The sequence below is a fragment of the Balaenoptera acutorostrata genome, chromosome X (genome assembly GCF_949987535.1).
Source record: "Balaenoptera acutorostrata chromosome X, mBalAcu1.1, whole genome shotgun sequence".
Taxonomy (NCBI): Eukaryota; Metazoa; Chordata; class Mammalia; order Artiodactyla; family Balaenopteridae; genus Balaenoptera; species Balaenoptera acutorostrata.
The window spans coordinates 89,058,975-89,119,922 of NC_080085.1; the positions used below are offsets into that span (position 1 = coordinate 89,058,975).

The 60,948-nt window shown below is 44.1% G+C and overlaps 2 protein-coding genes across 4 annotated transcripts; one reads left to right on the forward strand and one right to left on the reverse strand.

Annotated features, from left to right (window-relative positions):
* Positions 1-6,850: 6,850 nt before the first annotated feature.
* On the forward strand, positions 6,851-34,670 carry DRP2 (dystrophin related protein 2). The gene is made up of 22 exons (XM_057538257.1): positions 6,851-6,967; positions 11,087-11,250; positions 12,838-12,994; positions 14,406-14,526; positions 16,503-16,771; positions 17,142-17,288; positions 17,734-17,812; positions 19,813-19,873; positions 20,189-20,250; positions 21,669-21,743; positions 22,672-22,873; positions 23,096-23,181; positions 25,107-25,264; positions 25,610-25,776; positions 27,563-27,674; positions 28,929-29,065; positions 29,387-29,452; positions 29,716-29,781; positions 30,664-30,807; positions 32,600-32,837; positions 34,000-34,120; positions 34,443-34,670. Exons 1-22 carry the CDS (start codon positions 6,851-6,853, stop codon positions 34,565-34,567), a joined length of 2,874 nt encoding a protein of 957 aa, XP_057394240.1. The 3' UTR covers positions 34,568-34,670.
* A 6,976-nt stretch (positions 34,671-41,646) lies between these two features.
* On the reverse strand, positions 41,647-60,186 carry TAF7L (TATA-box binding protein associated factor 7 like). 3 transcript variants are annotated; one of them, XM_007181441.2, is made up of 13 exons: positions 60,058-60,186; positions 56,886-56,953; positions 55,973-56,051; positions 54,519-54,652; positions 53,748-53,874; positions 53,453-53,508; positions 51,106-51,147; positions 50,172-50,316; positions 49,723-49,836; positions 49,072-49,293; positions 48,763-48,875; positions 47,396-47,455; positions 41,647-42,603 (listed from the first exon to the last, which is right to left on the reverse strand). In XM_007181441.2, exons 2-13 carry the CDS (start codon positions 56,949-56,951, stop codon positions 42,559-42,561), a joined length of 1,203 nt encoding a protein of 400 aa, XP_007181503.2. In that variant the 5' UTR covers positions 56,952-56,953; positions 60,058-60,186; the 3' UTR covers positions 41,647-42,558. The 3 variants fall into 3 exon arrangements, with proteins under 3 accessions (XP_007181503.2, XP_057394331.1, XP_057394330.1); XM_057538348.1 differs by having other exon boundaries at positions 56,886-56,956; positions 59,944-60,150; XM_057538347.1 differs by having other exon boundaries at positions 56,886-56,956; positions 60,058-60,142.
* Positions 60,187-60,948: the final 762 nt, after the last annotated feature.

Genomic DNA, 60,948 nt, shown 5'->3' on the forward strand with positions numbered 1-60,948 from the left:
CCTCTTCCTTTTTAACAGCTACATAATATTCCATAGCATGAGTGGCTGCAATAATAGAAAAGATTTGAGTACTTACTAGATGTCAGAAACTATGAATTAACTCCTTACAACAAGGCTGTGAAGTATGTCTTTTTGTTATCCCCTTTTTTACAGATGCAGGGACTGAAGCATGAAGTCAGGGAGCTTGTCCAAACCTGTGCTGTTAGGTCTTGGAGTCAGGATGCAAAACCTAGTGTGCTGGCTCAGAGCCCACACTCTTCACTGTTATGCGGTGCTGCCTCTCCGACACAATCCACTTAACCAGTCCCTTGTTGATGGACATTTGAGTCGATTGCAGTTTTGCTATTGCAAACAATACAGTAGCAGACACCCTCATCCACTTCTGCAAGTATTTCTGTAGGATAGGTTCCTAAACTTCTCCAGTTTATAGGTGGAAAGAGCTTATTCATTCGTTCAAAAAACATTTACTGAGCTCTAAGGCACTGGGAAAGCTCTGAGGTCAGACTGGGAGAGTTGACTAGCATTTTACTTCCCAGATGTCCTTGGAAGGTCATTTAAATGCTCTGTAGGATTTGCCAGCTGGGTGATACCCCAGACCCACTGCATCCTGTCCATTCTTAATTGCTTGTGTCTTTGCCTGGGTAGTGGCATATCTGAGTCAGCCCTTGGGCTCCCACCTGGTGGCCCATAGCCAAGGATCTTCCCTACTTACTAAGTGTCAGTGACCACAGTGCCTCAGAGCCTGGGTTCTAGAATTTACAGAGGCAGAATAGTGTAGCAGTGAAGAACTTGTATTCTGAGACACACCAGCCTGGATGTAAATCCCAGTTCCTCACCTCATAGTCACAATATCACTTTGAACAAGTTACTTACTGCCTATGTGCCTCCGTGTTCTTACCTGCACAATGCAGACAACAGTAGTAACTACTTCATAGGACTGTCCTGAGGATTCAATGCTTGATGTATGTAGACTGATTGGTTAATATACATAAAACATGGAATACAGTAAATTTTAACTGTTATTATTTATTTGACTGTGGAAAAGCTGCTACACCTACCTTTCCATAAAACAGTTGAAGATGTCCATGGCACTTTGGTGAGGAGTGGGGAGGGAGGGAGAGAATAGCCGTTAAATAGCTAATATACTCACACAGCTCCAAATTCAAAAGGTACAAAAAGATATTCAGTAAAAACTATATCTCCTATTGATGACATGGGGCTTTTGTGGGTGTGAGTAATTATTCTATTTCTCAACCCAAGCCATGATTATATGGGGATTTACTTTGTAATAATGCAATATATTTTACACATATGTTTTATGCACTTTTTTGTTAAGTTATATTTCTCAGTTTTAGGAAGAGAAAAAATAAGGAAAAATCCCAAAAGAATGGAAGGAATTCTCCCATCTCTGTCTAATAGCCACTTGACGCCATTCTCCAAAGGCAATCAATGTTAACGGGTTCTTTTCTATACTTCCAAAGATATTTTATTGCATATATAAGCACATATTTTCCTTTTTTTCACACTAATGTAAACTAACCACTTTATTTTTTTTCTTCTTTCCTTTTTACTTAAAAATATATCTTAAGAGATCATTCTATATTGGCACATAAATAGTTCTTAATTCTGTTTTTAACAGCTGTATAGAATTCCATTGTATGGATACACCATTATTTATTTAACAAGTCCCTTAGTAATGGGCAGTTAGGTTGTTTGCAGTTTTTTTGCCACGTCAAGCCTTGTTTCAAATGCTAATGTTCTGTACACATCATTTCACACAAATGCAAGAAATGTGTATATCCAAAGTCCTTCTCTTCATGCCCCTTGGAATTTGTACCTACAAATTTGAGGACCTGTACACTCACCTGTTTGGAGTTCAATTCAGTAGATCAAGTTAGTTTTTGTCTCTTAATCCCATACCCCTATCTCACCTCTTCCTGATTCCCTCTCCCCACTGGTAGCCACTAGTTTCTTCTCTATATCTGTGAGTCTGTTTTCTTTTTGTTATATACACTTGTTTGTTTTATTTTTTAGATTCCACATATAAGTGATAACAGAGTATTTGTCTACACATAAAATAATTAAGCAACAAGGATATATATTGTACAGCACCGGGAATACAGCCATTAGTTTATAATAACTTTAAATGGAGTATAATCTATAAAAATACTAAATCACTATGTTGTACACCTGAAACTAATATAATGTTGTAAATCAACTATACTTTAATTAAGAAAGTCAAGTCAGAAAACATTCACCGAGTGCCTGCTCTGTGCCTGGCTCTGTGTTAAAAATATGTGAGGTAGAAATAAATATTGGGCATGAATCTTGTCCTCTACCAGCCAACAAACTTGCTTTCATGCTGAAATCCTGGTATTCCACGTATATTTAAAGCTTTTATCTCTGCCTAAGTTAAACAATGTCTCCTCCCTGAATCCTCCCAGAAGGATCTGTATATGGCTTTGAGAACTAGGAAAAGAGTATTCCTATTGGGAAAAAGCCACAGCTTGGTATCTAGCAGGATCCCTAGGGGAGAGCACAGATGAGTTGGTTCCACAGCAAAAGCATCCTCCATACTGCTTCATGCATCCAAAGCTTCTCTCTCACCTTAGCTCAAAAACATCCACAAATATATCCTATATCCCTCCAGCTTGAAGTGAACAGTTCCTACTCTGTGACCTCTCAGAGTATGATTTCTGTGCCCCACATAAGGTATGAATCATTTCTCCCCTGTGATACTTGTTTATATGTCTTATTTCCCACACTCGACCGTTTGGGTACCAAGCCAGATTCATCTCCAATTCCTCACAGACTCTGCAAGTTAAAAGGAGGAATAGGAAGAGAACAATCAGTATGTACAGGTAGTAATTGGGACAGGATGGAAATACATAAAGAGGCAGCAAGAAGAATCTTTATGTAGACCAAAGAGCGCTGGCCAGGAGTCAGGAGGTCCAGGTTCACTTGTGTCTCAGCATCTTCATCTGTCAGATGGGATCATAATTCTGGCTGGGCCAACCTTACCAGGTCCATTGAGGATCAAGGAAGACAGTACAGCAGGCTACAAAGGCATGCCCTACAAATACAGCAAATGCTAGCATTTTGATGTGTGGCAACTGTTAAACATTAACATTTTAGCAAACCAAGGTCTAGAGAGGTGAAATGACTTGTCACAATCAGTGGCAAAGTCTGAACATAACAGAAGGTAGTCATGCTAGTACTAGAAACAGTTTATTCCTTTTTGGCCTGTGTTGGGATTAGAAGATCTGAATTCCCTGATTCCTGGATTTGTTTTATTTTTATTTTGTGAAGCATCAAACTAACATCAGGTCAGTAGAGGAGAATAGGAAGGAAGGAATTTAATCTGTAGAGAGGTGAACCTCAAAAGAGAAAAAGGGATAGTTTATGAAAGAAAAACTACAACTGGCCACTAAAAATGTAAGGAAAAAGTTAAGCATTTCTAGTAATTAAGGATACAAAGTAATCCTCAAGATGCCATCTTCACTTACAAAATTGGCAAAGATATTTTAAAAATAAGAATACTAACTGCCGGCAAGTGTGCTGGGAAACTGGCTCTCTCATACATTGGGGGTAGTACAAAGTGATCTAACTTTTTTCTAGGGCAATTTAGAAGAATGTATTACAAGTCTGGGACTTCCCTGGTGGCGCAGTGTTTAAGAATCTGCCTGCCAACGCAGGGGACACAGGTTCTATCCCTGGTCCGGGAAGATCCCACATGCTGCGGAGCAACTAAGCCCGTGCGCCACAACTACAGAGCCTGCGCTCTAGAGCCCGTGCGCCACAGCTACTGAAGCCCGCGTGCCTAGAGCCTGTGCCCCACAACAAGAGAAGCCACCACAATGAGAAGCTGGCGCACTGTAACAAAGAGTAGCCCCCGCTCGCCACAACTAGAGAAAGCCCTCGTGCAGCAACGAAGACCCAACACAGCCAATAATAAACAAAGTAAATAAATTAAAAAAAAGAAGTATGTATTACAAGTCTGAAAATGGTTCATGCCCTTTGATCCAGGAATTTTCCCTTCTAGGAAATTATCCTACGGAAAGAATCACAAATATGCACAAGGCTGTTCATTGCAGTGTGACATGTTTAATTGTTAAAATAAATTTTGGTACATCCATTCAGTGTGATAGTATGCAACAATGATTACAGCTAACATTTATTGAACAGTGTGCCATTGCCAGACACTGTGCTAAGTTATTTAAATACATTATTAATTTTAATCGTTAGAAGTAGTCTACGAGGGCAGTCATCCCCATTTTACAGATGACACTGAAGCTCAGAGAGGTTAACTTGTCCCAGGCCACACTGATATTAGGTTGAATAGTGTGGGTTTGACCCTAGGTCTGTCTGATGCCGAAACCCATGGCCTCAACCATAGCACTCTAACAGCTTTGCAGCCATTAGAAATCATCTCTTAGAGGAATAGTTAGTGAAATTCTAAACTGATCATGATATAAAAGGCAAATAAAAAAGCATGATACAAAATTATAAATATATAATAAATATATAAATAATATGACAATTTTATTTCCAAAGTGTAAGTATATATTTTTCACAGAAAAACTACCATAAGGATTCACACCTGTTAGTAATGGTTATCTCTGGATACTAGTATTATAGGTTATTTTTAGTTTCAGTTATGGTTTTCTATATTTTCCAGTTTTTCTATAAAGAACATGCATTACTTGTATAAAAAATATTAATGTAAAAAGAGGTCTGAAAGCAAGACTTTTGTAGCCATCATACTTACAATATGTCCATAGCAGTACTTCATTTTTGATCTGAATGATTAATTCTTTTATGTTGGTGTTGGATCAGAGGGGAGCCACCTTTTCAACCATTCTTTAGGGCAATCTCTTTGGGGATGAGGAACGATGTAGCTGTGTGATCTCTAGGGACTTTGACTACAATAAAGTGTCCTTCAGACAATAAATTCTTGCACCTTCATGATCTGTAATAGTCCCAATCTTTGGACCATAGACCCATGAGGAGGAGGGAAGGGTACTTAATGTGAGGAGTCCACAGATCTTTAAATGTATAAGTGTTTTTCTCACTCTGCAAGTGCTAAAAGTACAGCTACTATGTAGGTGTGAGTGGGTGAAGTGAGATTTTTTTATTTTAAGAAGAGGCCCTTATACCTAAAATGTTGGGAACCACTGAAATAGAGACTAAAAATGGTGGCTATTTAATCATCAGGATCAGGAATCAAAGATGTTCACTTCCTGCCCATTGGATCAAAGTTGGCACATCTTTGCCCAGCACTAAAAGATATCACTTTTATCATCTGTAAGCATTGTTTTAGCCACCCATCCTCATCACACTTGTGTACATTCACTAAACTGTCAGTTGGTCTGTACATTTAACTTTTTCATTCATGTCTTTTCTAAGCTTAGCTCTTGACATCAAAAGCTGAACATGTCTAAAGAATAGCTTATTACGGAATACTGCTCTCACCCGCCCCCGCCACACCAAATTTGCTTCTTCTCTTGTCTTTCCTTTCCTGCTGTTGGCAACATTATCCACCCAGCTCCCAAAATTAAAAACCTTTGACTCCTTCACCTCTCTCACCCTTCACCTCCAAGTGATCACCAAGCCCAGTGTGTTTTACCTCTTCAATGTAACTCAAAGCCATGTTCTCTGCTCCCTCTTCACTGCAACTGCCTTCCTATTTTGACAGCTCCTCAATGGGTTTTTGCCCAAGAGAATCTCTCCACAAGGTAGCCAGAGGCCTCTTTCTAAAATGCAAATCTAGTCATGTCACTCCCCTGCTTAAAGTCTTCAGTGCTTCCCTATTGTCTACAAGATGAAGCCTTAGAATCCTCTGCTTATCATTCAAGGCATGACCCAATCTGGCCACAGCCTCACCTGCTACTCCCCACAAGGCACCTACCTTGTACTCTGGTCACACCATACATTCTATTTTTGTGCTGTTTGGAATGTTCTTTTTTGTTTTATCTTCTCTGACTAATGGCAATCTGATTTCTCTTTTATGACTCACTTCAAGTATATTTCCTCTAAGGAGACTTTTCCTGACATGACCAGGTAGAACTCACCTCATCCATCCCTTCACTCCAACCCATAAATACTTCTACAATTAATGCAAGTAACACTTTATGGCTTGATTTTCCCCATGCCTGTTCTCTCTGTATGTGAACTCCTCAGGGACAGGCACCATGTCTTTTTCATCTCTGTGCCTCCCAAACTCCAGCCATACTGAACTTACTGTTCTCTGAACATGCTGTGCTTTTTTTGTGACATCCGCCTTTGCACAGGTGCGTCCCTCTGCTGGGAATGCATTTCTCCCTTTCTTCCCTTCTCTGCACAGGCAAACATCTACTCGTCCTTCAAGACTCATCTCAAATGCAGTCTCTCTGAAATCTCAGATAGAGTTAGTTGTTCTCCACTCTGTGCTCCCCTAGCCTTCTGGTCAAACCTCGATTATAGCATTTGCCACATAAGTGTTTTATTATCATTATCAGCTTATATGACTGCCTCCCTCCTTCTCCCACACCCCATCCCCAGGCAGTGAAATCTCAGCATATCATCTTTGTGTCTCTAGCACAAAGCACAATAGAGAAACAATAAATACTTCCTTGATCAATAATTAAATCAAATTTTTATGGTACATGATAGCCTGGGGAAAACTATTGGATAGGTCAGTAAGCTTTGAATACTTATTTACATAACTGGTCAAGGCACCTCTAGGGAAGTGGTGGATTTGCAGTCCTTTTCTAGATCTTGACTCTAAATTTCTCCTTGTTACTCTTCCAGGTGCTTATGCTCAACAGTTGGTGCACTGCCTATCCTCACTCCCCCATGAGCCTCGGTTCTGATGCAACCTATGGTCATGCAGGGATGCCCTTACACCCTCCCACGATGTCATGAGTGGCGGGCAGCTGACCACTTCCATCACAGCAGCAGCCTCCGAAGCACCTGCCCCCAGCCTCAGGTAAGAGGTCGAGAGCAAAAGAAAGACCTGTAGAGACAGGGTGGACACAGGATCTGTGTGTGATCTTGTGGGTATCCATGCTTCCTAAGGCTCAGGGGTACTGTCCATATACATGAAACCTCTTGGACAGCACGGGGCCTCCTTTGGCCCATCCTTGTCACTCGTGAGGCCTTTTATGGGGGGCATGGGGCAAAGGAAGTGTGTTGAGCTGGACAAGCCAAAGGGCCCACAATGGCTGAGGGGGCTGGTTTTATGTTAACATCCCAAGGGAGGTCCTAGAAAAGCATGATCCTTCAGGATATAGCCAAGGACAAGACAGGACCTTCCTTTGTCTTGACTTCTCTGTGGCTTACCTCATATTCTGCACCTGCAGAATATTCCCTCTCATTCTATTGGCTCTTCTTCTCAAGTCCCTAGTCTTACTCGCAGTGGGTTAACCCCACTAAGGCTCCCCTGAGTTTCATACTGGCCTCTCCTGTCTCTCTCCTCCCCTAGAAGTGGAGTGGTGGTGCTGCGTGTGCCCACCTGCATATGTTCTAGGTGGTCAGAGTTTGTGTGAGAGGCAGTAATCCCAAGAGGGCAGCCCCCTTTCCTGACAATGAAGGAGGTCCAAGGGAAAGCTGACTAGACAAGAGAGAAGTATCAGCATACTTTGGCTTGCCCTACAATGCATTGGGGTCCAGAGGCCATGGGAGTGTGTGAAAGTACTATGTTTCTTAGTATCTCACAGATGCGCTGTGGCGCTGAGTCACTATTCAGCTGCAAACAGCAGCTGAATATACAGGGAGGAGGAAGAGAGAGACACGGATGGAGAGCTGGCATGGATGGAGAATGTAGGTGCTGGGGAGCCCATTTGGGGGAGAATAATGGGAGAAAGTCAAGGTCCAGAGAGGCATAAGACCCAGGTCCTCCCAAGCTGTTTTCACATGTCTAGCCAGAGACTATTTGCTGCTTGTAACATATTCTCAAAGTCAGTGTCAACTTAGAGTCCCCCTGGGCACCTACCCCTTCCCCAGACTGGGACTTTCAGAGGGTTGAGGGATTGAGAAGCATGGGTCCTTCCATAAGGCTTGCCCTGCTCATTGCCCCCCCCCCTCCAAACTTCTCCACCTGGCAACGGGACCTGAGGGCTTCATTTTGTGACAGAGAATGGTGAGACCAAGCCCTCTCCTCGGTCACTGTCTAGTTTCTTCTCTTCCTTCTCTATGGCTCTGACTTTGTCTTAAAGTTTCAAGAGATAAGGAGAGAGCCCTATGGGGAGTGGGGAGTGATAAGCAAACATCTTGGCCACAAAAGCCAGAAGTAGAAGGCTATTGATAGGGAAAGAAAACTATGATTATTCATTATTTGCCTATTGTGTGCCTGGTTCTGCCCCAGGGGACTTGAGATTATTAGGGGGAATTCGGAGGGGAGAACAGGGTGATGGAGCATAGTAAAGGAGCCAAATGGGGGCATAGGAAACTGAGAGGAAGGCTGGAGGGAATGAAAGGCTAGCATGGGTGGAGCCCAGCTCATCGTGGGCGCTTCCATCAGAACCAGACAACTAGGTTGTGGCTGGATCACAAGAGGCCATTGCTAACTCTGGGGCATTCCCAGTCTGGGGGACTCTGTGAGACTGGCTTGGGACCAATTATCCCAGCATAAGCCAAGCTGCGACCCAGAGCTAGAGCCACTCCCTGCTCTTGGCCTGCTATCCCCTGCCATCCCCCATCCACCCCGCAAGGCTCTACCCCGTAGCCCCAGAAAGGGTCAGGCAGCTGCTCTAACTATTCCTGTAGGTGGGCCTCAGCATGGAAACAATGTGGAACTGTGAAAAGCCCAGAAGACTCTGTGGGAGATAAATGAGGATTGGAACAGAACCCTTTTTGGTCAAAATGAAGTGTTTTGCCTCAGTGCTTAGGGGTGGGGGCCCAGCTCGGGAATGTTAACCTTTCTCCAGCCAAGTCTGCTGGCAAAGGAGAAGAGTGGCCACCTCCAGAAGGGGCCCTGCCCCTCAGGCCAGGGACCTAGGACAGCACAGGCAGGGCACAGGAGCCTCCCTGGCACTGGATCCCTGCATGGAGTTTATGGGTTCCCTCTTGCCCTCTCCCCACCCTGCAAAAGTCCAGGGGGGGGATGCCCATTGACCATCCATCTCCCCCTGGCCTTAGAGTGCAGGGGGAGGTCTGTGGGGACAAGTCTCTCCCTCTTCTCTCATTTTCACTGCGGGCTTGGGTCAGTCTTCTGCTGCCCACCTGCCCAACCACAGCTCTGTCCCCAGGTGTGCCACACACATCTCTCACTGCCTCTGAGGACGCTTACTTAGTCAAGGACAAAGTTTATCACCAAGCTCATCATCCTTCCAGACCTTGGGGAAATTGCTTACCAGAGGTTTGTCACCAAAGCAGTCTGATCCTTTCCTTCACCTCAGGGGGTGGGGGTGGAGGCAGAGTGAGTCCTTTGTGTCTTCCAGGGAAAGGGAACATAAATCAACAGAAGGTCCCCTCTTCGTGCCCCTCCTCAGCACCATGGAATGCTCAGTCCCACTCTCACCATCCTTGCCAGTCTGGGAGGGCCCTCCTGGCCCCGGTGTGGCGGGCCCAGTTGGGAGTGAGCCGGAATTCCCCAGGGACAAAGCCCTGATTCACCGTCTGGAGTCCTGACATAGCCGCCCCCTCTGGATTCCTGGGGGGTCAGTAAACAAACAGGGTGACAGATCCTGCCTCCTGGCCTGGCTCAGCTTTGCCCACCCTCCCTGAGGGAGCCTGCTCAGAGCCTGTCGGGACTCTGCCTTTAGCTCACCAGGCACTGGGTCCTGATTTGTGTGGAGGGATCATCATGGAGCTGTCCAATCCTGCAACTGGGTCCCCAGGCGGCACAGGTAGGGTCCGCTCCCGGGGATGCAAGGCAACTGAACTCAGAGCTTTGCCCCAGAACCTGACTGCTCTCCCGCTTCTCCTTCCGTGTGTGGCTGCGAGCTGTGGGTTCTTTTTTAAATCTTGAATATTTTTTTATTCTATAGATTGGGCGTCATTAATTTTATCAACAGATATTTATTAAGCACCTACTATGTGTTAAGCACTTCGAGCTGTGGTTTGAATGGGATGATTGGTTTCCCAACTTCCGGAGAGTCTTGTGTGGGGAGGAAGTGTGGTTTGGGGGCAAGGGGAGACAAAAGGAGGTTCACCCACCAGGACCGTGTGCTTTCCACAGAAGGTGAGGAGGTAGACAGGCAGGAAGGCAGGTGGGTTTCCCGAGGCTGAGATTTCCTCTCCACACTCCCCTGCCCTCCACCCACTTCTGCCCCTGGCTGCGCAGGTCTGGCACTGCGTTGAAGGTAGCTAACTCCTGAAGGGCTACTTGGCACAACCCACACTCTCCCAAACCCCACAATACCCTACAGGGTGAGCAAGTGACGGGCTCTGAACTTGACGGCCCAAGGCGAGGCTTTGGCAGGCTCCACAGCTGGTCCTCTTAGCTGTCGACTCTGGTCAGAGTCCTTTGGCGATCAGGACCCAGAATGCTGCTTTAGCCCTTTCGCAACCCATGGAAGATGAACAGTGCTCTTTAGGACTCTTTCCAGCCTTCCTGACTGTGGCGGGAAATGCGAGCGGGGAAGAGGAAGAGGGGGCACCAAGGCCTAGATTCACTTGGAAGTAGGACATCTACCACTGATGGCTCTCTCTGGCTGGTCTCTCTCTCTCTTTCTCTCTCTCTGGAACTTTGTGGGACAGCCCTTCAGCTTTCTTTTCCAGAAGGTTGGCTAAACTGTGGGACACTGAAGTAAGAGCTGCAGCTCACCTTGATTGCCATGGTTGCCTGTGTTTGGGCAATTCTGAGCAGCTCTTACCTAACACAAATACTTCCAGGGTCCCATCTGGGCAGTAGTCCTGGCAAAATTTGCAATAATAAGAGTGATAATGATAGGAGTCAGCAGTTAAAGCGACCAACCTGTACCAAGAGAGGACCTTGCCGTGAACAGAGCCACGGAGTCATCCTTTCTCTCACCCCCCTACCCCTGAACACAACCCAGAACCAGCCCTTCTCTCCCTCTGTTCACACTTGTCCCACGCTTGGCTTGGTGCAGACCAGGGTGTGGCACACTCCAGGGATCACAGAGGTGTCTGTGTTTCTGTCCAGGTTAGAGCTGCTGCCACCACCCCTGCGCCTCCTCACGATGGTGCTGGGGTGCCCTACCTAAGCCCAAAGCTATTCAACGGGTCTGTTGGTGCCGCTGGACCCCTGGAACCACCAGCCATGAACCTGTGTTGGAATGAAATCAAAAAGAAGTCGCACAGCCTCCGGTAAGGCCTGGCCCCTCGAAACAGGGGCTTTAGGGAGTTGTCTGGGACGGTGTTGTTGGGTTCCTCTTGCTGCTGTAGCTCACCATCCTCTTCTCAGCCTTCTCGTCAGCCTCACCCTCTGTTTCTCCTCCTTTTCCTTCTCTGGCACTGGGGGAAGAACACTGGGTCAGAAGTCAGGAGACTTGGATTTGAACCTGTCTTGAATAGCTGTTGTCACCTTGCATAATTGGTTTGAGTAATCTCTGAATTTTAGCTTCCACTTGTTTGGATTTTTTTAAAGGAAAAAAACTGAGTAGAAGAATAATAGTTGTCCTAACTATCTCCCAGTGTTGTTGTGAGGACTCAAATAAGATATGAAAATGCTTTCTGAACTTAAGAGCGCTGATGTATAAATGGAGGATATGATTACTGCCTCCCCCTCTTCCTCTCATAACTGTCCTCCATCTTGGTAGATCTCATCTGCTCTCTTTCCCATCTTTTTATCCCTCTATTCCCATCTATTGCTTATCACCCACCCATGCCTCCCCAAACTAAGGGCGAATCAGTAAAAGCCTGAAGGCAACTTCTGTATCAGTTGTTCCTCTTTCCTCTACCCTTCTCTATAACCCCTGACGCCTCCACCCCCCCCACACACACTTTTCCTCTCTACTCCCTATCATCAAAGACCAAGCTCCTGGCTTCTGGTGGGTTCTGGCGGGGATGAAGAGTGTGGAGAAGTTGAAAGAATGCAGACTCTGGAATCAGACAAAGCTGAGTTCAAATCATCACTGTACCAGTGACTTAACTGTGTGACCTTGGACAAATTACTTAACCTCTCTGGGCAATAGCAGTGCCTATCTCACGAGGTTGCTCGGAGAATTAGTGGAAGCAAAAATGTAGGTAAAAGGCTTGGCCCAGGTGGTAGGGACACAATGACTAGTTAGCACTGTCGGCTGAGGGGAATGGGCTTGATGGCTGCACACAGCCTGGGCTGGCCTCTGGCTTCCTACCACTTGGACCTCAGCTCATGGCTCATTTGCGGGGGAAGGCAAGCAGAGGTGATTATGCGGTACCCATTTTCCTCCTTCCATATGTCAAACTTCTAGCCTATGCTGTCCTCATCCTTTGGGACCCCTGGGCTGCTTGTATTTGTATGCAGCCTTGCACACGTGCATGCCCAAACTCAGCCACCTGACGCGCCCTTTCCACCTACTGCATCCGCTTCTGCTCAGAAGGCAGCCTCCAAGAAGCCTCTGAGGATGAGCAGTTTGGCATGACTTGAGGTCCTCTAGGACAAGAGGGCAACGAGACAGCTGTCACCTCTAATGGCCTTGCTCAGTTCGCTACCCTTCCCAGCGTGATGCTGAGCACTCAACTGAATTAACTGACGTCTGCCAAGTGTTTTGGTACCGTACTCCCTCTGGAGGTGCCTTGAGAGCCTTTGTGGGTGGGTCAGAGGGAGGGCTCCGGGCCTCCTCCCACTTCGACCAGAGCAGCACCTCTTTCATCTGTTTATATATTAAGGTTCCACATATGTATTTGTTGGGGAAAAATGTTTTGCAACTTAACAAGAGGATTGAAAATCACTGGTCTTACCATTGTGTGCAGCGCCCGCCTAGAGGCCTTCTCAGATCACAGTGGAAAGCTTCAGCTCCCTCTCCAAGAGATTATTGACTGGCTCAGCCAAAAGGATGAGGAATTGTCAGCTCAGCTGCCCCTACAAGGGGATGTGGCCCTGGTGCAACAGGAGAAGGAGACGCACGCGGTAGGTTAGAGTTACAGAGGCCGTGGTGTGTAGCCTCTCCATCGGGAAGGGATCTCTTCTGCAACACCCTGACTGATGGATGCCCAGTCTCTGCTTAGATGCTTAAAGTCACAGGAAGCTGTGTACAGTCCTACTGGTCTGTGGATAGTACCCCAGAGAATAAGTCAAATCTTTCCCCTCTATTCTTCCCATCAAATATGGACCTCCCTTAAAATTCTGCCCTGATTTGTAATGGGGACATGGGAAAATGAACATAATATAATATTAAGTGAAAAAACACAGGATACAAAACTATATACAGGTGGATCTCAACTGTATAAAAATCGATATAGACGTGTATGTATGTATACACGTGCATACAAACAGAAGAAGGAACTGTATCAAAATCTTCACAATGGTTAAATCCAAGTGATGAAATCAGAGTTCTTTTTAATTTTCTTCTTCATACTTTTCTGAGATTTCTAAGATTTCTGTGACATATATTACCTCTATAATCAGAAAATAACAACAGGCTTCTTAAAATGAATCCATAATGCACCAGAAGGAATGATAATTATGTGATGTGACAGAGGTGTTAGCTAATGGCAATCATATTACACAAATGTTTGAAATCAGTATATTGTGCACCTTAAACTTATGCAATGTTATATATCATTTATATCTCAATTTAAAAGATGAATGCAGAATGGAATACCATACAACAAGAAAATAAACTATAAATGTGTGCCACAGCATGGATGCATCTTAAAGACAATAGGCTGAGTGAAAAAAGAGCCAAATACAAACAAGAGCACACACTGTATGATTCCATTTATATAAAGTTCAAAAATGGGCAAAATTAATCGGTGGTGTTACAAGTCAGGATAGTGGTTACCTTGGGGGAGGGGGGAATGAGAGAGTGACCGGAAGGGGTCATGAGGGAGCCTTCCAGGATGCTGGTGGAGTTCTGTTTCTTTATCTCAGTACTGGTTACAGAGATTGAATCACTTTATGGAAATTTATTGAGCTGTACACTTTTGATTTGTATACTCTTATTAGTGTATATTTCAACAAAAAAACTAATTAAAATTTTGATATAAATCTTGCCCATCCTGGCTTTGATTTCTCTAAGTCCCTCACAGAGGACTTTCTGAGTCTTCCAGAGAACCAAGCTTCCCAGCACCAAATCCCCACATTTCACTCTACCTTGTGGCATAGACAGACCCATTTCAGAGTAAATAGACCTTCCAGTGTCAGAGTTATTCTTCTGCCTAAGGAGAAGACTGCTCCTCTTTAGTCTGAGTAGCCCAAAGATACACGATAACGCCAAAGGATCAAGCTGCACTGAGAAGAAAGATTGTCGATTGCAGGATGGATTTCAAAGCAGTTGAAAGACTTTCCTTCCCCATTGACCACGTTGCTAACTTCACAGGCCTTTATGGAAGATGTCAAGTCTCGGGGCCCCTATATCTACTCTGTGTTGGAGTCAGCTCAGGCCTTCCTCTCCCAGCACCCATTTGATGAATTAGAGGAGCCTCGCTCTGAGAGCAAAGGTGGGTGATCTTCCTCTCTTTCATCTTCTTCTTTAGCTGTGAACCATTAAACACCTTCCTGCCCTCCCCAAACTCATTTTCTCAGCTGTTACCTAGGAGGATAATTTTCTCCTAGCAGTCCAAAGTTGGGAAGAAGCCAGATTCACACTATAAGAGAAAGCAAAGAGAACAGAGCCTGGAGCAGGGGAGATGAGCGTGTGGCCTAAAGCTGTATGTGGCTCTCTGGAGTATCATGTGTGGCCATTTAATAAGGCATGAAAAAGAAAAAAAAAGACTCAAATGCATTAAACTAACTCAGTAAGTAAAAGTAGTAGTATGTCCTTTAAAAGCATACTGCTTTATTACAACATAGAGAGGCATGTGGCACTGCTGTAATCAACCAGAAAATAAAAAACCTTTCAAAAACATCTAAAAAGTTTGGTGATTGCATTTGAAAAGAAAACTGATCGTGGCTCTTTAATTCTGACCCTGGTGAGTTCTTGCCCCCTTTCATCAATAGAGCGGGTCACTGTAGGTCTAGGTTTAAATAAGGCAGCAGGGTGGGATCCGTGGTGCTCAGGTCTGAGTGGTGGCCCAGCATGCCCTCTTCTCCAGAAAGAGGCTTCAACCCTCTGAGACTGGTTATGTACAGCCTGAAAGGACCCTTTGTTAATGCAGCCCTTTGTCAATGCTGTTGACCCTCTCAGTTTACCTCGAGCCCCTCCTACTGAGTACTAACTAGTACTCAATTTACTGTCCAATGGGCCTCAGATAGAACGAGCTCAAGAGAGCAGGACAGTTCCAATTAGTCTGGAGTTTGGGGGCTCTGAATCTACTTCTGAGGGGAGGTCTGAGGGAGGAATTTAGGAGCCTAGGTGGAAAGGCTGGGCAAATTATACTAACCTCTCCTTTGTTGGGTCTTCATAAAATACCTCCCTTTTTTGGAAGGAAGTGGGCAGCAGACACTAATGCAAAATCGCATTCCAAGGTCATGTGAATAGGACTCAATGATTTGCCTCACTACACGTCTTAAATATTTTACTCACTCTTTACCTTGTCCATTTTTTAAGAATATGAGGAAATCCTCATGATACAATAAGTGGAAAACACCAGTATGGTCTCTTGACTGTGGTGGTGGGTCCATAAACCTACACATGTGATAAAATCGCATAGAACAAAACACACACACACACACACAGAAATGAGTACAAGTAAAATTGGGGAACTCTGAACAAAATCGGTGGATTATGTCAATGTCAATATCCTGGTTGTGATATTATACTATAGTTTTGCAAGATGTTACTATTTGGGGAAACTTGCTAAAGGGTAAATGAGATCTCTGTATTATTTCTTTCTTTCTTTCTTTCTTTCTTTCTTTCTTTCTTTCTTTCTTTCTTTTTTTAAAGAATTTAGGCAGGAGCTGGAAGTGATGTGAGACCACAGGAAAGCTTTATTTATTTAAATTTATTTTTGGCTGCGTTGGGTCTTTGTTGCTGTGTGCAGGCTTTCTCTAGCTGCGGCGAGTGGGGGCTACTCTTCGTTGCGGTGCATGGGTTCTAGGCATGTGGACTTCAGTAGTTGTGTAGCGAGGGCTCTAGAGCGCAGGCTCAGTAGTTATGGTGCATGGGCTTAGTTGCTCCACGGCATATGGGATCTTCCTGCACCAGGGATCAAACCCATGTCCCCTGCATTGGCAGGCGGATTCTTAACCACTGTGCAACCAAGGAAGTCCCTCTGTATTATTTCTTATAATTGCATGTGAATCTACAACGAACTCAAAATAAAAATTTTAATTTTTTAAAAAGCTGAATCTTCAAAAGGAGCTCAACTATGAAAAAAATGTATTTGTGTGTGTATGAATATATATACACACGTACACGCACACACACACACACACACACACACACACACCTTTTACAAAGGGCTATCTGTCTCTGTCTTTCCATGGGCTATCCTTGCCTGGCTGGCCTGACCTGACTTCGTGCCTGCCCTTGCAGATACCTCTCCCAGACAGCGGATCCAGAATCTTAGCCGCTTTGTGTGGAAGCAGGCAACGGTGGCCAGTGAACTATGGGAGAAGCTGACAGCCCGCTGCGTGGACCAGCACCGCCACATTGAGCGCACTCTGGAGCAGCTGTTGGAGATCCAAGGGGCAATGGAGGAATTAAGCGCGACTCTGACTCAGGCAGAGGGAGTCCGAGCCACTTGGGAGCCCATTGGGGATCTCTTCATTGATTCACTTCCTGAGCACATCCAGGCTCTTAAGGTATGCAGGCCCCCTCCCCTGGCTACAGTCCACGCCGGGACCAGACGTTCCTCCCAGACCCTGACAGTGTTCCTGCTGCTGAGGTTCCACTGTTGCCCTGGACTTCAATAGGGTCTCTCCCAGTTTCCGTGCTAGATTTGGGGGCTGGTTTAGCTGAAGTCTCCTCTGTCCTTCTACTGTCTTCTCTTTCCCTGGTGTCTTCTGAGAGTAGAAAAGGAAGAGGATAAGGACAATGCCCCCCCCCACACACACACCTTAATCTGGTTGCCCTAAAAGGCAAGCACTGAGGTTGCGCTATTAAAACAAAATGACTAATGGTTCCTCTTTCCTATTTTCTACCTACTGTGGCACTTGGGTTTTGGTTCTATAGCTCTTCAAAGAAGAATTCTTCCCCATGAAAGATGGAGTGAAGTTGGTGAATGATCTGGCCCATCAACTTGCCATTTCTGATGTGCACTTGTCAATGGAGAACTCCCGGGCCCTGGAGCAGATCAACATCCGGTGGAAACAGCTACAGGTAAAAGAGAAGCCTGGAGTGAGGCATGAGGAAAAGGCTTGGTATAACTAGGCTTGGGGGGAACTTACCCAGGCCCAAAGGAAGTGAAGGGGCATTGAAATGGGATCTATGTGGGAAAAGAGTTGTAGAGAATTTGGGGCCAGGAAACAGGCTTCCCAACCTCTAAACTGCAGGAAGTGATTAAGATGGTCTGAGAGGGGCCTGTCTGCCCCTCAGGGTAGACAGGGGCAGATGAACGGTGACTGTGGCCTGGAATTAGGGATGCTCTTCTCCGACCCCTGGGAGTGCCATGGGAAGGCTAGGATTTCGGCGAATGGTGGGAGGATCTGGAACTGGAGAAGAGGCAGCCTCTGAGGAAATTCACAAAGATTGCCAGAGGCACGTGGAAATCCTACCCTGTATATCTGGAATGAGTCCACTGACTTCTTGCGTCTTCTTTCCATAGGTGTCAGTTGGTGAGAGACTTAAGCAGCTCCAGGATGCCCACCGGGACTTTGGGCCTGGGTCACAGCACTTCCTCTCCTGTATGTGAGACAAACTGGGCTTCACTTGGTAGAAACTCAGCCACCTTCCAAGAGGGTCTACTCTTGTCCCTTGGGGGCCTGGTGGGAGCACAGTGTACCTTGGCATCTAAGAAGCAGTAGGATAAAACAGTGCAGTGTAGTGGTTAAAAGGACAGGCTCTTGAGTCAGAGAGACCTGGATCTGAGTCACAGCTGCTCGACTTTATATCTGTGCAAGCTTGAAAAAAATAGCTTAACCTTTTTGAACCTCAATTTTCCCATATGTAAAAAGAGGGGGGGCTTCCCTGGTGGCGCAGTGGTTGAGAATCTGCCTGCTAATGCAGGGGACACGGGTTCGAGCCCTGGTCTGGGAAGATCCCACATGCCACGGAGCAGCTGGGCCCGTGAGCCACAATTGCTGAGCCTGCGTGTCTGGAGCCTGTGCCCCGCAACGGGAGGGGCCGCGATAGAGAAAGGCCCGCGCACCGCGATGAAGAGCGGTCCCCGCACCGCGATGAAGAGTGGCCCCCGCTTGCCGCAACTGGAGAAAGCCCTCGCACGAACCGAAGACCCAACACAGCCAAAAATTAAAAAAAAAAAAAAAAAAGAGGGAAAATCTTACATAGCTGATAGAGTTATGGGAATTAAATGACTTTATTGTTCCAACAATATTTCTTGATGGCCTACTGTGGGCCAGGTACTGTTCTAGGTACTGGGGCTACATCAGTGAACAAAACAGACAAAAATCCTTGGACGTGGAGAGCTTACATTCTACAGGAGGAAGCCAGACCATAAACAAATAAGTAAAATATATATAAAGTCAATCGGTGACAAGTGCTATGGAAAAAAAGTAAAGCAGGGAAGACGTGAATTAGGGAGTGCTGGACTTAGGGAGGCAACTGAGTGGAAACCTCAAGGAGGTGAAGGAATGAGCCATGTGGATATCTTAGGGAAGAACAGAGGGAACAACAACTTCCAGGACCTTAAGGCAGGGGCATACCTGAGGGACAGCAAGGAGGCCAGTGTAGAAGTGAGTGACGAGGGGAGAGAGCAAGAGGTCAGAATGGGGGCAGGAGGCCAGAGCACGGAGGGCCTGGAGGGCTATGGTAAGAACTTGGGATTTTATTCTGAATGGAATGGAGAACGATTGCAGGGATTTGAGCAGAGGGATGACATGATCCGACTTATGTTTTAACAGAGTGTGGGGGGGCAAGAGTGGGAGGAAGGAGACCTATTAGGATGCATATTGCAACAATCTAGATGAGGGATGACGGTGACCCAGATCAGGGTGGCAGCAGTGGAGATAGTGGGAATGTACAGATATGAAAATTAGATAGGCACACAGAGCATTCAGCAGAGTATCTGGCACATAGTAGGAACTTAATCAATGTTAATGGTGATTAGAACTATTAAATTATAATCACTGGCATGCAGATATACCTGCAGAAGGCTCTTGTACCCAGGGAAACTGCAATGAGGAGGTTGGCCAGGTGACTGAGCCTCTCCTGGAGCATCCGGATGTTAAAGACACAGAGCAGAGAGAGACATCCTTTTCCAGAGTTCCTCACTAGAGAGGAGTGAGCAGTCCCATTCCCCATTGTCCCACAGGACTGAGAAGCTTGACCTTCTGAGGGAAGGGCTTTGAGCCCCATGAGGAAAGTAGGGTCCACTTCATATCCACAGCAGCACACCAGCTGCCTTCTGCTGAATGGATAAAATGGCGGACAGCTCAGGGAGAAGATAGGGTGGCCAAGGCCACCTGTTCATGCCCTTGTCATGTCTCTGGCACATGAGGGTATCAGTGACAACCTCTTCTCCTTCCCTCACCCAAACGTCAGGGAGAGAAGTGTGTTCATTAAAAGTGTTTACCCCATGCTCAGGGGCTGTTAAGAGCTGGCAATGAGAGTCAGGCATCCCCTTTTGGGCTTAACTACTTCTTTGAGAGGATAGAGCAGGGGAGTAACCAGGGGCCTGAAGAGCATTAGTGGTCAGCTTCTTTCTCTTTCTCTTCTCCCTCACCAGCCTCTGTTCAGGTTCCTTGGGAAAGAGCAATTTCACCCAATAAAGTTCCCTACTATATCAAGTGAGTGACCGTCTGAATCGGAAATGGGTCAGTCACCTGCCCACCCCCTCCTTTTCCTGTCTTTTTTTCTATCTATCCCTCTCACCCCTTACCTGTTGGGATTCCTCCATCCACTCCAGTTTTTCCTCCTACTCATCTCAAGAGCTCAAGATTCTACCTGGTAAAGGTGAACCCTTGTGCTTTGGGATCCTCCGGGTTCACCCTCAGATCCTGCTGCTCCTTGCATCCAACCTATCGCTGAGGGGTGCGTGCATGTGTGTTTGAGGGGTTGGGGGGTGGTATAGACCCTGGCACTATTGATGCTTTTGTTTGTAGCCACCAGGCTCAGACCACATGCTGGGACCATCCCAAGATGACTGAGTTATACCAAACCCTAGGTAAGAATTCAAGGTTCCTGTATAGTGTGGAGATCTATACAGTTGCCTTTGTCCTATAAGAATATAAGGGAGTAGTATTCCATTGTGTGTGTGTGTGTGTGTGTATATATATATATATATATATATATATATATATATATATATATATACTATATCCTATTTATTCATTCATCTGTCTACAGGCACTTAGGTTGTTTTCATGTCTTGGCTATTGTAAATAGTGCTGTGATGAACATAGGAGTGCATATATCCTTTTGAATTAGTGTTTTTATATTCTTTGAATAAATACCCAGAAGTGGGATAGCTGGATCACACACACACACACACGCACTCAGCCATAAGAAAGATGAAATCTTGCCACATGTGACAATACGGATGGACCTTGAGGATATTATGCTGAGTGACATGAGTAGAAAGACAAATACCATATGATTCCATTTATATGTGGAATATAAAAAGAGACAATCAAAATAAATGAACAAAACAAAAACAAACACATAAATACTGAGAACAGAGTAGTGGTTACCAGAGAGAAAAGGGTAGGGGGAAGGTGAAATGGGTAAAGGGGTTCAACTGTATGGTGACAGATGGAAATTAAATTTTGGTGGTGAGCACTTTGTAGGGTATACAGCAGTAGAAATAAAATGTTGTTCACATGAAAGTTACAAAATGTTATAAACCAATGTTACCTCAATAAAAAATAAATTAAAAAAAAATAGAAGGGAATCCTATTCAACAAGCAGGTGAGGGTGTAAGTGAGCCCTTGTCCTTTTTCCAGTAGCCTTCTTTCCTTTCCCCTCTGCACCTCTCTCAACTGGAAGCTCTATACTCTCCCTGAACGATTTTATCATCACATTAGGTAATTATGCTTATAGATGTGTACTAGATCTTCTTTGAAAGATACTATCCAGGCTACGAATATGACTCTCATGTGCCTTATCTTTGACTGCCAAGAGAGACTCCTATTATGTTGTAAATTTCACCCATGTTGATGCATGTGACTATAGTTCATTCATTTTCCCTGCCGTGGAGTGTTCCATTGTATATACCACAGTTTCCTCAACCATTCTACTGTTGATGGACATTTCGGTCATTTCTAGTTTGGAGCTAACAAGAACTGTGCTGCTTGGTCAAACAAACAAACAAAACATGTGAAAATCACTGCTCTAGTATATATAGCTGGCTGGGTCGTAGAATATATGAATGTTCAATTTTACTAGGTAATACCAAGTTGTTTTCCAATGTGGTTGTATCAATTTACACTTCCACCAGCAATTCTCATTCATCCACATCTTTGCTGACACTTCCTATTGTCAGGCTTTTATTTTTTGCCAATCTGGCAGGTGTAACATGGTATCTTGTTGTGGTTTTAATTTGCATTTCCCTGATCTGAGTGGGTCTCTTTCCATTCTCTGCAGCTGATCTGAACAACATTAAGTTCTCAGCTTACCGCACTGCCATGAAGCTACGCAGAGTCCAGAAGGCACTGCGTCGTAAGTCTCCCATTACACTTCCCTTATAGCCTTCATCCCACTCCTACCCTTCCTCATCTGTTGACTGTTTCCCACTTTCATCCCACCTGTCCAGTGTTGTTGATTGGCTTTGTGGGGACTCTCCAAAGGCTGGGATATGCTGGCTGTGGACACCTGATTTTTCCAGGGCCCTTCTATTTTCCCCAACCCCCAGGCTTGTTTCCAAATTAACCCACAGCTATCCTCTTCCTTGTCCCTTCTTCCCTGCCCAAAACGGATAATCAAGCAAGTGTTTTATGGCGAGAATTATCCCAGCAAATGGTTTGGAACCACTGGAGGCTTGTGTTCTTTCACCATCTTGGGGTTATTGGATGTAGCAGCAGAACTGTTGAAGCGAATGCCAGTGGTTAGGGGACAACATGGCTGCAGATATAATGTGCCTTCTGTCTTTTCTCTGAGACACTGTCCATCCAGTCTTCCTGGACCAGGTTATCTGGCTAGGCTGATTCCAGCATTGGGTGTAGTTAAAAAATCCTCGAGTTATGTCACATTTACCCAGGCATACCTGAGCCTTCATAACCAGTGTCTAGGTTTTCAGAACGAGGTTCACAGACCAACTTACTTGCAGTTGAAATGCGTGTAAAGACAAAGAAAGTTAAAAAAATGGTATTCAACCCCTGGGAGTTTACCCAAATCCCACCATCTTCTTGAAACTGATGTCAAGAAACATTTGGGTATAGAAACATTTGGGGTTAATTTAGGGGGCCTTCTGCTGCCTTCTCCTCACTTGGGTTGAGGGTCTTGGTAAAGGGCAAGCTTGTTTCATACTTACCAATGGTTAGTCTGGAGATTGAGTCAGATTTGGTGATGCTGGTGGCCGTATCTTCCTGTCTAGTCCCTGGGGTTCTACTTTTGGCTATACTTTCTCCTTCTCTCCTTTCCTTCCCAGTGGACCTGGTAACTTTAACCACAGCCCTGGAGATCTTCAATGAGCATGATCTGCAGGCCAGTGAGCATGTAATGGATGTGGTGGAGGTCATTCACTGCCTGACTGCCTTATATGAACGGCTGGAGGAGGAAAGAGGCATCCTGGTCAACGTGCCACTCTGTGTGGACATGAGCCTCAACTGGCTCCTCAATGTTTTTGATAGGTAAGGGCTTGCAGCCCTGACAGCCTCCATGGTGAAATTCAGTGGGACATATGGAGTGGGCATGGTGGGAAGGAATTGCTCCCCTGGTGCACTTGGACTCAGCTCAGCTTGGGGCATGGCTGGCACAGAGCCCTGCTGGGATCAACCCTGTGAGGGACATGACTGCCAAGATGTTAACCCTTTACAGATATTCATATTCTCAGTCTCTTCTTTTAAACCTAGTGGTCGCAGTGGAAAGATGCGGGCATTGTCCTTTAAGACTGGCATTGCATGCCTGTGTGGCACAGAAGTGAAGGAAAAACTGCAGTGTGAGTACAACTCCAAAGTTTGGAGTAGAGGTGTGTGGAGGGAGAGGTGTGGTGGGAGGAAGAAAAGTCTAAGATAAGCAGAAGATCAGTCTTATGACTCAGCAGAGGGCTACTCAGGCTACCTTGTAATGCTTCCTGGTCCAAGCTATTGCAAAGAATCCACAACAGCCAGAGGCCAAGATGGGTCTAAGGCCTGTTATTATCCCCACTGTTACTCCAAGGGCATTGATTTCTTCTGATCTGGTGTAATTACTTGATGGGGATCTGAGTTGGGATCCTGGGATACCCAGGACCTGGACTTTCTAGTTCCATTTCCCTGTGGCCTATCAGGCTTAGCCCTCTCCCAATCTGAAGCTCAAACCACGTCACACAAATGTGGAAGAGGACAGTTTTATTGTTTACTAGGCAGGTGTGTGCTGGTTTTTATAAATGGAATGGTTTTTACTATATAATACATCACTGAGAATTGTTCAATCTACCCTGACTGTCAAAAACTTTGAAAGGCATTTATGGTTTTGGGGGTTTCCTGAGAACCTGCATCATCAACACAGGCATCTGAAATAAAATAAAAAGCTATACGTTAATAATAATAAAAAAAAAACCACATCACACATTCTGTTGGAGACTTCCCATGTGATAACGTGGGTGGTGTGCAATAATTCCCATTATCTGGGAGGTGGACAACATGTAATTCTGTAGGTTTGAACATCTCTGGTGTACAGCACCTTTGCTTTCCCCTCCATCCTCCATCATTTGTACAGCATTTTGCTTTTTTCTGCAACAGCATCACTAGTGTCAAGTGTTTAATGTGCGTTGACCACTGTGCTACATGTGGTGAGTATCAGGTCCAGTTAGACATGGTCCCTGCCTCAAGTGGTTTACAGTCCAGAAGAGGAGACAGAAGTACACAGAAAGCATTTTTTAGAGTGCTAATTAGAATAATCTGAATGGCAAAGGATATGTGCTATATCAGATCACAGAAGAGTGAGGACAGCCGTCTAGGAAAGATTTACAGGGAAGAAGACTTTTCAAAGTATGTTCATAGCTATGATATAATTTATTTCTCCCAATGTTCCTTTGAGATGGGATGGACAGTGATGATTTAGTCTCCGTTTATAAGTAAGGAAACTGCAGCATAGAGAGGTTCATGACTTACCCAAGGTTTTACAAGCTAGTCAGTAATGGATCCAGAAATAAACCCCAGGCCCTCTGCCTTTTGGTTTTGTTCCTTTTCTGGGCCTTAGGTGAGGTATGAAACGGACAGACAAGAACCTCTGGAGGAGGTTTTCAAAAGTTGGGGTGGGACGGGGGAGTTCCCACAAGGGCAGATATAGACCATGCTCAAATATATAAGTACCATAGTCTGTTCCACAATGATTGAGAGTGAATTCTTAGATGATCAAGTGTGTTGAATTATCCCCTTTTTTTTGGATTATCCATGCCAGTGTGTCTTTTCATTTGTGTGGATAACTGAGAGATTACTGCAGTATCAGACTACATGGGCTACATGAACAGGAGGGGATAGGGCAGACTGACTGCAACTCATATTCAGGCACCCTTGAACCCCGCACCCCTTCATCTTGCTTCTTGAGACTTTGTTTTCCCAGCAGTGTCATATCTGTGTCTGGCCCCGCTCTCACACACAGCTTGCTCTCTGTCTTCACCCCTCTCTCCCCTGCTCTTTCTGACGCTCTCCGTCTTTGTGTCTGACTCACTTTTTTCTCTCTGAACCCAGAGGAATGCTGCTTTTAGAACTCCTGGACTTCTAGAAGGTCAGGGATGGACCTTTAGGTATTCCAGTTTCAAAAGTCATTAGCTAAGTCAATGTGCTCTTTCCCTGTCTTCTTTTTCCGTTCTTTCTCCTCACACCATTCTCTGGCCATTCCTGTATCGGGCTTGGCCATGACTTACTGTGGGGCCAGCAGACCTCTTCAGCCAAGTGGCCAACTCAGGCAGCCAGTGTGACCAACGCCACCTTGGTGTCCTGCTTCATGAGGCCATTCAGGTGCCCCGTCAGCTGGGGGAAGTGGCGGCCTTTGGGGGCAGCAACGTGGAGCCCAGCGTCCGTAGTTGCTTCCGTTTTGTGAGTATGGAACTGGGGAGGGAGGAAAGGAGGAGTGATGGGACAGAGGGTGGGAAGAAGGGAGGGAGGATTGAGAGCTGGGCTTTTGATCTGAAGTACTCAGATGCAAGGGAGTTTGTTGGGCTGGAGCAACAGGGCAGAGGGTTCTCTGGGCTTTTAGGGTCAGAGTCCTGAGGGGAGGGCACCAGGTCAACTAGGGCAGGGTAGAAGGTGGACACCTCTGGAGAACAGTCTAACCCAGAGTCCAACCAGGTCTTGCTGTTTCTCCTCCTCTCCTGAGGGCTGCCATTCTAGGCACAAGACATTGGGCCTCAGACATCACTACTGGGCTTCTTGTTTCCCTAGAGCACTGGGAAGCCAGTCATTGAAGCTTCACAGTTCCTGGAATGGGTCAACTTGGAGCCCCAGTCCATGGTGTGGCTGGCTGTTCTGCATCGGGTCACCATTGCTGAACAAGTGAAGCATCAGACCAAGTGCTCTATCTGTAGGCAGTGCCCCATCAAAGGCTTCAGGTAGGGAAAGCAATACCTGCTGGAGTGATACTAATAATAAATAGGCCATGTTACATATAAATCATATATTGCAAAACAGGGCATTACATAATTATATAATTACAACTAATCTATTGTATGTTGTTATATACTGTTATAATCCTTTCTACTGCAGAATGTTTAACTTTTAAAAAACTCAAAAACGATGAAATGTTTTTCTGTTAGTTGTGTTGTGAAGTATTCAGACCTATAAAAATGTATAGAGAAGCAAAAGGGGGTGGGGTGGGAGAACAGCACAGAAAGGGAAGTAATTTGTTCATTGTTTCCCAGGGAGCATTAAGTAGAACCCAGAAACCCCAGCATCCTGACATATGAGAACACCTACGCACCAAAAGGTGTGCTGGCAAATGTGCTACTCTCTAGAAAGCAAAAGAGAAACGTGATATAGCATTGGCTAATTTCCATGATGTAAATACTCCCACTGTGGCCAGTGTCAGGCTACCCATAGGAGGTCAGGAAGAGACGCACAGTTGCACCCCATTTATAGTATTTCCACCACCAGGTATAACAGATGTAGACAACCTCGAGAGCATAGATAATGGTGAAATAGTTAGGAAGTGATGAGTTTAATTATTTATTACCTTTGTTTTTAATACCATTTGCTTAATTGTGAGTTTATACAATTTAATTTTTAAATAATGGCTATATTTAACAACTGGCTTGGAAAATTCCTGAAATTTTAACAACCAGCTCTCGTGAGCTTATATGAGCAGGCACCCACCACCAAGCTGAAGAAACAAACAATATTTTACAATATATTTATATATGTTATATAATATATTTATATATCTACAAATTTATATATGCTATACATATTTTATATAATATATAAAACAATATATTTGAAGTTTCCTTGATTACATTTCCCTCCTGGCCCCACAAAGGTAGCCGCTATCCTGAATTTGGCTTTCATCATAAAACGCTTGTTTTTACCACTTTAAAGCACTAGCGCATACTCTCTTTACAACCACCCTGCTTTTTATAAGCAAATGAGGCACAGAGGTGGAGTTCACACTGCTGGCTAGTGTAGCTCCAGGACAAGATGTCGGATCCTCTGACTGTTCTAAGTCTAGACACTTCACCATGCTATGCTATTAGGTCTGGGCAGTCCAATCAGGCTTTGGAATTGGATCTGAAGGGCTAGTTTATATTCAGTCATAATAGAGTTACTATTATAAATAACTTTGGGGAATAATTTTTAGCCAACTTGCTCACGGCTGATAGAATCAGTTGTCTTCGTATTGAAAGTGTGCCTTCTCCAAGGAAGGTGGTCATACCTGTGAAACTGGACCCTTTCAGGCCACCTTTGTTTAGAAGGCTATTTGATATAATGAGCTCTTTACCCCGTCCCACCCTCCCTTTTATTTTTTATTTTTTATTTTTTTCATTGAAGTACAGTTGATTTACAATGTTGTGTTAATTTCTGCTGTACAGAAAATTGATTCAGTTATACATATATATACATTTTTTATATTCTTTTCCATTATGGTTTATCATAGGATATCGAATATAGTTCTCTCTGCTATACAGTAGGACCTTGTTGTTTATCTCACCCTTCCTTTTAAAAAAAGATGGTGAGACAGGGCTACTTCCCGAACTTCCTGGGATTCTGAGCATGTGATTTCATGGAGATTTGTGGTCTCTGGAGTAACCCTTTTAATGTATGTGCATATTTGGATGTTTGGGGGAGGGGGAGGTCACTATAGTATATTGCATCCTCTTTGCTACCACCTCTCCTTTCCCCAAGGTACCGGAGTCTGAAACAATTTAACGTGGACATCTGCCAGACCTGCTTCCTGACAGGCAGGGCCAGCAAGGGCAACAAGCTTCATTATCCCATCATGGAGTATTACACCCCGGTATGGATCCTCTGGGCCGGGCGGGAGGGGCAGGCAGCTCTCAGCTTCTGGGTGCTTGATCCATTTTGTCCAGCATTAGCTCACTGTATTCTGCTCTCCGTTGGGGAGCATCCTCCAAACAGGCCTGGTGATTGACCAATTTGGGGGATCCAGGGCTGTGCTTCTAGCAGAGCTTCTCCCTCACCCTCACCAGGGCGGTAGCTGGCTGGAGCAGCCCAGGACATTCTTGGCCATCTAAAAGGCACTCACTATTCTCCTGCAGAGAGAAGTCTCAGGAAAAAATAGAGACAGCAAGGCAGTTACAGGTGACTAGCCTTTGATCGCTCAATTTAGTTTTTCCTACTTAGCTTCCTGGATTGTTTCTGTCCCCTGGTCTTCACCTGCTACCTTGTCATTGCGTCCATCCCTTCTAGTCAATACCAAAGTTTGTGCTCAAATTCATTACTCAATCTCTTGCGTGAAAAGGGGGTATGCTCTTTACCTGGGTCCCCAAAATCCACTGGGCTTTCATTGGAAACTGTGCCCTTCATAGCCTCCTGAGCCCAGCATCCCTGAACTCCAGCCACAGAATTTCTCCTCTGCTATGTTCAGGACTCAGACCTCCAGGCTTAGCTTCCTGAGCTGACTCTGCTCCCTAAACTCCTTTATTCCTCTCTCCCCACACGTACTCCCAAAGTCCCAAGCATATCCCCAGCTCCCCCCACTGCTCTCTCCCATCTTACCTCCCCATCTCCACAATCCATCCCCCTGAGCTGTCATCTCTTCTCCAAATTCTGTTGACACAGAAACATGTGTGACCCAATGGAAGCAGTGACCTTGACCTTTATTTTTCTTTTATTATCATTTAAAAATAAACATTATTGAAGTCATACATGGGAAACTGGCTAGAGATGGTAGACTGATAATTGTGTAGGTCCTGCTCATCTTCTACACCCCTAGAATTTATGTAAAAGATATTTAAAAGTTAACAAATATACGATCATTGTAAAAGATTCAAATTATATAGAGGTGTTTAAAGTATAAAACCAAGTCCCCTTTTCTCCTCAGTGCGTTCCCCACCCCTCAAGTCTAACTTCCCTGAGGCAAGCGGTGTTCACAGTTTGGCATGTATCCTTCTAGATCTTTTTCTAGGAGCGAGGTGTGGTAAATATGAACAAGAGTGGACTACCAGTCATGGTCCCTGCTCCGGGGGAGTGGCCACACCTCCCTAGAATAGCCCATTAGGGTGAGTCCCTCTATCTTGTCTCCTCCCAGACCACATCCAGTGAGAACATGAGGGACTTTGCCACTACCTTAAAGAACAAATTCCGCTCAAAGCATTATTTCAGCAAACACCCTCAGCGAGGTTATCTGCCTGTGCAGTCAGTGCTGGAGGCCGACTACAGTGAGACGTGAGTACCGGTAGCTGAACGGGGGCTGCAGGCATCCTCATTGAGCCTAGGGATGTGCTGTGAAGGGGCTGAGTCCCACATGGGCTAGGGCAGTCTTCCAGGGCAAACCCAACTAGTGACAGGGCAGTTCAGCTGGGGCCTGACCAGGAATCTGACCTGAGAAACAGACTAGAATCCAGTCTCTGTACCTTGTTCCCATCAGCTCTTGGGAGCTCCCTAATTTGGTGGTGGTGTTGCGGGGTGTGGAAGGGTGGTGGTGGGGAGACAGGCTGCCCAGCTACCCAGTCTTTGGTCTTCTGAGTCTTTGCTGCTTTCTTCTAGGCCTGCTTCTTCCCCGATGTTGCCACACGCTGACACACACTCCCGCATTGAGCATTTTGCCAGCAGGTACCACCAGATTTTGGGGAGGGGAATTGTAAGGAGTCCAAGGGGGAAGGGGTTTTCAGTTGGGGCAAAGAGAATGAAGTCAGGGCCAGGGGGACATGCACAGCAGGCTTTGCAGCAGCCAGCGAGGCCTAACGTTTGGGGTGGGGGAGGGGGAATTGGGACAGCCTCCCAAACCTGATTATCCTATTGTGGGATTACAGTCCTTGAGATGAAAGCCGTCTTCACATACTGTTTTCCCTTCTGTTCCTGCTCTTTCTTCCTAGGCTTGCTGAGATGGAAAGTCAAAATTGCTCCTTCTTTAATGACAGCCTGTCCCCAGACGACAGCATGTGAGTTTTCACAGCTGCATATTTGCCAGGAATAGCTCTCCTTTGGGATCCTTCTACCACCACTTGGGGAGGGTATATCCTCAGTGGGAGGTGGGGGGGGTGTGTGTGGATAGGGTCCCTGACACCCTAAGGAAGGAAGTCGGCTTTCTGGGCACAGTATTTAATGAGAGAAGCAGTCTGCCCTCTATCAACTGAGCAGGGTAGTGAAGGATGAACTACCTCCCTGCCATCTGCCAAGGTCCCTTTCTGTTGCAAGATCCCATCCTTCTATTCCTAACTCTGAAGGAAGAAGAATACGCCCTCAACTAAAGTTGCAGAAATGAGCCATTATCTTATGCTCAAAATGCCAATGCCCCATCTAGTGCCACATCAACCCTGGGGAGATACCACGGACTTGACTGAAGTGTGGCCAGAGAGATTCCTTGGTGCTATAGCCCAGAGAAGGGGCCCTTCATCTCTAGGGAGGTCCCCGGCCTCCTCAGAGGACCTAGGAACTGTTGGCTACACGGATAAATCCGCCCTGGGACTGGGACTCAGGCAGGCCACAATTCCCCTGGGGATGGGAAAGCGAAGGGGGGTGGGGTGGGGGAACATCACAGAAAGGGAAATGATTTGCTCATTGTTTCCCAGGTCACTATAAGGAGCCTCGGCATCCTGAAAACACTCTCTCCTACTACCCCCAACAATGACCCCTACCACCTTTGAACACTTCCATCCTTCTTAAACCTGAATACATGGCCTTTTCCCTCTCTATGTATCTTAGAGAGGGAATCCTCCGGCATGTGTCTCCTGGGGCTTGAGGTGGGAGCTGAGAACTCACACCCTGAGCTGTTTCTCAGTTCAATGCCTGGGCCCCTCTTTCCTCTCCCCACCCCCACACAGAGATGAGGACCAGTACTTGCTGCGGCACTCCAGCCCCATTACAGACCGGGAGCCAGCCTTTGGACAGCAGGCTCCGTGCAGCATGGCCACTGAAAGCAAAGGGGAGCTCGAAAAGATCCTGGCCCACTTAGAGGATGAGAACCGGTAGGTGTGGCAATGGCACAGATCTTGCGTGGGTTCTAGAGTCAGACGGCTTAATTCAAGTCCTGAATTTCCACATCCTAGCTATGTGGCCTTGAACAAGTTACTTATATTCTGTGATCTTCCATTTCCTCATCTGTAAAATGGGGATGATGATAAGAGTGCCTACCTCTTAAGGTCACTTGTGAAGATCAAATGATCAGGCATATAATGTGTTAGCCAGTGTCTGTCTTATTGGAAGTGTTCAATAAAAGCTAGCTATCCTAATAATTATTTGAATCCTTTTAACTCAACCCAAATATCTCCAAGTACCCAATAGATACGGGCAGAGAGAATGCAAACACAGAGAATACAGAAGAGATGATGCCTCTGCCCTCAAGGAACTTCCAGTTGTTGGAAACGGAAAGAGGTCCTTATCACTTAGCGAAAGTAATAAGAGGAGGATGATACTGCATAGAGCAGTTGAGGACTGGAAGAGGGAAGGTGAAGAAGATTATGGGGATGGCATTGATCTCTGTAAAGCATGGAGGGCAGCACGAGTCTGAGGAGCATCCAAGACACTTTGGGGGTGTGTAGTGGAATCAATAACAACCCCCAGAAAAGTAATTCTCAAACATCAGTGTGCATACAAGTCACTTGGGAAGCTTGGTGAAATGCAGATTCTGATTTGAAGGTCTGGGGTGGGGCCTTAGTTCCTGTACTTCCAACCAGCTGCTAAAGGATGCCCATGCCTCAGGCCTACAGACTGTATTTGGATTAGCAAGTCCTTAGAACAGGGCCTATCTGCAAAGTATTTGTTACTGGTTCAAGACAAGATAAATACATAAATAGAGAGTAAACTTTTAGAAATTTTCATAGCAATTTGACATTGCCACAATTTTCCACGCACGTAATTAGTGGACTTGTCTTCATTGAATTGGGTATAGGCCAGGTTGAGTGCTGTTGAATTTGGGCAGCAAGTCATGTGTGGTATGAGCTGTGTACTAGCTATGCACATTCAGACCATGTATTGATCCATGATGGATTGAAAAATCCCAGTTTTTTTGCTATGGATAGTTTGAGAAGCACTGCACTAGAGCAGTGGTGTGGGGGGGGTGCCCTGGGAAACACTAGGGAGAGAGTGATTCTGTTGCAAAAAAGAAAAAAACGTAATGTCCTCCAAAGGAGACCATCTCTTTGGAATCTGTTTCCTTGATGACTCAACATGGGTGTTTAAAGTGGGTCAAAGAGGAGTGTAGTAGAGAGAAGAGGAAAGATGGGTGATCCTTTGTTTATGTTATGTCTTCCCCTGGAATCTAAAAATCTAAAAATGGAGTAGGTGAGTCAGTGGCCCTAATGCCTCATTTATTTGCAGACTGTGTTTCTGCCCGATTTTAAGGTCAGAATTAATCCCCGAAGCAGCACATCAAAGTCCTGAGACATTTGTTATATGAAATGTCAGCTCTCTCTGCTCTGTGGCCTAAGGATGGCAAAGTAAATGACATATGTGTTGGAGAGGAAGTGGATATGGCCATTCAAGCAAGAGCATGGCTGGGATGGACTTCCCTGGCCGTCCAGTGGTTGGGACTCCACGCTTCCACTGCAGCACTACAGGGGGTGCGGGTTCGATCCCTGGTTGGGGAACTAGGATCCCACATGCTGCGACCAAAAAAAAAAAGCACGGCTTGGGGGTTAGGGTGGGAGTGGGGATGGGAGAGCAAAGGGATTGCTCACACCTAGGTATGAGGGGACACTGAGCCCTGGACAGTCAATACCCTGTGAAGGTCATTGGCCTTGGCTTCTCCATCCTTGGCAGGATTCTCCAGGGGGAGCTGAGGCGCCTGAAGTGGCAGCATGAGGAGGCTGCTGAGGCACCCACCCTGGCTGAGGGCTCTGCCGAGGTGGCACAGGACCACCGCAATGAGGAGCTGCTGGCTGAGGCCCGGATCCTTCGGCAGCACAAGAGCCGCCTGGAGACACGCATGCAGATTCTTGAAGACCACAACAAGCAACTCGAGTCCCAGCTGCAGCGCTTAAGGGAGCTGCTCCTGCAAGTGAGTCTGGGGCCAGGGGAAGAATCAGAGCAGCCTCTGAGCACAGGCGGGCTGGGGAGAGGTGCTCCTTGCTCCTGGGAGGTGTCTGTTAGAAGACTTTCTGAAGAGAACTGGGCTGGCAATCAGGAAAGTTGGGGGGAGGAATGGGCTGCTATATCACATCGCTTGGCCAATTCTCTTGTACCTAGTTTCCACTCCATCCTTGTGTGTTTACTCTCAAGCCACCGTGGGGCCTAGGGCAGAGGGAGGGCTTTTGAGGGCTCACTTCCCCACAACCCATTTGAATCTGGTATTGAAAGAACAAAGTTCAAAGACTCATCCAAAACGTTGACTTTGCTACTTTGATGTTTGCTGGAAAGAAGCGAGTTTGGACATGCTTGGCAAGAGGAAGATTTTCGCTGTGAAGGGGTCACTTATTACTTTTTGTCCCTTTCCTCTCTGAGAGGCAGTGTATAGGATGTAGTGTGGTTCTGGAGTTAGACAGCCCTGAGTTTGAGTGTAGTGCTGCCGATTAGTGGCCGTGGGATGTTAGGAAAGTTACTTAGCCTCATTAAGCCCCAGTTCCCTCATCTGTAAAACAGGGATAAAAATATACCAACTTCATGGAATTGTGGTGAACGTCAAATGAGATAATGCATTTAAACAATTTGGCATGATGCGAGGACTATAATAAACATTTCATAAATAAATAATTTATGAATAATTATTGTCATTATCCATACCAGGTAATACCACACTGTGCCTCTTCCCCAGATCCTCCAAAGGATGGCCTCTAGATGAATTCCTGGAGGTCTTAACATATGATATTATGTCATGAACCAAGGATCAGGTGTGCAACTCTACATTTCCAGAGGGAATTGAGTTCTAGATAGCTTAATTATAGCTGAAATGACAGCAAGAGATATTTAGGGGCAATGGCATCCTTAGAAGAACTGGGAGCCTTTGATACATGTTGTTGAAGGAAGAGGGTATCCAGTAATTAAATATTCTAAGAAGTTTCCTGAAAGGGGAAACCACTGTTTGGGGCACCACCAAAAGCTTCTTAAAGTCCAAGGGCAAAGTGATGGGCATGATGTCTCTAAGGACCTTTCTAAGCTCAGGAGTCTGTCAAAGTAAGGTCAGGAAGGCAAAGCCACTTAAGTCATGCCTTACCTCTTGCTAGCCACATACTGAATCGGATGGCAATGGCTCTGCAGGCTCGTCCCTGGCTTCCTCTCCGCAGCAGTCAGAAGGCAGTCACCCCCAGGAGAAGGGACAGACTACTCCAGACACTCAAGCTGCAGGTGAGTTCCCCCAGCCCCTCCCAACCCCTTCCTCCATGGCTTTGTCTTGCCCCAGGTCTCCTGCCTAGGGTTCTGCTAGGGCTGGGACTGGTTTCTCCTCATGGCTTTGAGCTTAGGGTCAGGGATGATTGGCTTATTGACTGATTCATTCATTTCTTTATTCCACAAATGTATGTTGAGTACCTCATATGTACCTAGGCATCGTGCCGGGAAGATACAAATGCTATAGGTTCACCCTTCAGCCGGCAGCATCCTACCTCGGCCCCTTGGCCTCATAAGGGAATTTCGAGTTCTCTTCCCACATCTTTCTTCTCCAACTCAGATGATGTGGGGTCAAAGAGCCAAGATGTCAGCCTGTGCTTGGAAGACATTATGGAGAAGCTCCGCCATGCCTTCCCCAGTGTGCGAAGTTCTGATGTGACTACCAACACTCTGCTGGCCTCCTGATGGAACCAGATCCCCATCCTATAGTCCACGGTCCTCTCCCAGTTCTGGTCAAAGCCTTCCCTCAGCCTTCACCCAACCTTTCCAGTCCCCACTGGCCCCACATTCCTCAGCCGGAGTTATCTGGGCTCCAGGCAGCAGCAGGGATTCGATGGTATGCGAGGTGGGTGTGTGAGGGCCGGGGGAGGGAGAGGCATGATTCCTCTGACTCTAGAAATGTGCCCTTTAATCTTCAAGTTTGAGATCAGTCCCTTAAGTACAATTCTGTTGCAGCCCAGGCTAATGGCACTTGGAGGCCATTCAGATGGGGAGCAGAGAAGCTGCCTTGCAGAGTGAAGCAGTGCCCATTGGCCCCTTTCCATTCTCCATGGAATGATGGATTTGGGGGAGCCTAATGACCCGAGGGCTCCAGCACTGTGAACACACGGGACTTAGCCCTACTCTCTGGCCCAACACAGGGAAGTGACACTGAAGACACTCCCGCCACCCCACCCAATGTGCCCCTGAAAAAGTCTGGGCAACGTGTGTCATATAACTTCAGCTCAAAGGCATAGATCTAGTCATCCCGATGCTACCTAGATGCTGTTTCCTCCTTGAATATCTTCAGTTCCTTCTGCCTCAGTCCCTGGCAGACCTTTCTCAAGGTGGGAAACAGTTCATTCAGGTTCCTATTTTCACCTTATATTGGGAAACATTAAAGAAATACTTATGGGCTTAGATATTTTCCCCAGATCCTCCTCTTTCCTGAAAATCTCAGCATCCCGAGAGACCAGCTGAGTTGCTCTGGGAACCCAGCTGAAGCCACCCTTGGCTCTTCTGAGTTGGCCTTCACAGCCCTGGGGGAGGGCTGGCAGCTGCTCAGCAAGGGGGTCTTCTCCTTGGGTGAGGAAGGGGAAGCCACCCTCTAGACTGGAGGAGCATGACCACCCAACACCCTTTCAGGCTGTGACCCTTCTTTCTCTTAGGCTGAATCAGATGAGGTGGCTGATATCCCCCAGCTAGTCAGAAGGCAGATGCAACAGGCCATCCTGAATAGTGGCCCTTTTCTAGTATCCACGGGCTACAGATCAGGAAGTTGGCCACTTTCCACAGAGACAACAGCAAGGCCTTCCTTTGCATAAAACCATTCTTTCTAACTCTGGAAGGTGAACCCAGTCCTCAAACTGAGCTAACTCTTCCTAGGCAACATATACCATGATCCCTTTATCCAGAAACTGTTCAGAGTAGATAGTGGGGGTGGGGGGTGTGGGGGGTGGGCTTGGGGACTTTGAACAGAGTCAGAACCCACTTAGGCAGCTTTCTACCAAAAGGAGCTTTATAACTTAGAACCCTGCAATTGACTTAATTTGCCTAAGTTTATATACATACATACCTATCCTACATATCTACTGTACATCAGTACTCCCCTGGCCTCACTCACACATTAAATTCTAATACCTCTTGAAGTATTAACGTTCTGCCTTGCTCTTTGTTAGTCCCAGCCTCTGGCTGGACAGACAGATGCCTCCTGGCTGCTCCCCTAGGATGTCTCTCCATTCATGTTTGAGGTGAGCTGCCCTCAAGACCAAAGCAAGAGAAGCCTGTGGCCACAGAGGAATCTAACAGGAAGAGTCACTCTGCTCTCTTCATTCATTCCACACCTTGTTCCCTGGAGACGTGGGCCTTGGGTGAATCTTCCTGGGCTCCTCTAAACAATGGTTCAGAGGCCAAAATAGAACAAATCCAAGCTCTACTCACCCCATGCAGAAAGGGAGGAACAAATAGCCAGGCTAAGACACAGAGTACATCCTCTTGCCCCTTCCAGTTTCTAAGTCTGGCTCAGGGCCTTAAAGAAAGTAGCAGTTGCTACCAAGGTCAAGAGGGTGTGAGATGGTTGGGGTGCTCTCTTATAATCAAGCAGTAGGCCAGTGGGTAGAACTGCTGGGGATTTATCTACTGCTGGGCAGGGAAGGCAGTGGCTTGGGTCCAGAAGCCAAGGATTGTCTCCTTCTAGAATCACCAGGGGGCACTAAGCCACAGGTTCAGGGTGTCAGACTTCATCATGACATCTGCCTTAGAGCTCATGAGGTCTCTGGGCAGGAGCACTGGTGATGCATGGCAAGCAGGTGGCAGGTGGGTATCAAACACAGAGCCTGGACATCAGTTACTGGGGTTGGGCACGGGGGAGCTATATTTGTAGGAGCCTAGATTGTAGGTAGGAATAGTATAGAAAAAATTTGCTCTAGGACACAGAGTTCAGGGTCTTTGAGGCATACGCCTGCCTAAGAGAAAGTGGGGGCCCTGCCCTAGGGCTGTGGAGACTTACCTGCTCAGCTGGTAAAGAGGGCAGAGGTTATGAAACAATCTTACCAGGAAAGTCCTGGAAAATCCTTTTCGTAACTGCTACTCCACCCGAGAGATCTTGGGCTGTTGAGGGCCTGTGGCAACCGCAGTGGGCCATGGTAGAGAAGATGTAGATCTCGTTATGTAGGATTTGTGCTATAGGTAGACTGAAGCAGCAAGTCAAGAGTTGAATTCTCAGTAATGGGGTCAAGGACACTTAGTGGTCCTGGGTTTACCTTGATGCCCGAGGTGAGTATATCGCTTGAGGGTCCAGTGATAGTCACTGCAGCATGTGTGGGCAGTTTTCCCTCAGTGAGGTAAACGGGTCTTTGGGCACTGTGAATTCAAATTAAGGTGGGATTTACTGAGATGTGTTGCATGTTGTTAAGCATCTGTCGTGTATCTTGTCTCCTAGAGGTATTGTGTGTGATGCTGCGTAGTTTTTGGCCCCGTACTGGAAGGGTGGTGAAGGGAGTTGCTGGGTAGGCAACCTAATGAAAACCCCTGGCTTGTGGGATTAGCGTCAGTGATAAGGAATGTGTTTGCTGCGGTTGTTGTCAAATAGTATCGGGGAACAGTTAGGATTGATAGGTAATGTATTCTCGACAGAATCTGGTAGAGGCCAAAAAACCATTATGAAGGTGCCTCTGCTTCTAGTGAGAGCAGAGTGGAGTCAGGTTGCGAAGGTCCAGCCACCGCAGGGGGTCTTCCAGGTCCCGACAGAGAGGGGTAAGGGACTGAATAGCACCATGAGTATGGGGTCAGAAGGACCAAGACAACTGATGGTTGCAAGGCACTTTATTTAGAATTTACTGAATCATATATAGACAGAAGAGGAACTCATTATTAGACAATGAACCCATAGAATTGCTTATCGTCTCAGTTCAGTCACCACCATGGACGTCAACAAGTTTACAACAACTATCCTTGAACATTATCTTCCCTTAACCGGGCACACACACAGCCCCCAGCCATAAGGAACAACCAGGACTCTCAGTTCCCTGAGGTGTCCTGGCTTGAGATAGCTTTGCTAATCTCTTTTACATTCCTCAGGCCTGGGAAAAAGAGTGCATTCCAAGTCAAGGGTAAGGGCTTTGCTTTTTGTGAGAGACATACTGTCTCCTCCAGGAGTTACCTCCGGCTAAGACTGCATGCTTCCCACACAGGTTGATTGGGAAATTATTAAGGAAGGCTGACTGGCTGGAAGACATCAGGCTGTTTGTTGTATGGTTCCCTAGAGAGGGTCCTACCCAGGAGGATACGCACCCTTCCCTCCAGAATGGAAAGCCCTTCAAATGCCCATTTCCTTCCAGGCCCAAAGTTTGGAGATATTTCCTTGTAGAGAAACCTGTTTGAGTTTGTTGTACTTTAGGAGCTGGGCTGGCAGGCCATGGTAATGCGAAACCCTGAGGCCAAGCAGAGGCACATCCTGGGAGATGGGTTCCTTCCCGATGAATTTTAATGAATACCCATGATGCTTGAGGTGTGTGTTTGGGATCTGGGCTCCATAGTCAGCTTTGGGCTAGAGCATTCCTTGAAGAGGCATTCTCAATGGCAGACTCACGGCCTCTGAGACCATTTCAGGCCAAGACTCTCATCAAAGTTCCCTTGACATGGGTGACAGATAGCTAAGAAAGTAGCTACCTTAAGATGAACAGTCCTGGAGGAGAAAGTGGGGGCCCTGCCCTAGGGCTGTGGAGACTCACCTGCTCAGCTGGGCAACTCTGTCTCTGGGCCTTCCTGCCAAAATCTGGCCCTGAGAACAAAGGAATACTTCAGCTCCTTCTTGTTCTTTAAACACCAATGACTGTGGGAGAGGGAAAGGCTCAAGGCCAGGGCTCAGCTCCCAGCCTCCATCTCCTCCCACAGCTGCCGCATTTGGGGGGGCACCTGCCCAATGTCCTTGCTGTCCCCAGGGCAGCCTTGAGGCCAGACCGAAGCCTGTGATGCTGCTCGCTGGCTGCAAGGACTGGTCACAAGGATGGGATTTGGGGAAGTGGCAAGGGTGGTGCACAAGTCTAGAAAAGTTTGGGATGAAGGGGCGGGGCTGGGGACAAATTAGTTAACTTTGCCACTCACTGTGGTGCTTTTCCCCTTTCCCTTAAATTCTGCTTTGAAAAGAATAAATTCGTATTTGTTTACTTTGGTTCCTCTGGTTACACTCTTTGACTCTGACACTGCACATCTTTACCTTATTTGGGTGTGAGAGAAGAGGGTGGGGCCAAGAAGCCACAGGAACACTGCAAAACATAGGCCACCAGAAGAGTCCAACACCTACAGGACAAGAAGACACCCCCACTAGCCCCACCCACCACTGTTACCTGGACTGGTCGCCTCTCAAAGCCCCACACAAATTAGCTAGTTATCAGCTCATGGGATGAGCTCTTTATAGCAATGGTTCTTCAACACCATCCTCATCAATCTGAGGAATTTTTCACCAGCCTAAAGCATTAAGAGAAAAATCTGGACAATGCAGTGAGTTTCCATAAAGTTACGTATATTCAATTTAAAAATCTATCCTTTATTCTGAGATTATGGTTATATATTTGGGGGGGGGTGTGTTAAAATGTCCCTGTGAATTGGTGGCGATAGTTTTTTTTTTTAAATGCCATTTTCTGGCAAAATAAAACCCTGTCAGTCCCTCCTCCCCACCACCAATTTTTCTTTCTTCACTGATCTATAACATCCCTGTCCAACAGAAATATAATGTGAGTCACATATGCAATTTTAAATTTTCTAGCGGCCATATTAAAAAGGTAAAAATAAACAGGTGAGATTAATTTTACTAATATTTCGTTTTACCCAATATATGCAAAGTATTATCATTTCAACATGTAATCAGTATAAAACCATTATTGAGATATTTTATATTCTTTCTTTTTTTACTAAGTCTTAGAATTGTCAAGTAAGCTGACAGATTCAACTGGTAAAAAAGAACAGGAAACCCACATACATCCAGGCACTTTATTACTTAGAGACAGCAAAAGCAAGACCAGCAACGGGATCCGTTCCGTGTCGCTGTTGCACAGGATGACACTGAAACAAAAGGGGCCAGATGACATGCAACATGAATGGCAGGACACCATGTTGCTGAGTACCAAAGCCACACCGCTGCTAAGCAGCTCTATGGCCTGCAGCTGGACCCTTTGGGGCAAGGGCAGTGGAGTGGAGAGGCAGGCAGAAAGTCTCATGCTCACCAGAATGAGGGAGGCAGATGAGAAACTGCCCCATGACAGCCTCCCTCAAAACAGGGAGGTGAGTGAGATATGGTCTTGTCTCAAATCCTCGTGAGATTGCCCATCTTCCCAGGTTCCAGGAGGATCACAGGGCATTCTGCCAAGGCTTGGGGCCACCTGCAGTTGAGCCTTGCCTATGTGGAAAGACACACCTCAATTTGGCCTAGCCATGTGTCAAGTGCTCAAAAGCCACACATGGCTAGTGGATACCATATTGGACAGTGCAGTTCTGTAACATGCCAAAGTCTCAATCACTGTGCTATAGAAAAGGAAACCTTCATGATATATTACGTGTGTGTGTTGGGGGGAGGGAGGGAGTCAGGGCGGCAATAAGTCTTGGGTGACTGGAGGGCAGTGGTGAAGCAGTTACCCAGGGTTACACGACGTGGTAGTAGAGGGAACAGAAGGGCACCACAGATACACAAATTTGCTCCTTCCCGTTGTCTTCCTTTCCCCACTGCCTCTCAGCAGAGCTCTGGCTGCTCTTGGGCTACAGTATTGGACAGAGGCTGGACTAAGGCTCTTCTACTTCTCTCACCCCTGGATGCCACCTGTGGTCTATATGCCACTCTCTCCGGCCTCAGTCTCTCCAGCCACGTCCCCAGGGTACTTTTTATGTTTTTGCCACAGTCCTATGCCATCCTTCATCTGGAAAGGTCTATCTTCTTTTCAAACCCTGCCTCTTCCCCCACCTTCTGCCTCTGACAATTCCTTTTCCCTATTCTTTCTTCTCATCTTTTAAATTCTGGGTTTCTGAAAAAAAAAACTTAAAAAAATCTTCTTGGTTTTCAAGCTATCCTCTAACTTTTCTCCTAATCTTGGCTTCATTTTGTTTGTCCATGTCTCTCTCCCTCAGACCCACTTCTTCCCTGCATTTGTCCCCAGCATTCCTTCTGTCTTCATCCCTTCTCCATAGGCCCTGCCCATGCATACTGACTTCCCCTTCTCTGCCCTTGGCTTATTACCTTCAACTTGGAATGAGAGCACTAAAAGTGGCAGAGAAATCTTGCGGGTTCACTTCCTAGAGTGGCACCGACTTCATCAATTGGGACCAGACCTGGGTCTAGCTGGGCTACTTCCAGAAAACCTTCAGATGTCTCTTGGTGATAAGCATTATCACCCTTGATTTCCAAATAAGGACATAGAGGCTCTAAGAGGTGTAGGGACTTGCCCAAGGTAGGTAGCAGAGCCAGGATTCCAATCTTGTGTTCCTTCCACTACAACATAATTCAGTGCAAATATTGGAGCTGCCATTTTTGTTACTTCTCTGTACCTTCTCTCAAAATCCCAATGATGTATGGTGAATATGAGATGATCTGCTTAGTTCATTAGGAGTTATCCTAAGAGCTCTTTAGAAGGATGTCCCAGTGCTGACAGCATCTTCTTTCATTTCCTAACTGCAGAATTTATTGCTTGTCTCACCAGTTTCCTTTTGGATATGAATGTACTTATCATGGGAGCTGTTTAATAAAGTGACAGTAATCCACTTAAGGAATTTATTTATTGCTTAAAGAATACAGACTAGAAAATCTTAACATAGCTAAAAATCACCAAACTGGCCCAGGGTTTTTAAGGAAGTTTTCACAGGCAATACAAGTATCTGTTTATTGTTCGTTTTTTTTTTTTTTTTTTTTTGGCCACGAGGCTTATGGGAGTTCCCAGACGAGGGATTGAACCCAGGCCATGGCAGTGAAAGCCTGGAATCCTAACCACTAGGCAACCAGGGAGCTCCCACAGGTATCTGTTTTTTTCCTAACCTTTTCCGATGGGGGTTAGGAAGAAGAGGCTCAGAATAAGGATAACAACTCAGAATTTCATCTCTGCTCTAACTAGTCCCATAGCTGTCAAATAACAACCAGACACAATCCTAAAACCATTAAGAACAGAACAAAGATAGCAGCAGCAAGAAATCATCCCTGAGCCGGAAAGCAGCCTTTAATGCCTGAACAGAGACAGGATACAACCTAGTATCAACTGCTGCCAGATAGGCACTTAATCACTGTGGCAGGTCCTAGCCCTTGGTAGAAATGGTTTGACTCTATGTTTTAGGAAATATTTGAAACAAACAGAAGAAGAAAAAGCTCAAAATCTATGCAAACCAGCTGTATAGCCTTCAGGTTAGACTGTCTGCCTTTGGCAAGCATGGCTGAATCATCTGAGACACCATAAAAGAAACAATTTAATTCTCAAACTGATAAAGAAAAGCAAAGTCCCATAGTTGAGTTGGGTCTTCAGGTCTACTACTTTTTTATACTTTGTCCCTTTCTACATGGCTACAAACTTCGAATATAACTAGCAAAAAAAAAAATTGTTCAGAGAAACAAATACAAATGATGCAACATAAGGCAATGAAAGGAGAAGAAACAGGCACAATTTTATCTAGTCTTCAATATGGATGGTGAAGCCAAGGTTTGTATGCCAGGCTGAAGGCTCTCCTCAATCCTTCAGAAAACAGTTCCGTTTTTCCCGTAGAGAAATGAGCTGTAGGGAGAGGCAGAAAAACACGAAAAATTAATCTGAAATCTTAAGTTCCATTACTTGATCTAGAATTTACTTATATAAACCAAAAAGAAAGACTGTAATTTGGCATTTATAAGGTTATCTTAGTCTTACAATGTTCCAAAAAACAGTGCCACAGTCAAGAATGCAAACACAATGATGCTGTCCTTTATCATGCCAAACTTATAAAAGGAAGCTTCAAAACTGAATATACTAAAGAAATTAAATATGCTTGCTGTTAAGAATTTGTACTTCTGGGAAGAGTGTACAGAGGTCACAGCTCACTGTAGGGACAAAGGAGGTGGGACCACTGTAGCCATAGTCTAAAACTCAGAAGATAAGGCAGTTGTGATAGCCTCTTGCCCCACTGAACGTACCGTGTCTTTTTTTTTTAAAGTTTTTTTTCCTTCTTTCTTTTTTTTTTTAAGTATTTGTTTATTTATTATTTATGGTTGTGTTGGGTCTTCGTTTCTGCGCGAGGGCTTTCTCTAGTTGTGGCAAGCGGGGGCCACTCTTCATCGCGGTGCGCGGGCCTCTCACCGTCGCAGCCTCTCTTGTTGCTGAGCACAGGCTCCAGACGCACAGGCTCAGCAGTTGTAGCACACGGGCTTAGTTGCTCCACGGCACGTGGGATCTTCCCGGACCAGGGCTCGAACCCGTGTCCCCTGCATTGGCAGGCGGACTCTCAACCACTGTGCCACCAGGGAAGCCCCGCACCGTGTCTTAAACCGAGTCTTAGCTGCTGCTTCCTGCCATGTTGAGACCCTTGAAAACTGGCTCAGAGTCCTAACCAATGACGAGTCTGATGACGTTCTACTTACCCTGATGCTTTCTAAGTCAGAAGCTCTGAACATTTTGTGATGTAAGAGTTAATTTTTTTTATTTACTTGAAATGGCAAAGTGACCAATAACACTCAACTATACTGTCTTTGAGACAAAGATTGTTTTTGAGTATTATTCAATTTAGCTCACCCCATATCAGTGTGGATTTTCATTTTGTGGAATGACAGGAATGGAGCATTACAAAATGATCCTGTGCTGGACATGAGCTACCAAACTGCTATAATTGCTAGCTGTAGTAATTGTGAGCATCTTTTCACTAAGATGCTGACCACGATTACGACCACTGACTTCTCCAGTTCTTTCTCCTTTACGGGTGCTTTCTCCTCCCACCACCTCCTAAAGGGAGGTTTATCCTTAGGTTCAGACTTCTTGCTGAACAGTCAACCTGGCTAACTCATCTATCCCCACAGCTTCAGTGATCATTTCTATGCATGAGGCACTCTCCGATCTCCCATTTTAAAAAGTGCTTCCAACTCAACTCATCATCTTCTCCATCCCCCACCCCCCAAGAATCCTCTTCAAGTTGTCTTCATTCCTGTTAGTGGCTCACCATTTTCCAGTCACCCAGGCTCTGCACTACTCTTTGTTCACTTTTTGTCCTGGAAATCCAATCAATTTTTAAGTTCTGATTCCTTCTATCACTTGTATCTTCCTCTAGTATTTCCCCCCTCCAATTTCTCCTATATACTGCTGGCAGAGAAAACTTCCTGAGTTACTCCCCAGGTGAAAAAGCTTTTAGGGCTTATTATGACCTACACCAAAAATCTAAACTCTTAAGCCTGGCATCACCACCTCTGAGCCATTGTGAATGCTACTTTTTATACAGAATGCCTTCATTTCTCTATCTCTTTATTAGAACCTTACCCACCTCTTAAGGCCCCAAACACCATCTCTCTATGAAGCTTCCCCTAATCTCCATGGAGAAAAGTGAGCTCTCATTCCTTTAAATTCCTATCCCTCTCATGTATTTCTCCCCAACTGGAGGCAGAGACTGTGTCATAAGCATTTTGTAGTTCCCTGTGGAACCTAGCTTTAAGTAGGTGCCCAATAAATCTATGTTGAATAAATGAGCTAACATAAAGGGTTCTGAGTGAATAAAGTTTACAGCTATAGTTCTATGTTGAAAATAGCACTCCCCCAATACTAACTATTTACATGGAGGAAAACAAAGATGTTTAGTGGGTGCTAAGGCAATCCTGGCATTAACTGTTCACGTGTCTGTTTATAAGCAGTACTTGGATGAGTGATGTGCTGAGGGGAAGGGAATATACAGAACATAAGAATTCTCCTGGCCTTGTTTGTATGGGGATGAGCATGGGGGATGGCATCACTACCTTAAGAGCTCTATGCTTGGGAATTCCCTGGCGGTCCAGTGGTTAGGACTCCGCACTTTCACTGCTGAAGGTGCGGGTTCCCGCAAGATGTGCGGCGCGGGCCCCCCGAAAAAAAGCCCCATGCTAAGTCCATCCTCATAATACGACCTCCAGTCTCCTTAAAACTGTTACCCTACCCTCAACAGTATAGGGCTGGAACCAGCATACATTTCTATACCGCTACTTGACCCTCATTTATCCCACACTGCCCTCTTTTCTTTTCACTCTGCTCACTCTCTTGTGGCTTTAAATAATAGTCTTTCAAGTTAGAAATCTGGCATACATCCTTAACGCTCCTTTCTCCTTCAACACCCAGTAATTGGCCCAATTCCCATCAATTCTACCTTTAAAATACATTCTCTCATATATAAATGTTCAAAACAGCATTATTCATGATAACCAAAAAGTGGAAACAACCCAAATGTCGACTGATGGATGAATGGATAAACAAAAATGTTGTATATCTGTACAATGGAATATTATTCAGCCATAAAGTGGAATAAAGTACTGATACATTCCACAACATGGGCTTAACCTTGAAAACATTATGCCAAGTGAAAGAAGCCAGACACAACAGACCTTGTAGTATATGTTTCCTTTTTATATGAATAACCGGAATAGGCCAAGTAGGCTAGTGGTTGCCTAGAACTGGGTGGGGGTACAGGTTTCTCTTTTGGGTGATAAAAATGTAAAATTGATTGTGGTGACGGTTGCACAATTCTGTGAATATACTAAAAGTCATTGAATTGTACACTTTAAATGGGTGAATTGTATGGTATATGAATTATATCCCAATAAAGCCATTATAAAACATTCTTATTGCAGTTAAATATATATATATATTCTTTCCAAATGAAATAATGCCATTTGCAGCAACATGGATGGACCTAGAGATTATCATATTAGGTGCAGTAAGTCAGAGAAAAACAAATATCATGATATCACTTACATATGGAATCTAAAAAAATGATACAAATGAACTTATTTACAAAACAGAAATAGACTCACAGACATAGAAAACAAACTTATGGTTACCAAAGGGGATAGCAGGAGGGGGGAGGGGAGATAAATTAGGAGTTTGGGATTAATATATATACACTACTATATATAAAATAGATTAAAAATAAACAACATGGACCAACTGTATAGCACAGGGAAGTATACTCAATATCTTGTAGTAACCTATAATGGAAAAGAATCTGAAAAAGAATATACACACACACACACACACACACACACACACACATACATATATATATAACTGAATCACTTTGCTGTACACTTGAAACTAACACAACATTGTAAATTAACGATATTTCAATAAAAAAAGAAAAACTATTTATTCTTTCCATCTCCATTGCCACCTCCTTATTTCAAGTTACCATCACCTTTTATTAGACGACCCCACAGCCTCCTAACTGGCCTCCCTGCTACTAGTCCTGCCCTCTCACAATCCATTCTCCAGATAATAATCAAAGTGATCTTTAAAACTTCTAAATTAGGGGCTTCCCTGGTGGCGCAGTGGTTAAGAATCTGCCTGCCAATGCAGGGGCACGGGTTCGAGCCCTGGTCTGGGAAGATCCCACATGCTGAGGAGCAACTAAGCCCACGCACCACAACTACTGAGCCTGTGCTCTAGAGCCCGCAAGCCACAACTACTGAGCCCACGTGCCACAATTACTGAAGCCCACGTGCCTAGAGCCCATGCTCTGCAACAAGAGAAGCCACTGCAATGAGAAGCCCGTGCACCGCAACGAAGAGTAGTCCCTGCTCGCCACAACTAGAGAAAGCCCGCATGCAGCAACGAAGACCCAATGCAATTAAAAATAAATAAATTAAATACATATATATATTAAAAAAACTTCTAAATTAAATGTGACTCTCCTGCTTAAAGCTCTCCAAGGGCTCCCCATTGCACTTAAGACTAAAACCCATCCTCCTTATCATGGACTGCAAGGGACCATACAATATGGCCTCTGCCTACTTCTCCAACCTTACGTTGTCACTCTCTTCCTCGCTTTAAATACTGCAGAGGTTCTCAAAGAGGCCAAGCTCTTTTCCGATGTGGGACCTGGCATACGCTCCACCCAAGAAGCTCTCCATACACTTTTTGCCTGGACTTTTCCTTCAGGTCTCTTAAGTATCATTTCCTTAGAAAGGCTGATTATGATCTCCCCAATTTAATTCAGGACTCTATTCAGATAGCACCACTGACTCTTTCTCCTTCACAGCACTTCTTTATGATTTGCACCTTTATATTTGTATGATAATTTGTTTGCTGTTGATCTTCCCTGCTAGACTGTTAGCTCCATGAGGACAAGTATTGTATGTGTCGTCTTATTCAACACTGTGTGTACATCCAGTGCTTTCCACTTAATAGACATTCAATATCTGCTGAATGAATGAATTTTCACAAAGACTTTGTTCCAACCTGCTACCCTCATTTACAAGATTTGGCCACTACTGTTCCTGTGAAAAGAACAGCCAGAAATGAGATTGGGGGGGTGGGGTTCTTTGCATCAAATGTTTTCTGGTTGATGTGAAAACACACTTCTCACCTGCTCATTTTTTTGTTTTTCCTGTAGCTTAAGCTGCTCCAGCACAGGCTGTAAATGATTCTGGAAAACAAATTATATAAAAGATGAATGCTGAGTCTCAAAGTAAAAGAGAACCAAGAGAGACAAAGAGTTTGGCAAATAATTTGATAAGTAAGAAAACTGTCAGTCGTAACAAAAGAGTACTTTTAAAAAAGGATTTAGAAAAAGAATGTCTCTATGTGTATAACTGAGTCACTTTGCACAGCAGAGATTGGCACAACATTGTATATCAACTCTACTTCAATAAAAACACATTTTAAAAAGGATTTAGAGTATAAAAACTACACTCTCCAACTGCAGGGCCATTTGATTTGATTTTATACACCCTACACGGCATTTTTTTTTCTTGCCCTAAAACAAAGAGTTAGAATGCCTTCATGTTACCTTTTTCTAGTTTAGCACAAATCCTTTGACTGTGGTGACCTACTTAAAGAGCTGGCTTGGAATCTGGTGCTGACTCCTTCATTTCCTGCACTAGGTCAGAATATTACCATTCTTAACTAGTACTGCACACGACAACAGTCATAATACCATATATCTGTATCTTTCAAAGTATGTCCACATCTATTATCTAACTTGGTTATTCTGAAGGACAACACTCTAAATAAGTATAGTTCTGTGTCAAGTTGCTCCCCTTCGATGACAACAGCTCTACAGAAAAAGAAATCTGGCAAGGAATTCTCCAGATGCTTCAGAATTTCCCTCACTATAAAAAGGGAAGCAAACATGGCCTAAACATACATTTTCCTTTTGCTGATATGTGTAGTAATAAAATATGTATTAGTGTGTATTAATAAAAATAAAGCATGATATTAATTTTTGTTCAAGCAGGCATCATAAAATTTTTAAATTAATTTAGTTTCTCTTTCATTGTAATGAATACATTTTGGTACAGAGCAACAGGGTTCAATCTATGCCCTACCACTTACTGTGGTCCTTGGCAAGTTACTTAATCTCTTTGAATTTCAATTTCTTATCTATAAAACGGGAATAGTGACAGCACCTATATTTCAGGGATGTCAGGATGAAATGAGATAATACACGTAAAATGCTTAGCTCTGTACATGCCTTTCACATAGTTAAATGTTCAATATTGGCAATTATTATCTCAAGTCTCCTGGACCCCTCCCAAAAATGCTTATATAAGATGATCAAAATTACTCAGGTAAAAGGAAATAGGGCTATCTTTTATTAGGGGTACCTAAGAGGTTGTTCAGGTTCATGAATGAACCAGAATGCTGCACAGAGATGACATGAGTGGAAACACAAAGATGGGATTTTGAAAGTAAGATATCCGGATATATTTATACCAGCCAACAAGAATTTACCTTGAGCATTAGGTTTTCCACTTTCATAATGAGCTCCTTCTGTCTTTGTCCTTTGCGCTGAACCTCTTGGAGCTTTTTCTCCACATAATGAGTCTGCTTCTGAATTTCCATGACTAACAGAGATAGACAAAAACTTCATGTACCTAAACATGGCCTAAACTAGTGGACCAAGATCCAAATCAACTAAAACTCCACTACGCATCTGAGCAATAATTTCTCAAACTTAACTTTGCAACTAACACGTGTTTAGAGTCAGTCTTTAGTACTGCCACCCACTCTGCCCCACCCCTTTGTTTTTCCCTAACTTACCCATTGAGCTGCTTGCCTCCTTTGCCTCATACTGGCCAGATTCAATGAACTTGGCCTGTGGCTCACTTTCCATATACACTTCATAACGATCTTCCTCCTCTTTCTTGTCTTCATCCTCATCATCATAGTCATCCTCTCCCTCTTCATCTTCCTCCTTATCATCCTCAACTTCATCACGGTTACTGCTAGAGTCATTGACCATCTCCCGAAATGCACCATATTCTATGGGTTTTAAGCAAAAGGAAGGTGAAACCATCTGAAGCTTTTCAAATGACTCCCACTCCAGCTGCAATTATACTCCCCCTCAAGTTTACTGGGCAACCAATGAATTTTAAAAATAATTTTTCTCACAGGAAGATTATTCCCTTTATAAAACAAGGACAGGAAAGGCAAAACACTGTAACATTCATTCATGTATTCAATGATCAAAATATTCAGAGAATCCAAGGGCCCACAGGAATTTAGAATAGCAGGGATGGATGGGATATTAGAACCCCAATCTAAAACCCCTAAACTTGTGGGACCAATACGAGGAGAGGAGGGCAAAGGCATCCTTTTTCTGTGATTGGCCTGTGAGTTTACGGAGAATGGTCCTACACACAGTCAACACCTGCCCTCTCTGAAGCTCCTGCTTTGCCTTTATTAATGCACCTGGTGAGGTATGACGCTGCTTATAGCCACTCATTTCTGAGGCTATCTCAAAGCCTGGAATGAAGCCTTGACTTTCTATTTCCTCGGTTTCACCTTCAGCAACGACCTCCCATCCTGAAAGGAGAGGCAGTCAAGGAAAAAGCAGAAAGAAAGCAGAAGGCAAACTTGAAAGAGAAGAGGCTCTCTGGCTGAAAGTGCTATTTAATTTAGTCCAACTTCAGGCCATTTGTATCTGGATTCCTAGTATAGAAAAGTGCCTTATACTGAATTACGCAAGTAAATAATTTCTATTACATGAATGTACTGTTCCTAGCTAGAAAGTAACATTTCCAAAAATCATAAGTTCTGTACATTAACATCAGCACACAAATATCAGAAATGAGAGCTTGTCACCAAGTGCATTTGGGGTGTAACAGACTACACAGAAAATATTTAGTATAAAAGGATACGGACACTGACAGCTTCAGTATCTGAGCACAGCAGTCTTTTCACTTGCTTCTCCACATCAGGAGAGTCAACGTGCTGAACCAAAGTTGGAGAAGGAATACCAGTAACATCACTTAACACCCTGTGTCTTGCAGAAATGTCCTCTTCCTACATACAAATGAATTCAAATAATTAGGCCTCTTTAAGATACATCCAATCAAATTTCTACTTTAAACAATGCTATTTATGAAGGAAACTTTGATCAGGGTCTATATTTTTATACAGTAAGCTTATTTTTTCCCAATCGAATTACTTGAGACATTTAATCTTTTCGATCTGCAACTCTATATTAAAGACCTCCTCAGAGGCACGACCCTTAAGCCTCAGTTGTTAATTATTTGCGCTGACCCACACTGGCAAAGAACTATAATTTTTTTGTTACTTGGAAGTAATTTGGTTTAAAGATCCAAATTCCCAGATTCCACTTCTCCACATCTTTATTATTAGACAGTTTCCTATAAAAACTGGGTCTTAGCCACATATTCTCCCTTAAATCCAGTTTTAGACAATTATCTCCACAGCAACCAATTCATCATGCCACAAATAGAAATTAGAACTTTGAGGGGGAATAAGTAATTGCAAACAACTGCTGGTAAGAGTGAACCCTGGCTTCCAAGAAATGGTTTTTAAAAATAAATATCACAGAAAAGAAGCAGATTAAAATACACAAGGTCACTGATCAAATTGTATCTTTTGCTCTAGGAGTCGTCAGACATTAAACAATGAATTCATTTTTCAGTGAATCAAATTCAGTGTATGTGTATGGGAGCGGGGGTTACAGGTTAGAAGGAAGGCTTGAAAGTAATCTTTATGATTTTTTGATTTGTTTGAAATTAAAGAGCTGTGAAATAAAACACAGCATAGGTTAACAATAAAGTTATATTACGATTCGTCTACCTCAGGAGAGCTGACTTCTTCAATTTGTTTGAAATCAGGGACCTATGAAATAAAACACAACAAACAATGAAGTTATATTATAATTGTTCTACTTTACTAAAGCTTAAAGAGTTCTAGAATCATTCTTAATGTAGTTTTATATTTAGTAGGCACTCAATGAATGCTGTTGACTGACAGTATAAAGCCAAAGCAACCATGTTCATAGATTAAACATAGTAAAGCTATTGATCTATAGGTTTAATGCAATTCCTATCAAAATTCCAACAAGGTTTTCTACAGACATAGACAAACTTACTCTAAAATGTATATGGAAAGTTACAGACTCTAGAATGGGTACAACAATCTTGAATAAAAAATAAAGTGAGATCAGTCTTCCTGATTTCAAGGCTTATTACAAAGCTACACTGTGGAATCGGTGATCAGCACAGATTAATGGAACCCAGAAAAAAAACTCACACAAATACGCCCAACTTATTTTTTACAAAGGTGCAGAAGCAATACAATGGACAAAGGGTTGCCTTTTTAACAAATGGTGCTGGAACAATTGGACATGCAAAGGGGAAAAAAAAAAAAGAACAACCTTGAACTAACCCTCAAACCTTTTACAAAAATTAACTCAAAAATAGATTGCAGACTTAAATTAAATGTAAAACTTTTAAAAGATAGTTAGGAGAAGTCTTCAGAATCTGGGCTAGGCAAACAGTTCTTATACTTGACATGAAAAACAAGATCCTTAAAAGGAGAAATCAATAAATTGGACTTCATCAAACAAAAAAACTTTTGCTCTTTGACAGACCCCGTGAAGAACATAAAAAGACAAGTTACAGACTGGGAGAAAATATTTGCAAACCACATATCTGAAAACTAGTATTTGGAATATAAAAAAGAACTCTCAAAACTCAACAATAAAAACAATCCATTTAGAAAATGGGCAAAAGGCATGAACAGACACTTCACTGAACTGGACATATAGATGGCAAACAAGCACATGAGAAGATGCTCAACATCTTTAGCCATCAGGGAAATGCAAATTAATACCACAATGAGATCACTACACATCTATCAGAATGGCTAAAATAAAAAATAGTGACAACACCTAATGCTGGTGCAAATGTAGAGAAATTGGATCACACGTACATTTCTGGGGCAAATGTAAAATGGTGCAGCCACTTGGAAAACACTATGGGTAGTTTCTTATAAAACTAAACATGCAACATACCTAGTAATTGCACTCCTGGGCATTTATGTCAAGGAAATGAATACTTACGTTCACACAAAAACCTGCTGGCAGCTTTATTTATAATGGTCAAAAAATGGAAACAGCCAAGATGTCCTTCTATGAGTGAACAATTAAGCAAACTGTGGTACATTCATAACAGGGCATACCACTCAGCAATACAAAGGAAGGAACTATTGATACATGCAACAATCCACATGGACCTTAAAGGAATTAATCTGAGTGAAAAAAAAAGCCAGTCTCAAGTGTTATACTTTATATCATTCCATTTATACCACATTCTCAAAATAACAAAATTATAGAGATGGAGAACAAATTAGTGATTAGCAGGGGTTAGAGTCTGGTGGTTTGGGGTGAGGAGGAGATGGGTGTGGCTTTAAAAGGGCAATATGAGGGATCCTGGTGGTGACAATACTGTTCAGTATCTTGACTGCGTGGGTGGATACACCAACGTACACATGGGATAAAATTGCATAGAACTAAACACACGCACACACATACACAGGAGTAAGTAAAACTGGAGCAATTTGAATAAGATTAGTGAATAGTAACAATGTCAATTTCCTATTTGTGATATTGTACTATAGTTTTGCAAATGTTACAATGGGAAGAACTGGGTAAAGGGTACACAGTATCTCTTTTCTATTGCTTACAACTGCATGTGAATCTACAATTATTTCAAAATAAAAAATTTAATTAAAAAAGAAGCCAAGGCATAGTACTCCTGTAGTTTGCCCAGGGTTCTACAAGTCTGAGGTAAGGTTAGAAATACAACCACAATTCCCAATTCTCAGGTTCTGGACGGGTTCACTTTAAAACAAGATTTTGCAGTTGGAAACTTTTAAAAGCGTTAGCAGAAGTTTCAAGTTCATGACACATCTAGATCCCTAAGTGACTACCTTATAACTTCAAGGGTCAAGTCTGTTTTTGTTCGTTACATATTTCCAATTGTTAGCACACAGTGCCTGGCATACTGCTCATACTCAACAAATGTTTATTGCACATATAAATGACTGAACAAATGAATACCCAACGGACTGTCTCCCTTCCCCCCCATTCATAATCCTCTTCCAATCCAACCAGTAGACACAGAAATAGCATGCCACTAACCTTTTTTGTTGCTTTGCAGAAACTTCTCTTCCTGACATTCCTAAGTGGTGGAGTAACTAAAATAAATTCAACATGGTGAAATATATATATGACTGATGGTAGTCACGTATCTATCTGAATTTGATAAGGTCATGCTCTAAGCCACTGGCTCATGACATGACTCGTTCCTTTAAGAGTGTCTGGATGCCTACTGAACCAAATACCTAAGTGTGGTAACAGATCCCTGGCTCACAAGTAATTAGGATCCAGCAGATAAATGTAGTTAGACAGAATGAGCAAGGGACTGATGACTTACTGCCATGCTTCCAGACATATTTTTTCTGTCTCTCCTTTTCACTTTTCCTGATTGCTTTATGATCAGTAGAGGTAACCAGTTCTTCAGGATGAGAGTGGACACCACCATCAGCAGTGCACACAAGCATCTGCATTTAACAAAGACAAAGAAGTTGACTGTGGCCACAAATCTTGGGTTAGTAATGGATGATGATCATTCTTACCACCAGAAATCCTGGAGCACAAAAGTAAGGAGAATGCTACTTGGCATTTCCAGAAAACCAAGTATTACATACACTCATATGCATTCTCTCTCTATCTCGGCAGCACAGCATATGGACTCTGAGGTTGTTGTTGTTTTTTTAGCTCCAGTGCTTACCACTGCAGAAGGAATGTGTTGAAAACAAGATATATCTTAGCATTTTGATTTATAAAGGAAACAAAAAATCAACAGTAGAGATGATGAGTAAGATCCAATGTAAACCTCCAGAGTTAACAGCACACTGCTTTAACAGGAATTTCAGACGAAGATCCCAGATGCTCATATTTTTCAAATAATGAAAGGCACTATAAATGGCAAACAGGAGGCTCTGAAAGCTATTTGGATAAAATAAAGTAGTGAAAAGTGATGGATCAAACACCAAACCAGAACATGACATTGTATTCCTGTGCAATTGAGCTGGAAATTAGAAATGACAAGCAGGTGAAAGGAGAATTGAAAGAAAGAAAAGGAGGGAGAAAGGAAATCCTTGAAGGATGTGTGCGCGAGTAGATTAAGAAAACTTGTCCATACCTGGGAAATATCTGCCGTTTTAAAAAAGGTTTTTTTATCCAGAGTTTTCAGGCTTTCAATAACACAAGGCAAATCAACCAGCTTAGCAGGTAGTGAGACACCTTCAAACCCAACAACTGCATGACGTCCACCAGCTGAACAGAAGTAGAAAAGATTAAGGCTGACATCTTCCCAATGTACTCTCAAGACTCCTGGGGTTTGAATAATGAAGACTTATGGGGGACAGATGAGTCTTTCATTGAAACTTACTATTTCTCACAATGCCAGAATTGTGTACACAATTAGTAACTTCCCACAGCAAAGAAGGCAGAGTATATGAAGCTCTTTTTTTTCTAGTTTATGTCATTCCATCAAAAGTAGCTAAGTTTCTTGGTCATGGTTGTGAACTAAAGTGAATGAAGTGGTAACTGTTTCATTCTCATCTTGAAAGGCCAACTCCATTCATTCAAACCCATTCGTTTGGACACCATTAGGAGCATTCGATCATGTCATTGTACATGGGTGTTTTCAAAGGGTTGGGTAAGGGGAGGGTTGACTCTAGAATAGTACTAATAAGTCTCAAGTTATAATCTCTAGTTAGTTTCACAAAGATAAAATTCTACACAATAGCCAGAGAGAGAGAGAGAGAGAGAGAGTCAGCCATATACTGACAACTCTGAATCCTGCCCAGATGTCTTAAACATGAATGTCTCTTGATACAAAAGGATTCAAGTGTAATCTTCTAATATTAAGTGAAAAAATAAAGATGCAGAACTATGTTTGACATGATCCTTTTTGTGTAAATTATCTTTAAAAATATAGAGAGATTATTTATATGTTGGTATTATGCATAAAAGTTTTGTCTATAAGGAAACACAAGGAGAAAAGGCCAATATTAGTTATCTTTGGCATTGAGGTTGAGGCACTGTGAAGGAGAGTTTCACTTCTCCTTTTGAACCTTTCTGTTTTATTTGAATTTTCTAGCCATGCATTTGTATTCCTTTTTTTTAAAGCGTCAATAAGGGCTACCAGAGTGCTGGGATTATGGGCCATTTAAAATTGTATTCTTCATATACTTCTCTGTATTTAAAAATCTAATAAGTATTATTTAAAAGAGATAAAGATATGTCACTTTTGTAAACAAAGAATAGTACATCCACCTGTCATTCCCCTGGACAGTCAGAAATCACAAAAGTTTCATATAGGAGACAATCAGCAGTATGCAAATCCCACAGTTGACCTCCAAGTTCTTCCTTATACACACCATGATAATTACCTCAAGTTGTATAAGTTCTACTTCCTTTCCTCTTAAAAGGAAGAGATGGAAGTGACTGAAGCCTCTCTTTGAGTCCATCAAGACGGAGACCACATTCTATTCTTTGTCACATCCTTGGTATCTAGTATTGTGCCTGGCACATAGCAATCCCTTAATAAATTACTGTTCGATGTACGGTGAATGGATATTAACTACTTACAAAGTAAGTCAATTTTCAGTTTATCCTTCATGGCAGCACTTCCAGAACGTGCTATCTTCCTGACGGTAGAAACATGTTCCTAAAAAGGAGGTAGATTGAAAAATCAGAAGGATGAATTGTCTACTTAGCAGCTAATAGAACAGATATGTCAGAGACAGTCCTCCCTTAAATAGAACCTTAAACTTCCCAAACGTTAGGAACAATGCCATGTACCATGAGATACTGTGCACTGGGTAAGTCAAGTTAGGATGAGGTTGACTCTAATCTCATTGTTGTCTTTCAGTAGTTACAGATAATGCCTTCTCCTAGCTGTACATTCCTGTTTCTCACTGTTACCCTTCAAGTTGTAGTTGCTAACGGAAGGCTTAGCTGCAGTTTACTGGCTATATTAATTAACCTTAATTGGGGAAATACCTTTCTGAAGCCCATCCTTAATATACCTTTCTTAGACTAAATAATACTTAAATATAGGTATCAATAGGGGAAGAGACCCTAACACAATGCTGAAATGAGCTTCAACAGCCTTGCATGATGATGAATTTGAGGAGACAGTGCTAACCCCTCCATTGCCCCTTTTGAGGTGACAGAAAGGAACTCTCTTTTAGAAGAGTCTTTTCTTGGCTGTCCAGTGAGCAAGGCTGTTGGCATCTGTGATAAGTGACTGAATCTATCATTGTCCCACCTGTTTGCCAGGAAATCAACCCACACAGTAGGTGGCATGTGCAGGACAAAAGAAATGCTGCTTAAAAGAGTACACGCTAGGATAGGATTGCTAAATAGAACACAACTCCTGGGAAACAAATGTTCTTGGTTTTTATAGCCTACGTTAAATAAACAGAAATGCTACAGAATACAAGCAGAGCTAATACTTATGCACTGAAGATATTTGGCCTCAGATACAAGGGTTTCTTACCAGAGGCAGACGCAGTATAAACTGGTCCTCAAGTTCGCAAGGAGGTTCATCCTGGCTTCTACTCATCTCTTCTTTTTGAATTCACGAAAACAAAAACAAAACCAACAGAAAGTTACCAAAAACTGCTCTTGGTCCCTCTACTGACCACTTCTGGTAGTACTGGTTAAATTATACAATATCTTGCTGATAACCCTCACTGGAATGATGTGTGTACAGCTTCAAAACACTTTTTTTGACATAACTTGATTATTTATAAAGTCACCTTATCTCCCCTCCCATATGTGCAGATTTTCCAACGTTAATACTAATTACATGATAACAAATGAAGTAAGAGCTGTTACACATGATTTAGTCTTCTTGATATTCTTAGACTCTCCGGTAAAGGATTAACTCATCAATACAGTGGTGACTACCAAAGAAAGCAAGCTACATACCTCTGCAGAGAAGACTGCCAACCAAAGGCCAAAATCAACCCAAAAAAACCACTGGCAGAAATGCTCTATGATGATTTGAAGGAAACAGAGCTTAATTTTCAGTATTTCACCTTAATGATCAATAAAATGGCACGAATTAAACAGTCTGTATGAGAGCAGGCAGCTTTTTATGACTCTAAAGCCAACATCAACAGCTCCAAGCTACCTCGGGGAAAAGTTAGGAGTCCCAGTCTTATGGCTGGGCTATCTATATAAGTACATCTAACTTCATGGAATAGACTCATTTCTGAAGGGATGATAATGAAAAAACGTAAAATCTAATTTGATTTATTCATCACTAACATTTACTACATGCACTCCATGTGCCAGGCTCTACATTGAGGTCTATTATTTCATTTAATCCTCACAACCACCACTTATGTGAAATACCTCTAAAAGCCATTTGAAGGAATCCTACGATGAATCCATATATATACATATATATATATATATGTATGTATATGCACACACACATACATATACACACATATATATATAAAATGCACCTTCTGTAAAGTGAATAATCTCCAAGTTGATCTTCATTTTTTCACCTTATTTTCCATCTATTAGGGATATATCTGTAGTGGCTTGCATTTTGAGTTTTAGGGCCCACACTACTTCTGAGGAAATTTTTTCTCAAAAATGGAAAAAAGGGCACTTCGCTGGTGGTGCAGTGGTTAAGAATCTGCCTGCCAATGCGGAGGATGTGGGTTTAAGCCCTGGTCCAGGAAGATCCCACATGCCGTGGAGCAACTAAGCCCATGTGCCACAACTACTGAGCCTGCGCTCTAGAGCCCGCGAGCCACAACTACTGAGGCCCACGCACCTGGAGCCTGTGCTCCTCAACAGGAGAGGCCACCATAATAAGAGGACTTCGCACTGCAGCGAGGAGTGGTCCCCACTCGCCGTAACTAAAAAGAAGGCCCGCGCGCAGCAGTGAAGACCCAGAGCAGCTATAAATAAATAAATAAATAAACAAATAAAGAAATAAATGGAAAAAAGCAGTGTACATATATGAAAACTGACAAAGTTTTCTTATGTTCTAAGGACACTATGCTATACACCAAGCTATAAAATCTTATAATTTAAGTTAGATGAAAAGCTCCAGATAATGTATAGCTCCTAATACTCTGTAAACCATTAATTGAGTTCTGAGTTTTGAATTCGAATCTCACTTAAAAGCACTGGAACCTTTTTTAAAAACGCATACAAGTAAATATAACAAAAAAGAAGCAGACTCACAGATATACAGAACAAACTAGTGGTTACCAGTGGAGAAAGGGAAGGGAGAGGGGAAATGTAGGGGTAGAGGATTAAGAGGTACAAACTATTAGGTATAAAATAAGCTACAAGGATATACAACATGGGGAATATAGCCAATATTTTATAATAACAATAAACAGAGCATAACCTTTAAAATTGTGAATCACTGTATTGTACACCTGTAACTTATATAATATTGTACATCAACTATACTTCAATTAAAAAAATTGGAAAAAGTGGGGGGAGGACAAAGAATATTTAGCACTACCAGTTAAAATAGAGAAAAGGAAAAACAAACAAACAAAACCTCATACAAGTGAGTCTGAGACCCTATTACAGGTAAATCATTCATCAGTTATGATTTCAGTCCTTTAGGCTGACTTCAGAAACTACCAGAAAGGCATAGAAAGCACAAGAGAAATCAGGAGTGAAAAATCAGACACCCAGGATGGGAGGGCGGGTGGGGGGGGAGAGAGAGAAAAAGAGAAAGGGAGAAAAAGAGACAGACTGATTATTTGTGATAGCCATTTCTCTCCTTTTCCTGCTTCATACAGTTATACACACACACACACACACACACACACACACACACACACACAAATACAAAAACTAAATGTAAAGTTAAGGGGGAAAATTAATTAAAATAAAGTAAATTGAATAAAAAATCTTGGGACTGGGTACATTGCCTAACATAAGAGTAACAAACATTTAAGGTTGGGAGCAGAAATACTGATTTGAAGAACTAGCTGCTAAGCAAGATTTTATCAGATCAGTAGTAACTTTTAGATTTCTCAGCAGAATTAAGACTAAGGCATTTTGTTCATTTCAGTGCCTTTCTGGCAACTCCTCTCTTATGAAAGAAAGAATGTAAGAACTGGAACCATTTCAGAGAAGGTAGACACCCCTGGTAGAAATGAGTTTTAATGATTTTTTAGATTTGCTATCTGCATTTATACAATGAACTGGTTGCATCATATTTCTTTTAAGAAAAGCCATCCACATTTTTCCAGCAAGCACTCTTTGATACCTAATTAAATTAACAGGACCGCACTCCACCATTCACCGCCCCCACCCAGCCAGCTCCATCTCACTTCATCGGAATTAGAATTGGAATCAGAATTATAACTAAATGGAGGGCGCCTGACCACAAGCTCCCAGCAGCACAAGTCAGCACAAAACTAAACTGGTAGTTTCTCAAGTTCATAGCTGCTAGCTGCAGTTTGGCGGCAATGACCACTCCCTCCTTATCCCAGGTGCACTAAGCTCCCAAGGGAAGACCGCAGCCCTAGGCTTTGATCCCATTTCCCTAGAAAACCTCCTACCAGGCCAAGGGGCCCTAAGCCTTCGCGCCACCCCAGGTGGGCTGGGAAGGGAAGAGCAGCGCGCAGCCCTTGGCGCCAACGAGGCGCCAAGAGCCCTCTGACCGCCGGACTCACACGCTCCTCAGCCGACTCGCGCCGGGACGGCCTCTCTGTACAGGGTGGTTCCAGACGGAGCGAGTGCGCTCCGGGCGGCGGGCGGACTGTGTGGCGACAAGTAGGAGCCTCCCGCGCTACCCCTCCCCCACGCTTCCGCCACCGCGGAGAGGCGGATGGCCTCGGGGCGGCGGCCAGCTTGCCATGTGCCCGGGCGGTAGACTCGAAGGGTGCTGATTGTGGCCGCTCAAGGACCTCGCGGAGCAAGGCTTCAGAACAAATACCCTTTACACAGGAACGACCCTTGGGACGGCCACGGGAGTTTTACCAGCACACAGTGATAACTGTAAAAGGAGTGGCAGAATCGGTTGCTCCGCAAATCCATTAGGTTGGACTGATTTGTTCCTTGGTGTACTTGTCACCTCACCTGGTGACAACTACACCACCGCGCAAACCCATTAAATAACTAGAATCCGCGCCCAAACTAATTAGCTGATCCCTTCGAAACAAAGTCACTATTTTACACCTTTTGGACAGAGATACAGCATACTCCACTTATTTCTCTTAAATGGGCATCACGGTTCAAATAAACCTCTAGCAGTTCGCTTCTCCCACAGATCCTTAACTTACGGGAAAAATCTTAACACCACTTACCTTCCCCTTCTCGTAAGTTTTCCAGAGGGGTTCTGGCAGCAGCCTGGTTGCCGATGGCGGCATGAGTTTGGGCGCCAAGACAAATGGCAGTTTGGACGCCAAGACCGCCGGCAGTTTGAGCTCTACGGTCAACGGCAGTTTGGGAATATCGGAGGCTCGTTACTTCTGACGTTGAAGTTGGTGTTAAATCATTTCCTGAGGAACCGCGGCGCCGTCCCTTACGGCGCTCCATGGTCTCTCGCTGAGGTAATAAAATGG

What these genes read in the sequence shown, in the direction of transcription:
- DRP2 (XM_057538257.1), top strand. Translation starts at nt 6,851, where the DNA reads ATGCAACCTATGGTCATGCAGGGATGCCCTTACACCCTCCCACGATGT. An exon ending in GTCACAGCACTTCCTCTCCT is followed by an intron (nt 17,813 to 19,812) that starts GTATGTGAGACA and finishes CTCCCTCACCAG; the next exon opens with CCTCTGTTCAGGTTCCTTGG. An exon ending in TCCAGACACTCAAGCTGCAG is followed by an intron (nt 34,121 to 34,442) that starts GTGAGTTCCCCC and finishes TCTCCAACTCAG; the next exon opens with ATGATGTGGGGTCAAAGAGC.
- TAF7L (XM_007181441.2), bottom strand. Translation starts at nt 56,951, where the DNA reads ATGAGTAGAAGCCAGGATGAACCTCCTTGCGAACTTGAGGACCAGTTT. An exon ending in ACTGAAAATTGACTTACTTT is followed by an intron (nt 54,653 to 55,972) that starts GTAAGTAGTTAA and finishes ACTTCTGTTCAG; the next exon opens with CTGGTGGACGTCATGCAGTT. An exon ending in TGGAAAACCTAATGCTCAAG is followed by an intron (nt 47,456 to 48,762) that starts GTAAATTCTTGT and finishes TTTGTTTTCCAG; the next exon opens with AATCATTTACAGCCTGTGCT.